This window comes from Podarcis bocagei (assembly GCF_964188305.1).
Source record: "Podarcis bocagei genome assembly, chromosome: 8".
Lineage (NCBI taxonomy): Eukaryota > Metazoa > Chordata > Lepidosauria > Squamata > Lacertidae > Podarcis > Podarcis bocagei.
This window is the reverse complement of record NC_138133.1, coordinates 52,455,327-52,527,415: the sequence shown is the minus strand read 5'-3', so window position 1 is coordinate 52,527,415 and position 72,089 is coordinate 52,455,327. Positions and strand designations below refer to the sequence as shown.

At 43.2% G+C, this 72,089-nt stretch overlaps 1 long non-coding RNA gene across 2 annotated transcripts; it reads left to right on the top strand.

Annotated features, from left to right (window-relative positions):
* The first annotated feature begins 44,831 nt into the window (after window positions 1–44,831).
* On the top strand, window positions 44,832–70,886 carry LOC308593517. Of its 2 annotated transcripts, XR_014010997.1 has the most exons (5): window positions 44,832–44,898; window positions 45,179–45,292; window positions 46,804–46,967; window positions 47,307–47,376; window positions 70,751–70,886. It is a non-coding gene; the product is annotated as an uncharacterized lncRNA (long non-coding RNA). The 2 variants fall into 2 exon arrangements; XR_014010998.1 differs by lacking the exon at window positions 44,832–44,898 and having other exon boundaries at window positions 44,996–45,292.
* Window positions 70,887–72,089: the final 1,203 nt, after the last annotated feature.

Here is a 72,089-nt window from a genome sequence, read left to right as displayed (position 1 = left end):
AAATAGATAAATAAATAAATAAAGATATATAAATAAGTAGTGATTTTTTTTTTAAAAGAACAATTACTGTCGGTGAGCCCATACCCCTCTGTATTTCGGTACTTTGGGCGGTGCTTTTACCTTTGATTCTAGAATGGCTTCAGGTGGGGACCAGCAACCAACCACCTCTGGTACCCAGTCTGCGTCCAATATGTCGGGTGGTGCACAGTTACCGGCCATGCCATGTGATCCCCAGGCTTTTGCCCAATTTTTTATGGCCTTTGAAACCTTTTACAAAAAATGCAAATCTAGAGGAGCGCCGGCGCCCCCTGTTCCCAAGCCATCACAAGATATGATACCTGACACTCCCCCATATAACCAAGGTCAGCAGGATGCCGAGGCGGACTTGGGGAGCAGTTCACACCCCAGGCATTCAGTTCCAAGCCGCCCCATCACTCGTGCCCAATCGGCCACGGCTAGGAAGGCAAGCCATAGTGCAGGCAAAGGGAAGGCGCCGGCGAAGGGTCCTGGTGAGGGGAAGGCCCCCACTAAGGGAAACAACAGCAGCACTCTCTCACGGGCCATAGATATCCCTAGTGTCTTTCAGGAACAACAACCTCAGCACAGCTCAACAGAGGACAGTGCGTGTTACGGCTCGGAGGGGGAGCAGCTTGACCCCTCAAGCGCACAGCCGGTAGCCTGCGGGAGCACACCAACCGGCGAGGCGCAAGGGGGTAAGAGGAAAGCTAAGAAGAAACATACGTCGGCCAAGAGGAAACGGAACAAGCAATCAGAAACAGAGGATGATTCAGGAATGCATCTCTCCTGCCGTCCACCCGTTGGGACCTGACCGATCCTGATTATTGGGGCGTGGACGTCAATCCCTACATGGAAAAGAAAAATCAGGACCCGGCCAAAAATGGTAAGACTGAAGCAAAAAGGCGCCGCCAGTGTTGGGAGTTCAATTGGGGTGTCTGTTCTCGCCCCTTTTGTAAGTATTCCCACGAATGCGAGCGGTGTTGGGGTAACCACCCCGCCACAGCGTGAATAAACAGCAGCCCTTTCGGGGGGCAGGGGGTACTTCCACGGCAACGCCAGGGGTGCCCCCGGTCCCTCTCATCAAGGACCCAGTAACCGCCAGTAATCATGAGCTTCCGTTGGCCTATATCCCTATCCGTCTACAGCCCCTAAAAACCCTACTAGATCTATATCCAGACCGAAAAGCCACGCGATACCTCTGGGAGGGTTTCTCTGAGGGCTTCAGAATCCCCGTGACAGTTCCCCCTACCCCCAGGGAACCGGAAAATCAAAAGTCTGTTAGGGTAAGGCCTGATATAGCCAGGAAAAAGATAGAGAAAGAAATTAAAGCCGGTAGGGTGGCTGGCCCCTTCTCCGCGCCTCCATTTGAAGGGCTTCACTTGTCCCCGCTGGGCATCGTCCCTCAAAAGACCCCGGGGGAATTTCGTATGATCCATAACCTGTCTTACCCGAAAGGGGGCTCTGTCAACGATGCTATTCCCCAGGAATTCTGCACGGTCAAGTATGCCTCTTTTGACCAAGCAGTTAAGATGATTCGGCAATTTGGGAGGGGTGCGCTGCTAGCAAAATGTGATATTGAGTCAGCGTTTCAACTCCTCCCAGTCCACCCAGCTGACTTTCGCTGGTTGGGCTTTAAATTTCAAGGAGAGTATTTCGTCGACAAAGCGATGCCTATGGGCTGCTCCGTAGCCTGTGCAGCATTCGAGTCATTTAGTACTTTTCTTGAATGGGCCCTCCGCTTCAGATCAAGGTCCGTGGGCGTGTCCCATTACCAGCTGTCCGCCCTTAAAGCGCTGATCCAGTAGCTGCTGCCCCTTAAGAAAATCACTCTGAGACAAATCCAGTCCTTTCTAGGTCACCTAAACTTTGCTTGTAGAGTGGTGGCGCCAGGTCGCCCCTTTTGCAGCCGTTTTGCTAGATTGTCCGCAGGACTCAGGGCTCCTCAACATAGAGTCCGGCTATCCAAGGAAGTTAAGGCGGATATGGGCATGTGGTTGCAATTCCTCGACAGGTACAACGGCATATCATTATGGCAAGATTCCATGTCCCTAACGGCCGACTTTCAAGTACAGTCAGACGCCACCGGATCGCTGGGTTTTGGGGTGTATTTCCGGGGTCAATGGTGCGCCAAAAGGTGGCCTCCGGAGTGGCAGGGCCAACCCATCACACGGGATCTCACATTCTTGGAATTCTTCCCCATCGTAGTAGCAGTGCATCTTTGGGTAGAACAGTTCCGCAATCACAGGGTTTGCTTCAATACGGATAATCAAGCGGTAGTAGCGGTTCTCTCTAATCAGTCTGCGCGTTCCACCAGGGTTGGGAACCTCCTCCGGTCTTTTGTCCTTCTTTGTTTAGAGCACAACATATACTTTTCGGCCAAATTCGTACCCGGCATTAACGATGACATCGCGGATGCTTTATCTCGCTTTCAGATGGAGCGCTTCCGCTTGTTAGCGCCGGATGCCGAGCAATCATCGATGCCTTTCCCGGAGCATCTCTGGAGCATTGGGAGCAAGAAGTGATGAAAGGTTTAATCGGAGCTGTGGCCCCTTCCACAATGAGATCATACAGGAAGGCCTGGGCCGACTTCTTAAAATTTCGCAGCAGCAGGCCTTGCACGGGGCCTTATTCCATTCCCTCAACGAGGGAGGTTCTCCGCTATTTGGCTCACCTAAGGGAGTTGGGAAGGGCCCCTAAAAGCTCTTAATATTCAGTCCGCAGGAATTTTATACTTTTGTAAGGCCTTTTTTTTTGCCGCTGACCCATGTTCAGCTTTTATCGTCCGTAAGACTCTTGAGGGATGGCGTCGGCAGCACCCTCCCAGCTTAGACAGGAGGAGGCCCATAACGTTTGACGCTTTGACCCAGATTCACAAAAAGTTACGCTCTATATGCTGGTCAAAATATGAGGCGCACCTGTTCTCTGCCGCCTATTCCATTGCATTCTTTGGTGCCCTGCGCATTGGGGAGCTAGTCTGTGAGCGCAGGTTGGCCCATTCTCAGAAAGGCTTACTATTAAGTGATCTGTCCCTGTCCGAGTCCGAGCTGATTGTCCAGGTGCGGAGTTCTAAGACAGACCAGCTCGGTAAGGGCGCTCTCCTACGACTATCTGCCGTGCAGGGTAGTGGCCCCTGTCCCGTAAGAGACACACAGCGCTTTCTTTATTTGAGACCCAGTGGCCCTGGCCCATTTCTTGTGCATGCAGATGGGTCATGCTTGTCTAGACACCAGTTCATGCGTGTGCTGCGGGCTGCACTTGCAGCTTGCGGATTTCCAGCCGAGGAATTTTCAGTCCACTCCTTTCGCATCGGGGCCGCCACCACCGCAATGCATTTGGGCTCTCCACGGAGAGGATCAAGGACTTGGGGAGGTGGAAATCTAATGCATTCAAAACTTATGTGAGAAAGAACTTATGACTTGCCGCGGTAGTCCTGACCTTGCCTTTTCCGTTTGTTTCCCTTGCAGAAGCCAAGAAAGTGCGCATCTGGTTGGTGGGCCACAGTATAGTCTACTGGGCCAATAACCGTGCTGTGAGTTCTGGTATGGGGCATAATTTGAGCCTGCCTTCAAATGTTGAGCTGACTTGGATTGCGCGTAGAGGGATGCGCTGGAGTGAATTCAAACCAGCGGTGTTTACGAGGGCAACCGCCGAGGGGCCGCCCGATGCTTTGTTAATTCAATTAGGGGAAAATGACTTGGCATACCGCAAGGCTATCGATTTGAGGTGGAACATTTTCGATGAATTGGCGCATTTAAAGGCGGTTTACCCAAATATTACCATCTTGTGGTCCTCGCTGCTTGAGAGGAGGATTTGGAGGGATTGTGTGAGCCCCGCAGGAATCAATAAGGCCAGAAAGGTCTTGGAGCGGGCTGTGGAGTGTAGAAATGAAAAATCACGGGAGACGAGAGAGGCAGGTGTAGCTAGGCGTCTGTCAGGGCGGACCCTGAGAGCCTATTTTATTGAATATTGCAAGCATTGCCACAGGTGGGCCTGTGGCTGATTGGTTGATACATACACACAGAAACTTGTAATTGGTTAACATAAGTACTAAGGCAGGAATTACATGTGAAAGGTGGGGATTACATGTGATCATTTATCATTGATGGAGAGAAGGCTGAGAATCGGAGCTAGAACTAGACAGGCATGAAGCCTCCTAATTGAATTGTAACTAGGGATTAATTGGCACAAACAATATAACGATCAGCTAGGCATGGAGAACAGGTACAGTTTGTTTTCCATGAGCTTAGGATGTCTGTTACTAGTGATTGATCATAGCATGTAACAATATAACAATCAGGTTCAGCTAGGCGTGAAGAGCAGGTTCGTACAGTGTGTGCAAAAGCAGGGGAAAACCTACAAGCAAAACTTCTCAGAAAGCAAGAGAAAGGAGGAACAAGGCTTCCCCAAAATGGAGCAGTTTTGTGCAGAAAGAAGACTTCCCTTTATCTCCCCCTTTCTTTTCTTGTTTGCGAGGCATTCTGGGTAAATAAGGCAAAAATATTTCAGGATTAGTGGTGTGCCAACAAATGCCCAAAATAAGTTCGCCAGGGTCGATGGGACAAAAATATTTCGGGATACGTGGTTTGCCAACGCATGCCCAAAATAAGTTCGTCCAGGATCGATGGGACAAGAATACTTCGGGTTACGTGGTTTGCCAACGCATGCCCAAAATAAGCCCGTCCACATCTCACTTTAGGTTTACTGTTGGTGTTGCCATTTCGCAAAGTAGGCAGCAAGGAGTTTATTAGGTGGTTGAGGGGGAGAGAGAAGCCGAGAGAAAAGACTTATGAGGCCAGGAATGCATTGAAGGAAGCAACATAACAAAATTAAGATGCATATAATGACAAGGGCGTATTGAAAGAGATTACGAAGCCAGGTAAGATTAGGTAGCCAAGCAGTAAGCCACTGGGTGAAAGAATCCCAGAGGCCAGAAAAACCAACGTCTTGTTTAATGTGGTGTGTGAGATTTTGCAAATGAGAGATCTGCTTTTGGATGGCTTTGGAATTATCAGTAATATTAAAACAGCACATGTTGTCCACTTGTTCACAGCCGTAATGATGAAGCATCAGCAAATAATCTATAGCGGCCCTATTCTGTAAAAGCCCATGTTGGAGCTCACTTTGCTCTTTATTCAGAAGGTGAAGGGCTTGAGAAGTGTAATTCAGTGCTTTTGCTGCAGAACAAGCTAAAGAATTAATGTTTCTACTGTTGCGTACAGCCAATCCAGGGACTCCTAGGAGAGAAACAGCTAAAGAGATATATTCAGACCTACTGGGAAGAGAAATTGAATCGTCACAATCGTTAGTTAATTCAACAGAGCGGCGGTATCTAGTGCGAGACAAATGATGTTTTTTGGGTAATATGATAGACAAGCGGCTTATACAGCAAGGTGTGCCATGGCTAATGTTCGCAGGAATGTAATTAAATGTATAGCCTGGACACGACCAGAACCAGCCTTCAGGCAGCTCTGTGTATTTATATATATAAGAAATATTTACATAATCAGAGCAATTAAAATTATCCTTGCCCATTTTCACACAGTTGGTTTTTGTGCAATTCACCATACGGGCACAAGTAACATTAAAGGAAGCCACGTATGGGGTCAATAAATCAATGGCCAAAGGTGGGCGTCGGCGTACTTGGTTACCCCAGTTATGGTAGCCGGAATAACCAAGGGTGTGGAGAGAATCATTTTTGGGTAGAGATGAATAAAACCAGGTATCTTTTTGCAGTTCTAAGGGGTCATGGCAAACAGGGATAAGGCAGGAGCCAAGGATTTCCCCTATAGATACCTGTTGGGTTAGACAAAAGGAAGAAACATTGAGGGTCTTTGCAAAAGACTCCCACACATTCATCGGTGTGGAACCACCGTTCTTAGGAGCGGCAGCGGAAAGGGGCAAAAACAAAATGCTGAGAACGATCACTACCATTGAATTTATGTTAAGGCAAGAAATAATGCACATAAGCAAATTCTCAGGTGTGGCTTCAAGCTGCTTTTCCTTTCTAAGCTGTTCAGCTTGAAATGAGAGCGACTTTATTTGGCCCCATGTCACAGGTCCATTATGATTTCCCCGCTTGCGAATCCTGGGGGGGCTGGACGTCACATCCTGGGCGATCTGTAGTTTGCGATCGAACTGCGGTATTGGATCCGGAAGGGTCTGTCGCCACGCCATGGTGTAGACGAATGCAGCGTGCAGGAACCCAGCGAGCACCCTGTGGAGTAGAAACTGCAGTGTAACCCTTTCCCCAGGTGATCAGTTTTACAGGTTCACTCCATTCGTTGGAGGGCAATATCTTATAGCGGACCAGTGGGGCTGGGAGTATCTCTGTTTGTTGAAAATGCTTCTGCAGGCGAGTATAAGATTGATGATCCTGTATGGAGAGATTCAAATGGTTGAGAGTAAAGAGAACACTGGCCAACCAGCCTTCCTTTTCGGAGAGCGAGGCTGGGACTCCGGCCTTCTTTTCCTGTCGAATTAAGGCTGTTTTTAAGGTGCGATTGGCACATTCAACGATCGCTTGGCCTTGTGAATTGTAGGGGATGCCAAAAAAATGACGAATATTCCAAGTTTCACAGAACTGAGCAAAGGATTTTGCGCAGTACGCTGGGGCATTGTCAGTTTTTAAAGAATGGGGCTTGCCCATGACTGACATGGTGCGAACAAGATGATTGCAAACATGCTTAACTTGCTCACCCCTTTGAGGGGTGGCCCAAATAAAACCTGAAAATGTATCAATACAAACATGTATGAACTTCCAAGGTGAAAAGGGGGCAAAGTGAGTTACATCCATTTGCCACAATTGGTTGGCTTCCAGTCCACGGGGATTAACACCAGGGCTGGGGTGGCCAGTCTGATTAGAGCATTGAGGGCATTGCTGGATGATTGCACGTGCCGCTTCCAATGGGATTTGGAACTGGCGGCTAAGGGCTTTTGCATTTTGATGATGAAAGGCATGACTTTCAATAGGAGAAACAGGCAAAGCTCTAAGCAAGGAATCTGCTTTTGCATTGCCATCAGTGATAAAGCCTGGAAAGGGTTGGTGAGAGTGAATGTGCACCACAAATAAAGGGTGGGAGCGATTGGAAAGAAGCAATTGTAAGGAAAGGAAAAGGCTCAACAAGTTGTCATCCAATAAAGGACTCACATAACTGCCCTGTAGGCGAGTTATGACATTTGCGACATAAAGGCTGTCCACAATCAAATTAAAAGGTTGTTTGGGAAAGTGATGCAAAGCTTTGACAGCAGCTGCTAACTCAGAACGCTGGGCAGACTTTTGTGGAAGTGTGTAAAGGCTGTGCCATTCTTCATTTTGTTGCCAGGCAACCACCCCTCTAGAGGGGGCACCGTCAGTAAAGACAGTAAGGGCATCCAAAGGGACAGGGGATAATATGGAAGAAAAGGACAGGGAGATTTGCTTGCTCATTTGCAGGCGAGGGTCGGCTGGAATATGGCAACCCACTTGGCCAACAAAGTCGGCTAAAGCGCACTGCAAATCCATGCTAGTGGAGAGAGCAGTTTCCCATTGTTCTAGGGGCATGGGCACAATAATTTGATGGCAATCAACGCCAAAAGGCTTTTACAGCGACGGCGTCCCTTGCTGATGAGCTGAGCAAGGAGGTCCACTAAAGGAGTTACCGTGTTCTTTGGTGGAGCGTAGAGTGGCGGATCTGGGTGGGTGTGTCATTGGTCACCCTGGCATCCAGTTCAGCAATGAGGCCCTCTACAGATGGGATGGCGTGCATCTGTCAGATGCAGGAAATGACATGTGGTTGGGGGGACATCAGTGCAGGGATTAGGGATTGGTTGCGGGTTTGAAGGTATTGGCGGCGAGCTTTGCTCGTGTGGCGGTTAGGCATTGGCATGGGGCAATGGATAGACAAATGGAGGGGGAAGGAAGCGCCATCACCTTCCCCCAATGTGAAGGGGTAGTCCGGTAGAGGACTCTGGGGGGCGTGGCCTTGTCCGAAGCCTTGCGAGGTAGGGCCCCCGGCACGCCCCCGAGCGGTGACACCCGTGGGATCCTAGTTGGCGTACTTCAACAGGACTCCCGCGGTTTGTGTTCAACCCTTCCCGGTCACCATGCCGGGTAGTCGATAGGAGCCAATGCCTAAGGCCAATACCTTCAATTTTCGTAATCAATAAAGTTGTGGCCATTTACGCCCATTAACCTTATATCATTGTGTCCGTGTCTTCATTTCATTGGGGGAGGTAACTTGCCACGCAAAGCCCTTTCCGCCCCTACAGCGGAGAGGGTGTTGCGGGCAGGATCCTCCCACATCCGCGGGGGCTTCCCTTGCCCCCGCGAGACTTGGGGGAATCCCCGGGCGTGTTTGCCGCCCAGCCCACCAATCGGCGGGCGGGGGAGGAGTGGCCCGGGCTATTTAGGGCCAGGCACGCCCGGGGACCGCCCTCTTTTCCCCCTCACCAGCTGTAGAGCGGTTTTCCCATCCCTCCCACCCTTAGATTAGCTAGACTTGGCCTTGCTATGAACTCCGGTTGGTCGCCGCTAGGGGCCTGGTAGGAATTTTTCCAAGTTGGCGCAATTTCTTGCCTTTTGGTTTTTTCGCCTACCTCGTAGCAATCGTCACAACTTTCTCGGCATTGGCGGTTAGGCATTGGCATGGGGCAATGGATAGACAAATGGAGGGGGGGAAGGAAGCGCCATCACCTTCCCCCAATGTGAAGGGGTAGTCCGGTAGAGGACTCTGGGGGGCGTGGCCTTGTCCGAAGCCTTGCGAGGTAGGGCCCCCGGCACGCCCCCGAGCGGTGACACCCGTGGGATCCTAGTTGGCGTACTTCAACAGGACTCCCGCGGTTTGTGTTCAACCCTTCCCGGTCACCATGCCGGGTAGTCGATAGGAGCCAATGCCTAAGGCCAATACCTTCAATTTTCGTAATCAATAAAGTTGTGGCCATTTACGCCCATTAACCTTATATCATTGTGTCCGTGTCTTCATTTCATTGGGGGAGGTAACTTGCCACGCAAATAATTCTCATAGGTGTAGGTCCACTCCAGAAAACATATTGGAGAATATAGTGTCTTGGAGAAATAGGAAGGAAATATAATAGGAGGTGGATTCTGTAGGCATTCTTACTGGCAATGGATTTGTATCCCATATAAGAGATTCCATTACACTCCTTGACATTTAGCTCTAATTTTTAGTCTCCAGGTAGATTAGTGATTGGATCAGTTTGGATACTTTTGGATCAGTTCTGAATCAGCTTGTTAATTGTGAGTTTCTCAATTAGCATTTGGACATATACTCAACTGTATTCTGAGAATTGTCTTCCAGGCAGTTCATAACATTGGAACATACTGATGGTCCTTTTCACATGTGTGTCATTCTATAACCTCCTACAAATGGTTGTTTTCTCTGGGCACCAGCCATGGTAGAAAGCTGGAAATTTGAATTCCCGTGCCAAGACAAACACCACATAAAACCATCTTGTTTGTAAGGGGGCAGGGATGAAAGAATCAACCAAAATGGATAAGATACCAAACCAAAGGTCCTTAATTGTATGGCCTCTTCATATAGTTCACAGTAATGAGAGTAAGTTTAAGATTTCAGATTTTTTGTGAATCCCACTTTATTTTCTTAGCAGAACCTCAGGAGTGGGGGATGCTGCTATGTTTCAACATTATGAACTAGACAAATTCCATAATCCAGGAAATGAAAGGTGTTGGTGACGTCACCTAAGGGAAACTTGCCTTAGAACATGTCTTTTGAAAGATGTCAGCTAGTGACTCATAAAAACACCTAAGAACAATGTCTGAGTGAAAAGTGTGTATCACTATGTGAGGCATATCTAGTCTTTTTAGGTTTTATAGGACTTAACACCACTCAACACTATACAGTAAATCAAAGGTCATTTCTTCATAGTGTGTAAAAGCAAAAAGGGCACTACTTTGATTAATCTGTGCAAAGGCAACACAACTCTTTTTCATGCTATTAAGTAAAAAACATGTTTAATGACATTTTTGTACCCACATTCTCCAATGAAATTTCTTTTCTACCAAGCCCATAAATTTGAACTGTTCAGAACATGACATACAGAAAGCATGAAAGGGTCAGATCAATTACTAGACATTAATTTACAAATCTTCCACCTATATTGACTCATAAAAGCTTCATGGTTTCTTCACATTAAAATACAAGAGCATTACATAGCTAGCAGCAATAAATGTGATGGCATGGACAACTGTGGATTCATTTTCCTTCTTTGCTGTTTGTTTTCCCCATTTTCTTTCTTTAGTTAGTTTAACCATATGCCATCGCTTCCACTGGGGGGGGGGGATCTCTGTTTGTGATTGTTTTTAGGACCTCAGAGAAAACAAGTCAATAGTTCACTTGAGAGTGTTTAGCCATTACAGAAAAACCTTTGTTCCCCACAAGCAATATGTAGTTTTTGTTTGAAATGAAAGAGAGAGCCCCTACCCTCATTGGAGCTGGTAGGCAGGAAGACGCTAGCTGGGAAATATTCCCCAGAGTATGATACTATGCAGAAGTTCTAAAAATATTGAACTGCCTGTCTCCAGAGAAAGAATATGAGAGTGAAGGATAATATTGAGAGGTGAACCTTCTCCAGGTAGCTGGGTATGTTTTCAGGGGAGGGATGTGTGCTACTGTTGCAAGGTTCCTAAAAAAAGTGGGGGTTTAAACTGCTGTGTTTGATTGCTTTCTCTGGGGATAGCTGGTAGAGCAAGAGTAACTGCCATTAACTCACATGGATTGGAAATATAAGATACAAATATCAGTCCTGAGCTTAAAAATGTGTTACATTTTTGCTTCCCTTGGGAGAATGTTCAAAATACACCAAGACAGCAGCATGTTTCTCTGGGACGGATACAGTGGTGCCCCGCAGGACGAATGCCTCGCAAGACGAAAAACCCGCTAGACAAAAGGGTTTTCCGTTTTTTGATGCGCTTCGCAAGACGAATTTCCCTATGGGCTTGCTTCGCAAAACAAAAAAGTCTTGCGAGTCTTGCGATTTCCCCCCTTCCCCCCTTTTTCTAAGCCGCTAATAGCCTTTTAGCCGCTAAGCCGCTAAGCCTTTAATAGCCGCTAAGCCGCTAATAGCTGCTAAGCCGCTAATAGCGCTAAGCCGCTAATAGGGTTGCTTCACAAGACGAAAAAACCGCTAGACGAAGAGTCTCGCGGAACGGATTAATTTCGTCTTGCGAGGCACCACTGTATGTATATTCTACATACTTTGCCAGCAAAACATACATCAACAAGAATCCAAACTAGGAAGGACCAAGGTAGTGCCTTTCAGATGTTGTTGGACTTCAACTTGCACTATTATGCCTGACTATTGGCCACTCACTGAAAATGCCCAGCATTGCCTGAAATTACTAAGAAGCCAACAAACAAAAAAGATTACTGAATGGATACTGTAATTTGTTAGTTTTAGGGCTGCTCTGTCCCCCTGCCCAAGGCCCTGACCTTAGCTGGTGAATGCCCAACCTGTGCATGCCCCCTGTCATGTGATCAATTATGCAGGGTGGGGCTTACCCCCCCATATTTTATTCAAGTTGGCACATTTGAGTGAAGGAGACCCCTGCAGCCAACAGGATGACCTCCTTGTTGTGTGTTCCTGCATTGCTGCTGTGCATGCTCAGCTGTTGCATACAATGGCTTTGAAATGTAGACCAAAAATGACATATTTGAAAATTGACTTCATATTACACCTGCTTAATTCCTTCCCCCCTCTTATCTAAGCAATTCTTCTGAATTTAGATCTTAAATTATGATGCCCAGAACTAATTATAACATTCCGAATGTGTATAGCTAGCTACTAAAATGCTCCTGATCTTTTAAGTCCCATTGGGTTCACTGGCAATTACTGCTAGGTAAATGTGTATAGGATTGCAGCCTTAGTTCATTGCACTTTTTTGGACTTCATCCAAAAGCTTTGTAATTCGTTAGGAGCATGTAGTTCATGCTCTTTATAATAAAAAGGTAATTTCCATGGTTAGATAGCAATATGAAGAACACATCTTGATGGTAGAGAACATTAAGCAGCACAGTGTTTTGGTGTCAAGCTGTTTTTGTTTTTCTGTGCTGGTTCCTCTCGACGTTCTTAGAAGACCTGAGGGCCAGGCGGTGGTGGAAGACAGATTTCCACTGTGAAGCAAATGGAAGCCTATCACCACCTGGGCAAGGCTAGGCAGGCGCACTCAAAATGCATAACCTTTGGTGCTTCTGTTTTGCTTCTTTACCAAGTTCTCCACTAGTATGGCTGAAATGAATTCCCTTTTATGATAAAGGCCAAATGGCTTAAATGCTTTTGCTACCTCCCTCCATTCCAAAGATCCTTCTGTTGTCAGTACTTGGGACAAACAGTAAAAGACCTCCCTATCCTGACACAACTGTTGGTTTCCTTCCTACTTTGCCCCACAGTCACAGTGAAACGTGATTGCGGTGATTTCTCCTGCTGCTGCATGACTGGAGTGTTAAGGAGCAGAAAAAGACACCCATCTAATTATTTTATGCTGCATGCTCAATATACCTTTCCTCAGCTGGGAATGCAATGTGTTCTCTGCATGGCGCAGTATGCTACGGGAACAAAATAATTAGAGGAACCCCGCTGACAGTTCTCTCACTTTACTTGATCTGATTTGGGAGATTCGTAGAAGCTTAATTGGCCAAACTAAATTATTAGATGTGCCACTAATTGCAAAGAACAGGGCGCTGTTAGGAGCACAGCCATCCTTTACACTGATGTAAGTGCTTGTTCACACTGCTTGCTTTCTGCAGCGATTGGGGGTTTAACAAATAACCTCAGGTGAATGTTGCAATAGCCCATGCTGATCTGCCCAGCCCCTCTGTGGACTCCTATATTGAAAGCAGAAAACATTCAAGTCAGAGATCCTAAAAGACACAGACATATTTACAGAAGGACAAGCTGGACAGTTGCCTGAGGTGGCATTTGGGCTTCACAGGAAGATGTGCATTGGAGACTTTTGAATATGAGTGACTGCAATTCATTCCATGTCAGCAAATTTTATGTTCAGCAGCCACTGCACATGCAAGCCAAAATGTGGCGTTTACAGGGCCCGTTAAAGGGTTGATTGTGGGAGTCACTGGCCCTGAGCGGCGGCATAAGGTCAAACTCCCTACTTCAGGTGAAGTGGGGGGAATGCTATTTAAATTCTCATTTTACAGTCCCCCTCACAACATCTGTCTGCCCTGTGCATCTTCAGACCCAACTGGGGCTGAGAGGGTTGCCGTCCAATGTCTAAGCCAAGGTTTCCTACATCTGAAATCAATACTGTAAAGTTTTGGCCTAATTTTATCCTATACACTGTTGTCGTGCCTCCTTATTTCGGGCTGGCTCCCGGGCAGGGGGGTTAGCACAGGGGCTCGCAAGCCAAAACACTTTCAATTTAGAGATGAGATCCTACAGCCTGTGCCTTCTTGCAGAATGTGACCTGCAAGAAGAAGCCTCTGCAGCTTTTTCCATGGGTCTGACCTCTCTCCACTCCTCCATGCTTCTGAGCTGATAGGACAGACAGGGTTTCTGCCCTATCTCTACAAAGGTGATACACTCTATATTTGCATAGCATTTTCTGAAGCTCCTCCTCACCTCAGTCACTTATCTTTTTATGACACCTGGGTAAAGTAGGTCAGTGTTATTCCACACATACCGCAAATTGTAGTAGTATAGCCAGATACTTTGCATGTTTACTCAGAAGTAAAACCCAAAGAGTAGCAGCCTCTTTAGAGAAGGTGACTCTGTAGCATATTCATCTAGTCTTTGCCTACAGTGGTGGACTTTGGGCTTTCAAATTTCAGAGTGTGACATCAACATTTGCCACCCCCAGCCTCTCACCTTCCATTTACATTATTGCTGTGGCACCCCCTGCAGTGCCCTCTTGGCTCAGCACCCAGTATAGACGAACCAGTCACACTCCTCTAAATCCACCTCTGCTGTCTGATTATTTCCCTCCTTCTCTCACATCCTCTATGCTCCTCAGACTGCAGTTTCAGTTATTTGCAAAAATCACAGGCCACAATCCAACCCAAAATTCACATTTTTCAAATGCCATTCCTTTCAGCAGGAGTTAAAGTTGCTTAAGATTAATAATGCCCCCTAGTTAAACACTTACCCAACCACATCCTCTACCGTCTAGAAAGTGTTTCTTCTCTTTTACTGATGTAATATTTCCATTTTTCTAAAAAGAAAAGAGAGCTATTTTTATATTCGTACACTTTCCTCTTCCATGGTCTAAAAGTTTTAAATTTGCCTTGCAATTCCACTAGGCCATTTTCATTCAAGCCACAGCACTGTTAAGTTGGAGGCATGGGGCTGAGGGTCAGTGTGCGTGGCGGGGGTGGGAGGAAGAGATTTTCTTATATTGAAAATGAGTAATGAAATAAATGTTTTAAACATTTGTAAAAGAAAACAGAATACGCTAACAATACTTTAATATTATTTGCTGAAACCACACTATTGCTCTTATTCAACAATAATTTATTATTGAAGTGGGAGTGGGAAATCACTCTGCCCAGGGTTGGCAAATGCCACAAATACACCACTGATTACCAGACGTATTCCAGCCCCATGTTGGGGAACCTCAGGCCTGCAGGACAAAAGCGGCCATCCAGGCCTCTCTGTCTGGTCCTTCAGATTCTCTCCAGGCCATATCTCCTCTCCAGCTACACTCCTTTACCCCAGGCCACACACATACACCCCACCCTTTAATATTGCTTCCTTGCTTATCTGAATCAAGGCATCAAGGAGAATCAGGTGGCATTGGGCTCCTACGTCCTCCTACAAAGATGTAGCCGGTAGTCAAATAGGTCTCAGTCTTTCTGTGGGTTTCCAACTTATGCCTGATCCTTTTATCAAGCCCAGTTCCCCTCCTTTGGAGAGCCCTGGAATGTTCTGGGTCATCCAACCAACTTGTAGTGAGCGACCTGTGTCTGTCTCAGCCTGACTCAACCAATGCCCAAACCCCTCTGAACAGGCCCAATTTGGCTTGGAACTCATCCAGAACTGGTGCACAGCTTTAGTGGTTACCGGAAAAGCCAAGAAGCATTGCTTCTCCATTGTGCCTTCTGCTTGGTTCATGAAGCAATAAAAACAGGGATCCTGTTAAGATACTTCCTCCAGCAGAGACTGAAGAGGGCAATAAGGCATATCACACAAGCCATTTCTGCATTCAGCTTCCTGACCCAAGGAAGATGGAGGTCCCTGCTTTCTTCAGAGGCCTGACTTCAAGGCCTGCTTTGGAAATGTTTGTGTGAGCTACCTTTGCATGTGTCTGTGCACATGACCATTCTGTTGTGTTAGCTTGCATTTAAATATGCACCTATACATACCATTTAAACATTTTCCATCATAACACACAATTCTAAAGCTAGTTTCTCTCAGTATACACATTTCCAACCTTATTTTGTCATGTTTCTTCAGGTGAGCTGTGTTGAAACATTTGGGAAGGTCAACAGCCAGTAGCTGACAAAAATCCAATCTGCCCATTAGTCCGGGTCAGTTTGCGTGATAATTCGCAGACATCAAATTCCTCAAGCTTCCTACTGTGGACACAGACAGAGTGGGGAAGGGAAGTTGACACAGCTTTCCGAAAAGACATTCACCCTTTAAATAACTTTGGATTTATGTGCACAGCTGTTCTGCAACAGGAACACCACATAAAACAAGAATTGCAAAAACAAAGGGAGGTTAGGATGACTAACACCTTCCATTTGCTTATAATAATTAAGCAGGAAATGCATGTACTCTGATCAGCAAGTGAACTCTGTTTACATTTTTAATGGGTACAAAATGATGAAAGAGGTATATTCGTTACAATTAAAAAGACATTGTATGACAAAAAGTAACATTACAGGTTATTTGTATGCAGCAGAGTAGGGCATCCTCTGAGATTTGTAACAATTTGCACGTGTCATTCCTTTTCGTTGTGAATCTGGGGGCTTAAATCACAGTTTAAAAAGCATGTGGAATTCTGCTGATTTCCCACAGTGCATGCCTTACCAAGGACAAACTGAATTTTAAAACTGTGCACCCTTTCAAGAACTGTGATTTTTTTGCATTTTTTTTTCTTCACAGAAAGGTCACTATTTTTAATAAATGCACAATTCAGGGCTCAGATGTGTTACTTTGCACACATATTACAGCATTTTTACCATTTGCTAAATTCATTCTTCCCCACAAGTACAATCAGTACCTAAGCAGAATTTCTCTGAGTCTGGTATACATTTTGTGACCTGGGTTTCCTCCTCACAAGCTTTGTGTGTTTTGAAAATAAGGAAGTTTGGTTGATATTTTTTAGTTCCTCTAACTCCCTGTGTTTGACCTCCTTCCATTTCTGGCTGCCTTCTTCATATTTACAGCCATACACATATGGTACACACACAACGCACATATCTAAGACACACACACACACACACACACACACAAATGTTCTTTATGCATGGCTGCAAACTATCTTCATCTTGTCTTTTAGCTTCCATTTATAGCTGTCAAGCTGGCAAAACAAACAAACCTAACAACCAAGGTAGACAGCCGTGTTGGTCTGCCGTAGTCGAAACAAGATAAAAAAATTCCTTCCAGTAGCACCTTAGAGACCAACTAAGTTTGTTATTGGTATGAGCTTTTGTGTGCATGCACACCTCTTCAGATACCAAGGATAAAGTTCATGGACTGACCCTTCTACCTCCCACCCTTCAATGGAATGGAAAAGAATGTGACCTGCTGAATCAGGCCAATGGCCATCTGGTCCAGCATGTTCTCACAGTGGCCAACCAGGTGCCTGTGGGAAGTCTGCAGACAAGACCTGAGCGCAGCAGCACTCCTCCCACTTCGGATTCCCAGCGACAGGTATTCAGAGGCCTACTGCCTCTGACAGTGTGGACAGGACATAGGCATAATTGCTAGTAGCCATTGATAGTTCTCTCCTCTGGGAATTTGTCTAATCCTCCTTTAAAGCCAGCCAAGTTGGTGACAATCACTGACTCCTGTGGGATCAAGTTCCATAGTTTCACTATGTGCTGTATGAAGAAGCACCGTATTTTTCTCTCTATAAGATGCACCAGACCATAAGACGCACCTAGTTTTTGGAAGAGGAAAACAAGAAAAAAATATTCTGAATCTCAGAAGCCAGGACAGCCAGCGGGACTGCTGCGCAGAGATCCCACTGGCTGTCCAGAAAGTGGCCCTGGCCCCCTTACTTCTTTTGTTCCTCCTTTCAGGAGACACCCTTTCTCTTCCAAACAGATATGGGGAGCCTTCGGCTCTTCAGATGTTGCTGTACCACAACGACAATGATCCCTGATTATTGGGCTTGCTTACTGAGGCTGATAGGAGTTGTAGTTCAGTAACTTCTGTAGAGTCAAAACTTCCCCACTCCTGCTATAGCTGCTTGAACCTCTGGGTTATATGTGCTTCTCAAGAAAGTTCTGGTCCCATCTACTCTGTTTGCATGATCATCCTGAAGCATGATCTATAATTTAGCAACATTTTTTTTTTCTTGGTAATGATCTTTCAGTCCAGGGGGGGCCTGTACCTCAGGACCTGGGTAAAGTGGAACCTCCCCATGCTGCAGTGTTTGGGCCTTGAGCATAATTTATCACTCTCCAGCATGGCTTCAAAGGCTAGTAATAGACAGCAGGGATTTTCTTTAATGACTTTTCATCACTGCAATTTCTGTTCATAAATATTCATGGGTCATTTAGATTGCATGGCAAATACATATTTATTGGGTCCAGACACACACATCTACTCTCAAAACATCTAGAGAAAGATACTGGAATATTTCAAGGATTGAAATAATTGAATAGCCAGTTATCTTTCATTTAGCCAGGATAACTAAATGGCATCTGCATAACAGATACAGCTGTCACTCCATGCAAAGCCAAAAATGACTGAAATACAATATGCCCAGGTAATCGACGTCAAATTCCTTTTTCAAAACCTTTCAAAAACTGGTCACTTGAAGCAGATTATTTGGATACATCTTGAAATGCACATGTAGCCATGATAAATACAAGCTTTGTTGATGAAATGGACAATAGTCTTTATAATTTAAATAGTGACTTGGAGTGATACCTGCCTACTTGCATACCTAGGGTTGACATATTTCAATAAGTAAAAACCAGGACACCCCGAAAGTTGTTGACTTACCTAAGATCCAGGACAAAGCACCGCTCAGACATATGGCAGCCCTAGTAACAGAAATTCACTTCCACAATTGGACTTCTTCCAGTCACCTGCATACTCCAGCCCTCTGGGGCAGATTTGAGGAGCACATGGGAGGAGAGGAATGAGAAGCCCTGCTACCCAAGGCATGTCCATTCTCGCTATGTTAGAACTCACCCATGCAACTGAAGCTGAAGGTGTAAGAACACAATGAATGGATAAATGGGGCACTGGTTCTTTCTTTCACTAGGTATGCTAGGCAACCTGTGTCAGAAAAGTGTTCAAATGGACTCGATGGCCCTTGTGGTCTATTCCAACTCTATGATTCTATGAAATACAAAAGATGATGATAGCATTTATTTCTAATGTATCATCTGAAGTTCAAATTAAGTTCAATTTATCTGAATGAAAGACAGTTAAATACATTCTTAATTTTTCTGTAGCAGTCAGAAAGGCTTGCATTAATTTGGCTGGCTTGTAACCCTCACATTTCTGGATCAGAAGGGATTGCATTTACAGTGGTACCTCTGGTTACCAACTTAATCCGTTCCGGAGGTCCCTTCTTAACCTGAAACCGTTCTTATCCTGAGGTACCGCTTTAGCTAATGGAGCGTCCTGCTGCCGCTGGCATGCAATTTCTGTTCTCATCCTGAGGTAAAGTTCTTAACCCAAGGTACTACTTCCAGGTTAGCGGGTCTATAACCTGAAGTGTTTGTAACCTGAGGTGTTTGTAACCCGAGGTACCACTGTATTTATTTGCTCAGAAGGTAAGTCCCACTGATTTCAATGGGATTTACTTCCTGGTAAGTGTGTTTAGGATTACTACCTTCTACAGGGTTGAGATCACTTTGGTGCTGCTAACAGATCAGTTTGGCTTCACCTCTGGAGGCGCATTCCATTCTCTCTTGAGACAGACAGATGCCAACAATTATATGCATATACACTTTAGGTTTCCTAATGTAATCAGCACATAAAGCAGATACAGCAACATATCCAACAACCGACAATGCATGAGCAGCCCAGTGCTGAATACAAGATGCAGTCAGGTACGAGCAAAGCTCAGTTGAGTCTGAACCACAAAATTCTATGTACAAATCCTTTTAGAACTGATTCTAGTCCCTGTATTACATTGCTATAAGATTTTGTGTGCAATCCTCTTTAAATCAGTTTCCCCCCCCTATTAACTTGTTTTATCTATCAATGTAGTTTATATAGATTGTTTCCCTTAGCTTCCTATGACCTCAATCAGAGAACTTCTCTTCTTGAGCAGAATTATTTTTATCTCAATTGTCATGGTTGATTTTACAGACTCTTCACCTCTCCCACATTCATATTATAATGATTTTTCTTTTGAACTAATGATCTTTGGAGCCTAGCATTTTTCAGATGCAGGTACATTTCCATTTCCTTCTTCCATGTGGTTTGCTATTTTTATGATCACACGCAGTAGATATTCTATTATTTTAATGCGGTACTATTAAGCTGCCTCCTGGCTCATCTGGAGATTCAAAATTATTTACTTCCGCCCTTCCCACCTTTTAAAGTACTCCTAGGCAGTTCACTTTTATGATGACTGCTCTATAAAGACAAACAAGCTTTATAGTACTGTTTCCCTCAACAGCTTCCTAATGGTGAAACTGACCATTTTCCTCTTTTTTATCATTATTTTTTAAAAAATATTTTATTGATTTTTTGCAGATAACAAAGAGACAAACCAACAGAAACCCCCAAAAAGAAAAGGAAGGAAATGGAGGCAAGATGTCCCAAGGTATTTTAAAGAATAGCCCCAATCCAAGGTGTAGATTGAGATCTTCCCTGCCCACGTTGATTGCCAACCAGCCAAATTATTCTAAATCAGAAGAAGATGCTCTGCATCACAAAGTGGGGGGGGGGGAAGGGAGTCCCAAGACCCAATCAGAGTCCCCTCCCCAATTCCTACTTGGACCCACCAAAAGACAGCTAGCTGAAGCCTACACTATACAGGGAGGGAAGGCAGGCAGATGCTGCAAAGGGAAACAGAGGGAGAGGAGAACAGCTTGAAGAGAATGCTGATACACCCCCTCTACTTGGCTCCAGGAACCACATGTCCTCCGGGCCACCTGCAGAGTGGGAGAAAACCTCATGTCTCCTTCCCTCTGTGGGGAGGTGTGTTAGGTAAACCCACCCCCACCTAAGGCAGGAATGGCATCACCTGGCTAACAGCAACCAATTGCAGTCGTTAACAGTCGTCAACAGGTTTACCACACCTATCAGCCAATCACCCATTCCCACCACCCTTCTGAGTAATACCCCTCCTCACCCTCTCATTATATATAAGGGTCTGGTGACTTCTGTTTCAGTGTATCTGAAGAAGTGTGCATGCACATGAAAGCTCATACCAATAACCAACTTAGTTGATCTCTAAGGTACTACTGGAAGGAATTATTTTATTCTTTTATTTTGTTTTGTTTTGTTTCAGCGTCTTCATGCTGGCCTTGGAGCTCTGAACTTTTTATCATTTGCCATGCAACTCTTGACACACACTGAGCATTTATCTTTCAGAAGATCTTGAACATCTCCTGCAGACATGGGACTCAGATATAACTGAATCAAGAGTACTTTGTTGCTTCTCAAAGTTTGTCCGTAGGCATTTAATGTGCATTTGGCTTTACCATAGCTATGTTGCAAGCCAAATGTTGATAAGGCTTGGGAGCTACAAGGCATTGAGTGATAAGACCGTAAGAAGAGCCTGCTTGATCTGGCCAGTGGTCATCTCGTCCAATGTTCTGTTCTCACAGTGACCACCCAGATGCCTATAAGAAGCCCATAAGCAGTTCCTAAGCACAACAGCACCCTTCTGTCCCATGATTTCCAGCAACTGGTATTCAGTAGCATGCTGAAGTAGAACATTGCCATCAGGGTTAAAGTCAAAGAATGCTTTGTTGTGAGTGTTCTATCCAGGCCTCCACGACTGCACTGTATATAGCAACTCATTTTCAATGGGGTATACTTCCTGCTATGAGATTGATTTTCTCATGCACACTCTTTCTCTTGGCAGTTTTAAAACCCTGCCACTTTTTAAAAAATAGTAACTTCTAAATCTTACTCATTCCCCATCTTTGAACTTTGTACACGAGAAATATTTTGCACTCTGGGTCTATTTTTGCAAGCCAGCAAGCTGGTGATCATTCTGTTGAAATTGGCCACTTTTATACGATCCAAAAAGTTGACAGTGCAATTAACTCCACAAGAAGAAATGTGCTTTCCAAATATGGAAATGCGGATTTAATGCTTATTATTTTTTTGGACGATTCGTGGAATGACTGAAGGAAGTCCCATTCTTTTCTGTTAGTGATTAGATATGAGTTTTGACACAGTTTGTTTTGTACTTTGATTTCTGTAAAACAATAAAAATTATGCTTGGGAAAAAAAAGCTGGTGATCATTCTGTTGAAATTGGCCACTTTTATACGATCCAAAAAGTTGACAGTGCAATTAACTCCACAAGAAGAAATGTTCTTTCCCAGTAAGATTTTATTTTTCTTTGCTCCCAGAAATGGTTTCTGTTTTTATGCTACTTAGCCACTGCTTGTTCCTAAATTAGAAAAGGGGCAGAACAAATTAACGTCACCAAAGAATTTTCTGTGTAACTCACCCATTGTTCCTTTAATAGCCATCATTAATGGTTCAGTGTTTCCAACGAAAGGACACACTGCTTGTGCCAGGGAAAATGCATATGATTCTCCCTTTAGAAATTCATCTTTTTGACCTACAGCCACTCAGAACTGCAATATAGATTGTTTCTATGGCATCGCCCAGTCTAGCTTGAAACGAAATCTAAAGATTTGATAGCAGGGAGAGCAAAGAAGCCGATAATGGAAACCTATTGATTTGCAACATTGCTTGTTCCCTACACAGCAAAGTATTTAACTTGTTATGTGGCCTATACTTCCCCTCCTACGTTATACACAAGAGAAAACACTGCAGAATGCATGTTTTTTTGTCTTGCCACCACACCTAGAATGAAGACTTGAGACTGCAATATGGACTTAACTTGTTATACTAGAAAACAGGGGTCAACCAAGAAAGTTGCATAGTAGAAGATTCAGAACAGCACATGCAGAATACAGCACCCTAAGATGTAGTGATGATTGTCAGCTTGGATGGCTGTGAGAATAAAGCTATCAATGGCTACCAGAAGCAATTCTGGTCAATACCAAAAATAATCCAAAAACATGATGCCATTGAATGACCAGTTATTGGGGGTCATTGGCAGGAGAATGTTATTAGGCTTATGTCCTAATTATGAGATTCTGATAGATATCCATTTGGAGACTGTAGGGAAACAGGAATAGGACTAAATGACCATTTGTCTTGATCCAGCAGGGCTCTTCTTATGTTAAGTGTCAGAGTAATGTACAGCAGGTAAAAAGCAACACCTGTCCATCGGCCAATCAGGGATTGGAAACCTGCTCTTGCATAAACAATATGTCCCCTATGTGGATAAAAGTATCAGAATGGAGGTTGAGGCAGAAGTAGCTTTCAATCACAGAATTGGAAGGGATCCTAGACTCATCTAGTCCAACCCCATGAATCTCAGCATGTGGTCCCCCATCCAGTTTTATTGCTGCACCACTAGCTCAGCTTATGAATGGCGCATTCAGATTTCCATATCTATGCTCCAATAGAATAATCCATGTGCATAGCATTTTACTTTGTAACAGGTGGATCATCTGTGCTAGGCTTCATTTGGGAGCATGCCTGTTACACATTTTAGTGGGATTTTATTGCTGCCTTCATTCTGCGCATGATAGTATGGGGAAATGTTTACTGCTTCTAAACCTATCATTTTGCTTTCTTGAGTATCTAAGCAGGCTCTTTTCAGTCTGATGTATGTGATATTCTGCCAGCATAGCAAGAGTGTTGCTGAATCCCATAGCCCATCAGTAGCCAAAAGTTTCCCTCCAGCTAATGATGGACTGCAGTATCTCCCACACAGTCACTCAGCTCCACATGCAGGTGAGCTCTTTTGTTGGCAAAGCCAGCTGGTCGAACCCTTGCCACTGCTGACCAAAAGCTCACAATCGCTTGTGCCTTTGAGTTCGATAGACATGGAGATCCCATAACACTAAAGGGCAAACACTTTTCACCAACCTAGATCTGAAATGTTAGTAGATCAGCTATGCATTTCAAGGAAAGTTTCTATGCTCAAAATGTCTCCATTTGAACCTGCTGAAATCTTTTATCAACTGTAATCATATACAGTACATACATATTTTTGACACAAAACTTGATGATGATGATGATGATTTATTATTTATACCCCGCCATCTGGCTGAGTTTCCCCAGCCACTCTGGGCGGCTCCCAATCGAGTGTTAAAAACAATACAATGATTGCCTTGTCATTTCCTGGAATTGGTGTGTCTTGCACAAAACAGCTGGCATTTGACATGATTTTAAAATAATTTCACATGCAATTTTAAGCTAACTAGCAATGAAAACTCCAAGGACTAGTGGTAGCAATGTCCTTATTCTGTGTTTAATTTGATGTTTTACAAATAGATGTACAGTTTCCTTCTTCATTCACATCCTTATAATATTCACATGCCAAATGTTATAAAGGAATACAATTCCTATCTGTGCTGTGGTTTTGTGAAGGATCCAGATGTTTAAAAAATAAAGAAGCACATATTGAATATAGGATTTTAATGGAGACACAAAACATTTTATATACATTTTATATTATATATTTTAAAGGAAGTTTGAGGTAAGAACTGGAGCTTCAGATAGCTGTAGCTGTTTAGGAATATATATGTTTCCATATATACAATATATATCAAAAAATCTATCATATATGTTAACACTGCTAGCTCTTGTCAGCAGTTTATCATATAATGATTTTACTGAATGACAAATTTTAAAGGAGGAGGAGGAAGCGGTTCATAAATGTAAATAGATATGGCATTATTGGATCTAACATAGCACATTGGTACAATTTATCAAATGACAGCATATTGCTGGGGTTACAGATTTTAGGTAGTAAAACCACAGGTCTGGAAATCTAAACTGGTCCTCTGGGTATTTGTGCTGCTTCTTTATAAACTCCAAGGTGTGTGTGTGTGAGAGAGAGAGAGGGGGGGGGTAATCTTTGCACTCATGAATATATTTCTATGTATCTCCCACAGCTCCTCATTGGTATTTTTCACAACTCCTGGAAATGCTCATGCATTAGAAATAGCCAGTTGAAGTTTCTGAATTTTCTGCATGCACCAACAGTGGAATACCTATATTTCATCAATAGACCTATGTGATTCTGAATTATTTATGTCCGAAACACACTGGTGTGTGAGAAAAACCTATTAGGAGCCATGAAACTCACTTAGATGTTGATGCATAGTAGTAACTAGGTCAACAAACTTCTTTTCCCTTGAGGGTCTCTCTTGTCTCCCCTTTCCACCTTTTTCTCAAGTATATTTTCCCTTATTTTGCTTTTCAAATAATATTTTTCATGCATGCACTTAACCCCCCCCCAAAGAAATTCCAGGTAATTTTCTTTCTAAAGAATTTATTGATGAACAAGATAACCACAGCTTTAGACTTTTAATACTGAACATATGAAGATCCTCCTCCCTAGTAACCTTAACCTTAATATTGCTGGCAGAGCTAGCACCTGGATCACATAAAGTTACCAGAATCAATGCAGAGCTGGACATTCTGGGTTGGATCCAGACCTAGCTGAGTTTAGACAAGAACCATTGAAATCAACAGGGCAAGTTGACCATGACTAACACACACACCATTTATTTTAATAGGTCTACTCTAAGCACAACTAAGTCTGGATCCAACCCAATGATGGATGATAACTTCTGATTTCCAGGCTGGTGGCTTAGCTTTGACCTATAAAGTCCGAAAGTGTTCCTAATGTCAACACACAAACTCTACCTTCCTATGGGATATTGGGGACTTGGCACCATACGGTGAGGGCAATGGTTGGCATGATGTTGCACTTACAATCCATTTCCCTTTGTGAGGCTTGGTGAATTGGTTTTACTTAGAGCCCAATTACAGGAGACAATGACTCTTCCTGGTTAGGTATGACTTTTTGTGCATTACTTTTGGGGGAGATAAAGATGGCCGCACCAGCCACCAAAAGTACCAAGGTAGAGCGGACTTAAGTATTGGTACCCTGACCCCTGGCAATGGTATGGATTCTGACATTTGCAGAACCATACACCAAGTTGGTGCTAGGCCTGATTTTGAACTTTTTTTAAAAAAAATATCAGACTATTTTCATTGAATTTTACTACACATTTTAATAAAATGCAGACATGCAAGAAATATTTCACTACTATAATTAACATCTCTTATCATGCATTTGGTTTCCTTTAGTCTCTGATAATTAGGAATGTTAATGAATCATGTGCAAGATATTACCAAACAAATATGAAGTCAGAGCTGCCTTTCTCTAGAATACCTTAAAACCAGCAAATGACAGCACAACACACAACTTCCATCTGCAAATTATAAAGCCAGATGGTAATATAAATCCCCAAAGAAAATATACAGCTGTCAGTTCTTCATGTTTATATTGAAGAGGTGATTTAATCAACTGGCAGCACAGCTTACTGTATTGCTCTTGTTACTGTGGCATGTAAGCCTCTCATATCATGAGCACTCTTTATTTTGAGTATACACAGAAGATTATCATTATTTCCACTCAGCAGATGTGGCAGGTTTGTGGATTTTAATAGCAACAGGCAGGAGTGTGATGAGGAAATGCTGATGAATCAATAAAGCAACCCAAGGCACCCATCTTTTTGGCTTTCATCCAGAATGCAGAAGTACTGACGTACCAAATTATCATGCGTTGCTACAGTATGTACTGTGATTGCTTTGCATTCTCAGACTCATCACCACACACTGACACATGCTCACACATAATCCATGCAAAACCATTTGATACCTGACAATGCTGTGTTAGAATGCTCCTCAGTGAACCATAACACGGCACTTCTGTATGATGATTATTTTAATGGCTCCCACATCTACTCTACTGGCTAGATAAATACACACACATGTATTTTAAAACAGTGAATATGCTATCACTGTGCCTGTCTCCTTCATCTTAACCTCATATCAGATTGCTTTGCTCCCTTTTCTCTGGTTGCACTCGAAAACCTCTTCAAAATAGGGAACAAGTGGGTAAAACCAATTTTAGTGCCAATTATTTACTTAAAAGCTTAGAGACCTGTTCTAGGGTTATTCACAATAGGAACTATCCAAAGAAATCAACTGGCTATAAGTACTTCTTAAAAAAAGAATGAAATATGGATGGGATATGAAGATGAAAGCTGTTGCACTTATCAGAGGAAAGACTCTCCTACCTAAAAAGGTCAAGATACCATAGGAACCAGTTTTTGTAAATGAACTTTAAGAAGAAAGCACCCTTTGAGTGCTTGCAGAACATGTTGATTCAGTTGAAGAAATTGCAGATTAATGAAGATTTTAGAAATTATATGTTATCCTTCATATATAGTTAAATTGATATTAAAATACTAGACTTCCAACTTCATCCATTGTTATTAATGTTTCATTGATTTTTAAACATCTTGTATGCGAACAAACCATTCCCACTTCTTCATTCCCATCTCTCTCTCTCTCTCTCTCTCTCTCTCTCTCTCTCTGTCACACACACACACACACACACACACACACACACACACACACACTGTACTATGCCATACATTCTGGATGTTTCCAGGGTTGTATAAGTTTGATAGCCAACAACAGCTCCACTGTCACCATGTTCATCTGTCCTCCTCAAACCCACCACTTCATTGAGCCTCACCACCCTGCTGCCTTGCCCTACCCCTTTCACACTTTGACAGTGTATCAGAATGGGAGACAATGGATAGGTAATGGTGTAATGAACATTACTGTGCCATACAGTTTACCATTTATTGTAGCTTTCTATGTAGGCACTTGTAAGACGAATAGCGCACACACACACACATACACTTAAAGAGATGAGAAAAGGGATTGGCAGACATGCTGATGAGTGCAATGCTGGCTGAGGGAGAGTGAAGCCAGACCCTGACCACAGCTCCTATGCTGCTGCTGCTGCTGCTGCTGCACCACCACCACCACTACAGCTTCCACAATGCTTTGGGGGAAGCCATGCCTGTTTAAAGTGGCATCATAGTTCCGTTCAGAGCAGAAGGGAAGGTGAGTGTCTAATTGTGGCACCCAGAAAACGCGGGTATCTTTAAGGCTGTGTGTTCAAGGGGGTGAGTCAGTGAAAACAGGAACCGAGCAGGAAGAGAAAACAGCCCCTCATACATTGTAGATTCTGAACGAGATATTTATGGAGACTTTCCTAGGCACTATAGAGGATACACTGAATTCTTCAGGTGCCGTGTTGGTGAGCCCTGCTGTAGTCTAAGGGTAGTTTTCTAACAGTTAAAAGCCTATTGCCTCTACTAAAAATGTGTCATGTGTAAGTAAGGCATGCAACATTATTCATTTAACTGTGCTCACTTAGATCTCCAGGAAGCAACTGAATGGTGTAATGTTATGACAAAATTTCAGGTATGTATGATACTTCACCTTCTCCCAACTTGGAGACAAATTCATAGGGATTTCTGTCCCCCCCCCTTTTGAGTCCCAAAGTCTTCTTTGATATACATTTTTCTTTAGTCATTTGAACTTTGCCTTTGGAATGCATTGACTCTGGAGACTGGAAACCAATATTAGCAGGTTTTATGAGGTAAGAGTATCATCAAATGAAATCAATCTTTCTTGGTGTTTGCAGCAAGAAAATACATGCGACGAGCAGTTGCATTTAAAGTCATACATATCATCTAATATTGATGGGAAATAAAATATGTTACTAGTAATGCCTTCTGTTTCATCAGAAGGCTGTGACATCAGTCATTGATGTTTATGGGAATAAGGAAAAATGTTGTGTGTGTGTGTGTGTGTGTGTGTGTGTGTATTTCTGTTTTGATAAAATTAAGGGTTTTTGAAATATGTTTGCCATTGCTTGATGTGCAGTTGTAGAATGGTAATGGATATTCATTTACTGTCCCACAATCCACTACCTAAATAAGTGCATGTATCCCAACATCCTATGTAGCATTGATAGAACTTTAAGAAGGCTGATGTCAAAAAGCTGAAGAAAGTACTAGATGAGATTGCATGGTCAGAAATACTCAAAGACAAGGGATTCAAAGATGGATGGGAGAAATGCTACTGGGTGACAGAGAGATGGCGGAACTGCTCAACATCTACTTTGCCTCTGTCAGCACCCAAAAGGGAAGCAGTACCCAACCTAGTGATAACAGAATAAACAACACAAGAAGGGAGCTGCAGCCCAAGATAGGAAAAGAGGTGGTAAGGGAACACCTAGCTACTTTAATTGAATTAAAACCTCGAGGGCCTGATGAGCTGCATCCAAGGATATTAAAGGAGCTGGTGGATGTAATTTCAAAGCCTTTGTCTATTATCTTTGAGAATTCTTGGTGAGGTCTCTGCAGATTGGAGGCAGGAAAACGTTGTCCCCGTTTTCAAAATTTGGCGATAATAAGGCTAAGGTAACTATCATTATCCTGGAGAAAAGTGACAAGTGGGTGTCACAGGGTTGTTCATTGTCTTTATAAATGACTTGGGCAAAGGAATTTAGGGGATGCTCATCAAATTAGCAGATGATACTAAACTGGGAGGGATAGCTAATGCCACAAAAGGCAGAAATGAGATTCAAGATAGCCGCAACAGAATGGAGAACTGGGCCCAAAATAACAAAACTACTTTCAATAGGGACGAATGTAAGGTTCTACACTTAGGCAGGAATAACCAGATACACTAGTATAAGATGGGGCACACCTGGCTTGCCAGTAGTAATGTGAAAAGTATCTAAGGTCTTAATAGACCACAAGCTTAACATGAGTCAGCAGTGTGATGCAGCAGCAAAAAACTGATGCTTTCTAGGCTGCATCAACACAAGTCTAGTGTCCTAATCTAGGGAAGTAATAGGACCTGTCTACTCTGCCTTGGTCAGGCCACAGCTGGAACACTGTGTCCAGTTCTGGGCACCACAATTTAAGAAGGATATTGACAAGCTGAAACCTGTGCAGAAGAGGGTGAAAGATGATCAAGGGTCTGGAAACCAAGCCTTATGAGAAACGGTTGGGAGTTAGGTATGTTTAACACGCGAAAGATGAGAGTGAGAGGAGATATAATAGTCATCTTCAATATCTAAAGGGCTGTAACATGGAAGATGGAGCAAGCTTGTTTTCTCTTGATCTGGAGGGCAGGACCCATACCGATGAATACAAGTTAAAAGAAAGGAGAATCAGGTTAAACATCAGGTAGCACTTAGAGCTGTTAGTAGAACAGACACCCTTGGAAGGTTATGGAGGTTTTTAAGCAGAGGTTGGATGCTTTCGTTCAGATTTCTACACTGCAGGGGGTTGGACTGGATGATTCTTGATGTCTGTTCCAACTCTAAAATTCTATGAAATGTCCACCCCACTAAATCAATTTTAGTAAGATGTTGAGTGTTAAAGATTGCTGATCCTTTTTTGTATAACCTGTTTTTAAACTTTGCTTTTTTATTGGAATTTTAATAGAATATTTTACACTATTCCAAATAGTGTAGAGGTCTTTTGTTCTAGTAGGTTGTAAACCCATTTTTTTTATAGAAATAAATGAAATAAATACTAAGAGGGTCTCTCCTGAGGATCAAAATGATTGAACAAAGTAAGGTGTTTTCAGAGAAGTTTATATACTCAATGGCAGGTTTTGATCTGAAAAAAATGCAGGTCAAAAAGAAAACATTTGATGTGAAGATCTAGAGCTCTCCTTCCCTTAGTCTTTGCTTTTTTTTCTGTATTGCAGACAGGTTCAAATCTATATTCATTCCCTGGAAAGATGTTATTTGTTTGTACAGAAAAACAGTTAGATATTACATTAACTTCTGCAAAGGCAGATGACAAAATTAAATAGTATTTCAACATTAAAGCACACCACTGCCAATTTTAATGAGATTTCAGGGAACAAAAACAGATGAGGAGGAATTGCAGCTTAAATTGACGGAGAGTATAAAGAGTTTCATTATCGGTGCTGTTGCTTTTCATTTGTTTTTTTAAAATTCATGTGCTTGCTTTGCTGAAGATCCTTTTTCTCATAAAAAAACCCAAAACCCTTCCCAACTGTCTCCCAAAGGGGAAATGTTTGGGTAGCATTACTTTGTTTAAAAAATAAAATAAAATAAAATAAAAAAGTTTTGGGTTGATAATAACAAAACTAAACCTTAACAAATGTCCTTTTACAATGCTGACACAAATATTAGTGCTGTGTGATTGGCTGCTTCACATCCACATTTTTGCACATTCTAGTCTCTATATCACATCCCTTGTTTTGTGCCAGGCCCTAAATAAACTCTTCAGGTGAGAATATTTCCAGGGAATGAAAAAAATAAGGCCTGTTTTTACATGCATTCATGGTTTAAGATGTACCTATTCAATGCTATTTTTCTAGAAAAAGAGGTGCCAGAATTCAGTATGAACACCTCCCTTGTTCTCTTATAATGGCAATGGCACCCACCTGAAAGGTGCCGGAACTGAGGTCTAGTGAGTTCCAGCTGAAAAAAGCCCTGTACCTATTCTTGTCCCTTTCTCACACACAAAAGGAAAGCACAGTAATTACTACCTCCCTGTCCCCTGAAAGAACAAAAAATGACCCTGGGCCAAAAAAAATATGAGCTATTCAAGAGACAAATTAAAAGGAAGATCATAACACAGTTGCATTTATTGATATTATTATTATAAAATGTGTTTCTACTCAATGTATGATTTAATATGTTTTCCTTTCTAAACATTTCCTTCTGAATTCTTCCTATCCTGTTTTACATTGGACATCAATTTCTTTACTAAATTGCCGGATTGTAGCATAGATGAAGAAGTGTGCTTCAGACTCATTGAAATATCACTGAATTCATTTAGCACCTTTTAAGTCATGAAATTAATTTATGTTATATAAAAATGGATTTTCGGCCATAGATTTTTAATTATTGTATGCTCTAGTATTGGAGAGCTGCACAGTTTTTATGTTTTTGGTAATTAAAGCTAACAGTAAAAGAGACATAAATCAATAGTTGCAGGAGGATTTTCATTCTTCTTGAAGAATTTTATTATCACAAATGGCAATCTATTTCATTTCTCGCATGGGATCTCTTAACATAAAATCTGTGAATCTCCAACACCTTCACAAGAACTGTTTTAAATATGTATGGACAATAAAATGATGGCCATTAGTTACAGAAAACTGATACTTAAAAATAAATAAATCATAAACCACCCCACCCCCAAGTAGAGAAATTTAATTGTGCCTATGTCCTCCATGAAATCAATGGCATCAGTTAGCTGCACCTGATTAAATAGGTTACATGTCTTGGAGGCATTGTTTAATATATTAGAGATCAAAAATACATGAATGCCAAACTTCAAATATTTGATTTCTCCTTAAGTGTCTAAATCAGGGTTGGGCAGCCTATGACACTCTAGACATTGTTGGACTTGAACTCTGATCAGTTGCAACCAGAATGACTAAAGGTGATGGAAGTTACAGTATAGTCTTCCAACAGCTGTGGAACTGTTAATTAAATCGAAGAAAGAGGAGAAAACACGTTCACTTCTCATGCCCCTTTTCAAAACATACTTTGCAGTCTCTGTTAACGGCATGGTACATATCTCTGAATACATCCTTCCAAAAGAGGCTAAGACTTCAATCCTTTCAAGTAAGCAATCCTAGGTTTGCACTGTACATTTCACTGTGGCCCCTAGAAACAATGCTTACTGGCCTTCGAATGCTACTTCAAAAGCTGTTTAGAGGAATGGCTCCCTCCTGCTATGTACTTTTAGGTTGTGCATGAGATGTTCATCAAAAAAGAGTCTGCTGCTAATTTAGTACTTCTGTGGGTTTTATTATTATTATTAAAAACAGACTTAGGCGGATTTCAAAGCAAAAATTACTGGTGCTTAGAAAAGCTCGAGAAGCAGAGAAAAATTACTGGTGCTTAGAAAAGCTTGAGGAGGCCAAACAGCAACGGATTTCTCTTCTTTTAATTGCTATTACTTCTGATTGGCAAGCCCAAGCGGCTCAGTGGTTTAGACTACAACACCACCTGCATCCCTGTGACAGGGTGAGTTCCTGTTGCTCTGTCCCAGCTCCTGTCAACCTAGCAGTTTGAAAGCATGCCAGATAAATAGGTGTGGCGGGAAGGTAAACGGCATTCCCATGCTCTCTGGTTTCCATCACGGTGTTCTGTTGCACCAGAAGCGGTTTAGTCATGCTGGCCACAAGCTGTCTCTGGACAAACACTGGCTCCCACGGCCTGAAAGCAAGATGAGTGCCACAACCCCATAGTCGCCTTTGCCTGGACTTAACCGTCCAGGGGTCCTTTACCTTTTACCTTACTTTAGAAACACTTGATCCACAAAGGAAAAGGGAAAGGGTTTACCTGACACAGAACTTGGGTAAATTTTCTAAGGATCGTATGCTTAAATCCTGTCCTGTCATGGGTTTTTTTTTGTTTTTTTTGGGGGGGGGTTAATTAAAAGTGGGGACGCGGGTGGCGCTGTGGGTAAAACCTCAGTGCCTAGGACTTGCCGATCGTCAGGTCGGCAGTTCGAATCCCCGCGGCGGGGTGCGCTCCCGTCGTTCGGTCCCAGTGCCTGCCAACCTAGCAGTTCAAAAACACCCCCGGGTGCAAGTAGATAAATAGGGACCACTTACTAGCGGGAAGGTAAATGGTGTTTCCGTGTGCTGCGCTGGCTCACCAGATGCAGCTTGTCACGCTGGCCACGTGACCCGGAAGTGTCTCCTGACAGTGCTGGCCCCCGGCCTCTTAAGTGAGATGGGCGCACAACCCCAGAGTCGGACACGACTGGCCCGTACGGGCAGGGGTACCTTTACCTTTACCTTTAATTAAAAGTGAGGAACAGCACAACTTCACACCATACTTTTCTGTTCACATTAGCAGTAATAGCTGAATCTTGATACATGCTCATATGGACTAGTAGTTAATGGGTGAACTAAGGAGTAATTAATGGGCTCATGAGAATAGGCCCTTAAATGTACTAAAATTTAACAACTTGCTTTCCCCTTCTATGATAGGTGACCTTCAGTTACTAAGGAGCAGGAGTGAGAGAAGATTACTGTACTCATGTCTGCTTGGGGCCTTGCCACAGTGGGCCACTACCAGAATAGGATGCTAAATTACATGGGGCTTTATTCTGATCCAGCATGACCTTTCTTATGTTCTTATTATATATACTGTATAGCTGAATTTCTTTTTTTAACTTGCAGGTAAAAGATAGTGCCAATTAGCACTTTCAAATGAAACCCAGTCTGCCTTTTTAAAACTCCGTTTTACATGTTATTGTGCATTAATCTTTTTTTTTTTTAATTGGAATGTTTTCATGATTGAGACTTTATGTTTCAATTGATTTAAAATGTTATAATATTAATATTATCTTAATTAATTAATTAATCAGAATGGCATATTATGCTTTGAAATGAATAAGCCTTTAAGACTGATTGAAATAATACATTGAGGAGTCTTCATCCTCTCCCCCCCCCCTTTCCCATTTCCCATTTTTGGCACATTTAAGTGCGAAAGCAGCATACAAAATGAAATTTTAAAAGAATAAAATTAAATACACCGATATAACAAAAGCATTTTCCAGGCCACAGCCAGAAAAAAATTAGATTTTCCTAATACTGTTGTGATGGCTTTTGTTAAAAGAATAGATATTACATTGTAATTCAACATTATTCAACATTGTAATTCAACCAAACACTTAGGACAATTATGAGTTTCCATTCATAACAGCCAGGCTCACAAATGAAATATTTGCCCACATTTAAACTGTGATTATACAACTCATGTTAGGGCTGTGTGACTGAGTGCCTTCTAATTCCTAGATCCAGCAAGGATTTAGTTGTTGAATTATCCAGGCAAAGGCCAGACCTCACCACCACCCTACCCTGCTCCATCCCCTTCTCAGAGAAAGCAGTGCCACCACTGAGAGGGCACTGCTATGGTTCCAGCTCCCTTCATGTGCTGCTGCTGGTGGTGATGCAAACGAAAGAGAACAACATTGTGCAACAACCTAATTGTAATGATATAAAAAGATGCTTTTAAAAACCTCCCAAAACTTAGTGTTCGCGGAGAAATATTATTATGCCAGCCAATGGGGCATTTGCAAAAAATGAAAAATATCATCATAGCATTACAGAGTTGGAAAAGATCTTGGAGGTCATCTAGGGCTGCTGGGAACTGGAGTCCAACAAAATGTTGGTGTAGACAATACAGAGCTAAATGGATCAACTTGGTTGTACAGGGCAGTGCTCCATGTTTCTTTGCAGAAATTTTAAGATCACTAAAGCGTGTTCTCCCTAACAGAGAGCACGTGTTGCGGTTGGGGAACAGGCCGCCCAGCCATGACTAGGCAAATTAATCTGCAACCCTGGCCTTTAGGGTTAATCGGGTTGCTGGGGAAATATGATTGTTACCAATTTGGAGGAGGAGTCAGAAGTTATAAATAGAAGGGCCAGACGTAGGTACGTCCTCTTGGCCGTTTTGCATCGGATCACATGGAGCACTTGGACAATCTTCTCATTGTCTGGTTACATTTCTTTATTTTTTATTTCCCCTTTCTTTTTAATCCTCTCTAGTCCCTTAAATAATTTAATTCCCCCCTTTATTTCCCCTTTCTTTTTAATCCTCTCTAGTCCCTTAAATAATTTAATTCCCCCCTTTTCCTGTTCGATTTCCCACCCCACCCCTTACCCTGCCCTGTGGGAAGATTCTCCCTGTATCTGTGGCTTGCCTTTCCAAATAGTGAGAGAGCCCCCCGTTAGGGGCTTTCTTTCGCAAAAAGGTTTCCCCCATTTCTCTTGTTGAAATTGTGGGGCTAGTCAGGGCTGTTCCCAGCTTAGCTGGTATCACTTTCGTTTATAGTATCCCCGAAGGTTGGCTTTATGGCTCTCTGTGCCTCCAAGGACTATGAGCACTCTGTATATGCTCTTGAACTATGCTGTTTCTGAACAAGTTTATTTTCCTTAAGCGGCCCATTTGTGATAAAAGAACTTTGGGTTTCTTGAAGGGGTGCTTCCCTCAAAAAGGGCAAGCAGGGGTACCTGGACAAGCTGGGGGGCTACCTCAACTCTGCTATTTCACTGGAAACATTTATGCCTGGCCTAGCAGGTGATCCTAGGGCTTTGCCCTAGAATTCGATGGCCTGGAAGTGTTTCCGGCCTGAATAGTGTCCCTATGTGGTCCATGAAGCATTGGTTTCACTGGGTCAGCGGATAGTGCCGGTAATGCCTAGGTTGCAGGATTGGTCCCTGTATGGGACAGCTGCATGCTCCCCCATTGCTCTACCTGGACACTTAGGTCCTTTTGGTGGTTACCTCACTGCAAGGGATGTAACGGGCGCCACGTTTGCAATATGCAACTGGGAGAAAGCACCTTTGCGTGCCCGCATTGCAGTTTGCGTTGCAGAGCACGGGCTGCAATTGCATTGCATTGCTAGGAGATTTGCAGTTGCATTGCACCGAGCGTGTGTGCATTGCATGGAGGGTGTGTGTGCATTGCACGGAGTGTGTAGTTGCATTGCATGGAGTGTGTTGTTGCATTGCACAGAGTGTGTTTTTTGCATTGCACGGAGTGTGTGTGCATTGCACGGAGTATGTAGTTGCATTGAACGGAGGGTGTGTGCAGTGCACGGAGTGTGTAGTTACATTGCATGGAGTGTAGTTGCATTGCATGAAGGGTGTGTGCATTGCAGGGAGTGTGTTTTGCATTGCACGGAGTGTGTAGTTGCATTGCACGGAGGGTTTGTGTGTGCATTGCACGGAGTGTGTAGTTGCACTGCACAGAGCGTGTTTTTTGCATTGCACGGAGTGTGTAGTTGCATTGCATGGAGAGTGTGTGCACTGCACGGAGTGTGTTTTTTGCATTGCACAGAGTGTGTGTCTGAAAAGGAAGCTGGCTCGGCGGCAGCTTGGTTGGGACTTCTTTAGGGGTTCTGGCCAGCGTCGGCCCTGTAAATTTACATATCATGATGGCAGCACAAGATGCCCCCTGCCCAAGCGGGGGCTGGAAGCTGGCAAGCAATAGCTCAATACCTTTTGCCCATATTCCCATTTTATTTAGGGATCCAGTTGGATATCGTTGCTAAAACATACCACTTGCCTATGGAGAAGCTGTCTGCCTTGAAGGAAGTTATTTTGTAATACTTCCTCTGTAGCAAGTGATGCTTCACCAGATCCGATCTTGCTGGGTCACTTAACTAATCTTCCCACTAGGCCAGGCTGCCTAGATTTCACCTCTCCCATATCCAAGAATCTCCTGAGGAGTCTGCTGATTTTCCAGAGAGGAGGAGGCGTGTTCTGGTCTCTACTTATTCTGCTCCAGCACCAAATCAGTCAGTCAGTCAGTCAGTGTCAGAGAGAGAGAGAGACTGAGTGTTAGAGATCATGTGTAGAGATAAGGTTGCTGCTAAGGGCAGCTGCAGACACTCAGTGCAGTGCAGCATTTATTTATGCTTAGACCTATTAAGCTCTGTATATAGTTTGTATAGTTGTAGATAGAATAAAGAAGATATTCTACAGAGCTGCTCTCCGAGTTGTTTATATGTTCTGCTGTACTCTGCTGTGCGACGACTGTCTTGTTGGAGTGAATCCGGTGCTCACAACTCTAAGCTGTGAGTCCATAGCACTTTGACCTGTTCCTGTGCAGAAGGTGGTCTCTGGAAGTGCTACCCAGCTCGCCTAGCCCAGTTGGGGCTGAAGTGGATGAGTCCAGTTGGTGGCACTGGCTCAAGGGCGATGCTGACAGAGGTCCCCTTACCTTTGTGTATGCCTACCAAATGTGGTGAAGGCAGATATCAGGCGATGGTAGCAATTCCTGAATGTATGCAATAGTAGTTCGCCATGGCAGGATACCTTGAACCCGCACAGGGATTTTCAGGTTCATGCTGGTGCTGCTGGATCTTTGCCCTTTGGTTTTTATTTCAAGGGCTGCTGGTGTGCAAAGCTATGGCCTCAAGCCAGGTGTGGTGAGGCAATCATGTGACATAACTTTTCTTGAGTTTTCCCCATTGTAGTAGCAGTTCACATGTGGCCCGAGGAGTTCAGTGACCATCGGATCTGCTTTTGGTCTGATAACCAGGTAGTGGTGAGGTCTTGGCAACACAGTCCTCACACTCTAGCACAGTCTCCGCCCCTCCGCTCATGCTTTCAAGCTGCGCCACTTAAGGTTTAATATTGTGCTTTCTACGCTCCAAATTACACTGAAACACTATCCGATTTTCAGATGAAGCGCTTCAGATCCTGGGCTCCAGACTCAGCTATTGCCAGACTTTTCCAGACCACCTGTGGCATTTTGACAACAATTAGTAATTACAGAGAGCGGCAGTTTCCATTTCCCCTTTTGCTTTTACCTCTTATGGGAAGGCCTGGATGGATTTCTTAGCCTTAAGCTGGCAGTTCTCGGCCATTCAGAAGAATTGGCCCCCATCCTCTGAGCAGATCCTGCAGTATTTGGTCCACCTGCTGCAGATTGGGCATGCGGTTATAACTATCCGAATTCAGTCCGCTGCAATGTCTGTTACATTGAAGCTTTATTTTTCAGAGACCCTTGTATAAAGTTTGCAGTGCGCAGGGCCTTGGAAGGTTGGAACCTCCAACCTCATAGGACAGTGGGCGGGAAGTCGGTCAATTTTACCTATGCAGTATCTGCAACAAGTTAAAACTTGTCTGCTGGTTAAAGATCAAGGTGAGACTCCTTTCAGCAGTCCATTGCATTTTTGCACTGAGGGTTGGGAAAATGGTTGTTGGAGCCAGCACGGGGCTGAGAGTCTGGAGGCTTATTGCTTCTGGACTTTTCCTTATCCTTTGGAGCTTGTCATTAGAGTTGGTAACTCTAAAACAGACTTAGTGGACAGGAGTGCCACAATCAGGCTTCCCGCCACAGGTGAGGAGGGCCCTTGCCCGGATAACAGAATATTTGGCTTTTTATTCCCTGGGGGCTTGCCCGCTCCTAGTGCATTAAAATGGGTTCCCGTTAGCCAGGCATCAATGTGCTTACGTCGTGCACCAGTTATTACAGCCTGCGGCTTGCTTACCGCTGAACACTCCTCATTCCTTACAATTAGGTGCTGCTGCAAAGGCTGCACACTGGGGGCCTGTCAGTAGACAGGATTGTGAATACGGGTCATTGGAAGTCTGACGCTGACAAGGGTTATATCAGGAAGTGTCACAATGATGTCTGTGCTGATGCTTGTCTGTTATTTCCTTTTTTCATAGGAGCAGCTGTGCACATTTGGGCCACAGCATTGTACACTAGGCTGGCAAGCATGTTGACGAGTTTGGACTGGGGCGCCATCTCAGTCTTCCTGCCCATGTGAACATATACAGGATGTCTAGATGGGGAATGCTTTGGGAGGAGATCCTTCCTTTGGTGCGGTCGAGTGTGACCTGTGCAGGTCCTCCCGCAGTGCTGGTGGTACAGCTGGGCGAGAATGTTTGCGGTCTTCCTCCAGCATAAGTTTGCATTCCTGCATGCAAGAGGGCTTGGATTGAGTTGATGGCAGCTCTCCCTGGACTCAAAATAATTTAATGCATTGGTTCAAGGTGGTCTGGAGGGGGGGTTGGAGCACCTGTCCCCTCCAATGCGCAAAGATGTTCCATTAAGGGAATCCAAGGATTCGCCATGCTTTTGTCGACCCCTTTTGAGGGGTAGGGCCATGCAAGAGTCCCTGGGAGCATTTGGGGTGAGCTTGAGTCTGATCCTGGTTCATTGCTCCCCCATGCTGTTTACTGGAACTGACGATATGGTGGGGCCCAGTCGTCAGTGCTGCCCTGCTGAGGTCAGGTGCAGCTAGTTGGGACCCAATGCCTAGACAAACTACCACCGAGCAGGCCAGAAAGCATGTTAATAAGGCGGTGGATAATAGAATAAAATAAAGAAAATAAATAAAGTTAATAAAATAACAAATAAAATAAAATAGGTCCTTGCTTTAGGTGGTTCTGTAATATTGCACCCTCCTAATTTTCTTCAAGGCTGTTGCCCTCTTTAGGGCAGATGGGGTGCATCTTTCCCCTATGGGGAACGACACCTGGCGGGATGCGATTGCCTTGGGATTCATTGCTCCCCCACAATGTTTGCTGGTACTGACGATATGGTGGGGCCCAGTCGTCAGTGCTGCCCTGCTGAGGTCAGGTGCAGCTAGTCGGGAACCAATGCCTAGACAAACTACCACCAAGAAGGCCGGAAAGCATGTTAATAAGGCAGTGGAAATAAAATACAGGTCGTTGGAAATCGAATGCATTCAAAGGTTATGTTCGTTAACATTATTGGTGTCTTACAATTTTTGCTTGTTTTATCTTAGGTTTAGCAGCTGTCCGCATCTGGATGGTGGGGCACAGCATCATCCACTGGGCTGGTGTAGCAGCACGACAGTCCGGATTGGGACCGGGTCTCGGCCTTCCTCCATGTGCAGTTGCCTTGGCTGTCCAGACGGGGAATGCGCCGGCCAGAATTCCTGCCGCTGATTCGGAGGCAGGTGCTGCTGGAAGGGCCGCCCACTGCTGTTGGGGTGCAGCTGGGTGAGAATGACCTGTGTGGCCATGGACTGTTTTTCGCTACGTGCTGCGATTTTGGGTGACCTGGAGACGCTGCGGGCAATGGTGCCAACAGCAAAAAAATTTCTGGTCAAAGCTTTTGCAACGACGCATTTGGAGGGGCAGTCGTTGCCCAGCTGCCACTGAAAGGGCCAGAAAACTCATCAATTCTGCTGTTTCAAAAAAGATTTTTGAGCTGGGTGGAGATGTGATTTCCCACCCCGAGATTCTTTTTGAGAGGCCATCCTTTTTCCGAGCTGATGGCGTGCACCTTTCTGCTTCAGGGAATGAGGCTTGGATAGGTGCGGTGGTGGCCAAGCTGAGGTCTTGGTTTAATACAGCTGGGAGAGAACGACCTGGTGGCTATGGGCCGTTCTTCACTGCGTGCTGCAATTTGGACGGACTTGGGGACATTGCGGGCAATGGTGCCTACAGCAATGATATTTTGGTCTCAGCTTTTGCAACGATGCGTCTGGAGGGGCAGTCGTTGCCCAGTCACCACAGAAAGGGCCAGAAAGCGCATCAATGCTGCTGTGACACACCGGATTGCTGAGCTGGGTGGAGATGTGATTTCTCACCCTGCGATTCTTTTTAAGATGCCATCCTTTTTCCGAGATGATGGCGTGCACCTTTCTGCTTCAGGGAATGAGGCTTGGTTAGGTGCGGTGGCTGCCAAGCTGAGGTCTTGGTTGGGGCTGTGAGTGGTTTGGCGGTGAGCTGGAGGCTCCATGGCGGTTAGGCATTGGTTAATTGGTGCTTGGAGGGGTAAGTGCCTACCCCTCCAAATGATGCGGAAAGGGAATTCCGTTAAAGGAATCCAGGGGCTTGCCATTCTTTCGTCCTGTCCGTGGAGCCGGGCTTGGGCCGTGCAAGCCCCACCGGAACATGAGGGTGAGAAGTGTTGGATTGATTCCCAGCCTCATTTCTCACCCAATACTTGTTTCCCACGCTGGCTTCCGGTGGAGTCCGGAAGTGCCAGCTCTGTCCTGTGGGGGCAAGGACAGATAGTCACCAATGCCTAAGCAACCACTCACATTTTTTGTATTTGAATAAAGTTGTGGCCAAAATTATGCCAAAAACCTTAAACAAAATTGATGTGTGAAGTGTGTAATTATTTGGGGGGTGGCACTGTGGAACTCAACACGCAAAGCGTGTTCTCCCTAACAGAGAGCACGTGTTGCGGTTGGGGAACAGGCCGCCCAGCCATGACTAGGCAAATTAATCTGCAACCCTGGCCTTTAGGGTTAATCGGGTTGCTGGGGAAATATGATTGTTACCAATTTGGAGGAGGAGTCAGAAGTTATAAATAGAAGGGCCAGACGTAGGTACGTCCTCTTGGCCGTTTTGCATCGGATCACCCGCCCTCCCTCCCTTTAATAGGGGGGTTTTTTATTTAAGCTGATCGCTTGACCTTGCTATGCCTGTCATGGTGTCGTTCGCCTTGGTGCGGGGGCACGGTAGGAATTTTGCCATCTGGCTGATTGGCTGGTGCCATTTGGTTTTTGCCTACTGCGTAGCAAATCGTCACAACTTGTAAGGTTGGCGGTTAGGCATTGGTTAATTGGTGCTTGGAGGGGTAAGTGCCTACCCCTCCAAATGATGCGGAAAGGGAATTCCGTTAAAGGAATCCAGGGGCTTGCCATTCTTTCGTCCTGTCCGTGGAGCCGGGCTTGGGCCGTGCAAGCCCCACCGGAACATGAGGGTGAGAAGTGTTGGATTGATTCCCAGCCTCATTTCTCACCCAATACTTGTTTCCCACGCTGGCTTCCGGTGGAGTCCGGAAGTGCCAGCTCTGTCCTGTGGGGGCAAGGACAGATAGTCACCAATGCCTAAGCAACCACTCACATTTTTTGTATTTGAATAAAGTTGTGGCCAAAATTATGCCAAAAACCTTAAACAAAATTGATGTGTGAAGTGTGTAATTATTTGGGGGGTGGCACTGTGGAACTCAACACGCAACATCTCTTCCTTTATTTTTCTCTTATCCAGGTGAAACATACCCAGCTGTTTCAGCTGTTCCTCTTAGTTCCTTAGTTTCCAGAGCATGCACAGCACAAGGTAATCCTTCTCTGTTGAACCCAGTAAGGATTTGATTCTAGCCATCCTGCACCATCACAGACTTGCAGTTTTGAAGTGGATTGAGCGATGCACTTCCTTTGAGGAAGAGACAGGCTGGCTGGTACTCTATTCATACAGTTTGGTGGAGCTGTTCATATTGTAGAGCTACTGCAGTTGCTCCATGTAGTCCAGTAGCACAAGGACAATTTGGATTGGTCCAGTCCTATTCACAAGTCTTTCAGTAGTCCTAGATCTAATTTACTTTATAATGAAAAACACAATGGGTCACAGGCCACACTGGGAAGAGATCAATACTCATACTAGACATATTGCTCACAAAATATGTTCTGAATCTTTTCAGGTTGTCTCTGATTTGAACTCAGAGGGCCACTCACAGCTTTCCTCTTCAACTTTTAAATGCACAGGGCTACAGTTTTCTCAAAGTCACGCACATTGTGACAGATCAACAGGAGTCCTGAAGCATCAGTATTGGTGCCTGCACTAAGAGTGCACTTTCCCTCCCTCTTTTTAACATTCCCTCTTCAGTAGAATTCAAAATGCTATTGAAAGGGAAACAGGCTTGTTCTTCTTATCCTTTCTTCCGGTGATCAACTCCCAAATGGCCTTTTCCCCATTAACAAGAAGAAAGGATAATGTCATATAGTGACAGCAAAGGGGACTAAATCTGCTGGATCTTCTTCAAAGGGAATGAAATCCTGTTCCTTTTCCAATTAATGGTTATTAGAGATGCACCTGTGAAACTCACACTGTTTTTTAAAGGCAAGCAACCCAATTCCATGTTGCAATTTCTGAACTGTTAGCTGATCCGGCTTCTGTTTCCATGGAACTGACTGCACACTCAAAACACAGCAAATAGTTATTTTATTATGATTACTTGGATAACACATAAAGGTAAAGGGACCCCTGACCATTAGGTCCAGTCGTGGCCGACTCTAGGGTTGCGACGCTCATTTCGCTTTATTGGCCGAGGGAGCCGGTGTACAGCTTCCGGGTCATGTGGCCAGCATGACTAAGCCACTTCTGGCGAACCAGAGCAGCACACGGAAACAGCGTTTACCTTCCCGCCAGAGTGGTACCTATTTATCTACTTGCACTTTGACATGCTTTCGAACTGCTATGTTGGCAGGAGCAGGGACCGAGCAATGGGAGCTCACCCCGTTGCTGGGATTCGACCCGCCGACCTTCTGATCGGCAAGTCCTAGGCTCTGTGGTTTAACCCACAGTGCCACCTGCGTCCCTTAGTGTGGATTTATAGAATGTTTTCATTTTCTGTGGGCACAATTCACCTAATGAGCCCTGTCTGTGGAAGCTCTGTGCAAGGACTTCTGCTTATATAATGGATCTTCCCCTCCCCACTTGTGTGCCCCCAGAAATTGGCTGGGAATGTGCTGGGAGAACCCCCAGAATAGCACACAGAGGGAGGAAAGCAGAATTGTTCCATCTGGCCACCTGAAATGCTTGCACAGACAGAACCCGTCCCCGCATCCCGCTTCATTATGCTACAAATGTATTCAGGGAAAGCCTAGAAAATTGATTTCATACCCTTCTGGTGAGAAACCCCAAGGGTTCCAAGCACTTACCCAGGGTTTGGTTTCTTTGGAAGAAAGTTCAGTGGAGACTGTGGTGTTCTTCGGATATATGGTTCTATTTTCACATACATACAAGCTGATGGAGGGGCTCGCAGTATTAACACCCCAACAGATCTTGCTTCCCCATTAGGATTCCCAGAGTAGCACCAAAGCTTTGCATAGAGCAAACCTGTCTCTATGTCTCCAACTTCTCTACCTGCTTTCTGTCCAGCTCACACTACACTCCCCTTTGTTTTGTCTACCTGGCAGTTAGGTGAGGTGGGGAGGCCCACCCATTTGCCCAGAGGGCACCATCACTCTTGCAGCCTAGCTCATTCTTTGGGAATGCTAATGAAAGACATTTAAGTGACCGACCAAGTCCATTGCCTTACAATTGCCTAGTTCAGCAATAGAATCCTCTATCAGAGCTTTTAACCCTTACTGAAGGAGCGTCTCCACCCCCAACGTTCTACCCAGACCCTGAGGTCCAGTGTCGAGGGCCTTCTGGTGGTTCCCTCACTGCGAGAAGCCAAGTTACAGGGAACCAGGCAGAGGGCTTTCTCGGTAATGGCGCCCACCCTATGGAACACCCTCCCACCAGATGTCAAAGAGAACAACAACTACCAGATTTTTAGAATACATCTGAAGGCAGCGCTGTTTAGGGAAGCTTTTAACGTTTGATGCATTACTGTATTTTAATATTTTGTTGAAAGCTGCCCAGAGTGGTTGGGGAAGTATGTATGTATGTATGTATGTATGTATGTATAAATAAATAAATAAATAAATAAATTACTGGATGCAGGACCCCAAGAATTAAGTGGTACTCAGGGCATCATCCAGACTGACCCCCCAAACTTACAACAATATTCATTGCTATACTTGTTTCCTAGCAGCACCAGGAGTGGGGGAGGAATGAAGTATCCACGATTTCAGTAGTGTGCACACACTGCACATTCACATTTAAACCATAGTTTATTTTAAGTATGGGTTAAAGTGGTATGCAAACCAGAGCATAAGGAGTTTCTTAAGTTACCTTCATAGCTCTTCAAAGACTCTCCAGTTTTTGTTCATCAGCACACTGAGAGTACACAGATCATTCACAAAGGTAGACGTTTTTGAGCCCATTTAAAAGTCCAGTTTGCACAATCACCTTGTTTCCTTCAGGAGGTACTTTAGAAAATTATTAATTCCTGAATAATGTTTGCTGCTCTTTAGACTTAGTGCTCAAGGACAGATAATTATCTCTGCTATATAAAATTGTGTTTACCTGCCCTGATGCCATGGGATAAGGGGAGCTGTACATTTAAATATAACACATTAATCATTATGTCCCACTGAGAAGAGCTCTGTGGCAAGTTATTTTGCAGGCAATTGGGACGCACGTTCTACTCTTCCCCTAGCCAGTCAGATTTTAAGAGTCTCAAGATTTTAAGAACCTAGCATGTCTATTTGTGTGATAACACATTATGTGATAGTCACCAAGAACTGAATGTAGAAAATTACTTGCTGGAAAGAGAATGTGTTTGTATATGAATCTATCTTTAGTTTGCTGGCAGCAAAAAGAAGGATTGAAGGATTTTGGACCTATTAAATGTATGCTCTAACAATGATTTATTACATCTTATCATTCAGCTGCTAAGTTTCTGCCTTGTCCCATTCCACTGCTCCCCTGCCCTCTTGCAGATAAACAAGCTGGAGGCTTGCCTCAGGCAGGCGGGGTGCTTGGATGGTAATAGGATTCAACTGAAGGAAAATGAGCACCAGATGAAAGAAGGCTGCATTACTTGGAGCTGTAAGGTATGTGTTGCTGAATCTGGGATATAAATCCTTTCCCCAGTCCTATATAATGCCGTCTTGAACCAACCTGCAATGAAAAGTCAAGCACAGAGGTTAGCCTTGCCACTGTGATGGATGGAGATAATAAGAAATGTACATGTACAAGAGAGTCTGGGATTTGAGCATCAGATATGATCACAGTTAAGCGCAGGCCCATAAAATTGGGCTAGATTGATCTATGGGTGCTTTCTAAAGGAACATATTGTGGTACAAAATCAGGATTGAGACTTAGTAGGTCCAGTCCACACTACCGCTGTGTTTCCTGGATGGCCAAAACTACACATGATGCAGAAGATCCATGACTGGAACTCCTGATGCCTTCATTTGAACATAAAAGCAAATCCAGGGAAGCCCTGGCATTGGGGAAGTTGTTTTATCCTCTTTCCCCTGTACTGTTTTCCCAATTCAAGTTTTTCCTCTTCCAGCTAGTTTATCCAGATGAAGGAAAATACAAGCACAGCATTCTGTACCCATATTTCCCCCTTGGTGAAATACAGACGCTTTTTGGTGGTGCTGGTGGGGGGGTGGTGGCTCTCACTCGAGAAAGCAGCAAGGGAGGAAAGAGTTGATTATCCCACTTCCCCAAGTGGCTTTGCTACAGTCAGAACTGAAACTCACTGCATCTGCTTTCAAGCACAAACAAAAAGGATGTGAGTCAGTTCTGATGACAGATCTCCCACCCCATTTTATATGCAGTTTGGCCTTTAGAGACCCCAGTATTAGGCAACTAATTTTAACAAGACCCATAAGTTGAAATCTGCAGAGATTCAAGGGCCAGCAACAACAAACTCCATTCCTTGGAGGGTCATGGCTTTAGCTGCTTTCTCTCCTGTGAGAAAAGGCAGCCCAGGAGTGAGAAAAGTTCTATCTCCAACCTATTCAGCTTGCTCTCGTGCAATCTGTGCTGTGGCAAGAACTAGTTGAGAAGTAAGTGGAGGGCTCTGCTAAAGTCTCTGCTGGTGTTCATGCTAGGAAGGAGATGACTAAAGATCTCTATACCTTCATCTCAGCTCAAATGGGAAAGGAGATGATCCTGGTGCACAACAAGGGGGAAAGACCCTTGGATAAGCAGCAGTATTGGGGGAAGATTGGGCTTATTTAAAATAGAATATAGTCCAGTGGCAGAGAAGCTGCTTTGCACACAGAAGGTCTAAGGTTCAGTTCCCAGAATCACCAGGTAGGGCTTAGAGAGATCCCTGTCTGAAACCCTAGAGAGTTGTTGATAAGTAAGGGTAGACAGATGGATAGATGCACCAGTTGCCCTTAGTATAAGACATCTTTCTATGCTGCTAAGCCACTATGACGCTGTGCTTAAAAACAACTATAAGTGGGTGCATTCTGTCTTTTCTTGGACATGCTCAAGGAAGCCATGGAGGCGTTTGTTTGCAACTAGATAAAGTCTGAGCATTTTGACCACAACTGGATGCCTTCATCTGCCCCAGCTGCAACAAAACATGTCTCTTTTGCATCAGTCTCTATAGCCGCAGCAAGCGCTGCAACCTTCCAACAGTTTGACTTCACCCCCAAAGATGCTCTCCTCCATTGTCTCCCGAGACAGACAGATGCCAACAACCAAGCTATAAAGTCTGAGCATTTTGACCATGTCAGGGCACTGAAAACTGACCTGCTAATTGATGTAAGTCTTTTTTTAAAAAACTTGATTAGAAAATGATTAATTAGCAATGGACTCCTGCAAGGGGAGAGGTTTTGGCTATGAGCCTTCTTAATTAACCTCTGGAGCCTTTTGGACATGGCGTACAACTATGAAAAGGATCATTTATTTGTGTGTCCTAGGCAGGTCAATGCCCTTTTATCAGATTCCCAATGGGTACAGGTGAGACGTCACTCCAGTACTCTGTAGGTGGTACCTTCTATTTAATGTGCCGGAAAATTCCACGGTAAGGAATATTGCAATGGTAGTGTCATATATCTCTCTGAAAGGAGGACACATTAATATCTTCACTTCGCCTTTCAGTGGAGCCAAATAACCTGAACTATTGAGTCATGTCCTTCAACAGAATAAAAACATCTCACAAAGAACCAAGGTTTGTGCTTTCTACTTTGCAAGAACAACAGTGCTACAAACAACACAGTCATCTGCTTTCTAAAAATATTTATTTAGAGGGCTGGATTGCAAACAAAAAAACTTCAGTGTCATTGACAAACAACAAAGAACTTGCACTGAGAGTTTTAACATTTAAAAAGACAAATGGCCAAATTAATCTAGTCACTCTCTTTGGGGTATTGTTTTGTGCATAGCAGGCACAGTCAATAATTTTCAACATTGTTCGGTTTGTCATTGGAGCTCTGAAAAATCTGTAAAAACCCACAAGATTGCTTCACTTCATAATGGCTTCTTTTCTGATATTTGACTTTTGAATTCATCTAAGCTATTCATCTGGGCAGGAAATTCTTTCAAAGCTCAGGTTTCAGCATATAAATAAAGGGTTTCGTTGAAATACAATGTTTGTATGAAGGCATTCCTTAAAATAGCATTGCATTGCACCAAGGAAAAATGGTTTTAGAAAGATGTGAATGAGGATGTGAGTAATAAGGTTTGATGTTTTCTTGTAAGTGTTCACCCCCACCCCATCCCCTTAAAGATGATGTTTGGCTATCTTTTAGAAGAGATATGTCTGAGTCAATGATAGCTTTATTCATCCAGAGTTTCAATTATATGTGAATGTCCTGTGTAGTGCTGCTCTTGAACATCTCTTAATCCTGGTCATGATCAAAAGGAACACACACCATCAATTTTTTTTTTTTTTAGTATTCCACTCAGTGAGAAATTCGGAAATGATTTTTTTCAAATTTCCAAGAACCTGGGGATTTGTGTGTGAGACACTTTTCGAAGGACATCAGCACAATTATTTGGTACTGGAGTTCAGATAGATCTTTCATTCATTCGCTCTTCAACTAGAAAGGCTCCCGCAATGGTTTACAGATCAGTAAAAATACCCTTGGGGAGTTTTCCATTTAGCACCACACTAGATGTGATATTAAATGTGTATAAACATTTGATGTGACCTATTTTTGTTTTTTACATAGCAGCTGCCATGGAGGGGGACCATCAGGACTCAAACTCAGGGGCAGGAGGGCTTGCCCACACTATGGACTGATGCCATTAGCTCTGGGAGGGAACCCTATGCTAGAAACTTCCATCCAGCATGCTTGCAAAAATTGGCTGCTGACTTCCTGGCACCCTTGCATTATTTCTTTAGCTGCTACCTACAGGTTGTGATACCCTCCTAAATTATCTTTATAAGCATCTAGGTGAAAGAGGAAACCTCCCTAGAAGATGGCTTGAATAACTCCCCCTTGTTTTTTTCACCTCTCCCCAAACACACTGCATTCTGACCAAATTCTGCCAACTCTGCATGGCATAATTAATTTAATTTAAATCCCAGCTTTTCATCTATCAAAGGAATGCATGAAGCAGCATATTCTACCCATATTTATAACTGTAAATATAAGCATAAAGGTCAAGACAACTTCAGAGTGAAAGCTTTGCTCAAGTCAGTCCAGCTTGACCAAACTTTCAGCTATTTAACAAGGAAATGCTCAGAGTTCGATACTACAAGGCTCCTCATCCAGGAAGACTGGAGCTCTGAGAAGGAAAACAATTCTGAGGGATGGAGGGAGCATCCAGACTGCCTGAATATTCATAATGATTTGTTCACATGGAAGTTCTATGATATTGCCAGCTAGTGGTTGTTACCCTGCTCTTTCCAGTGCAATTTTTTAATCAACCTGAGTGCAGTTAGGAAAGTGATGGGCTGGTGCAAGCTGGAATGTGTGCAGAGGAGGGAAACCAAGATGATCAAGGGTCTGGAAACCAAGCCTTACAAGAAGCGCTTGAAGGGGCTGGGTATGTTTAGCCAGGAGAAGAGGAGACTGAGATATGGTACCCATCTTCAGATATCTTAAGGGCTGTCACATGGAAGAGGGAGCATGCTTGTTTTCTCCTGCTCTGAAGGGTAGGACTCGAGGCAATGGCTTCAAGTTACAAGAAAGGAGATTCCGACTGAACATTCAAAAACACTTTCTGACAGTAAGAGCTTTTCAGAAGTGGAACAGACTCCCACAAGAAGTGGTGGGCTCTCCTTCCTTGGAGATTTTTAAGCAGAAAGTGAATGGTCATCTGTCATGGATGCTTTAGCTGAGAATCCTGCATTGGAGGGGGTTGGACTAGATGACCCCTGGGTCCCTTCCAACTCTATGATTCTAATTTCTAACTATGTTGGTTCCAAAGTTTCTGAAGTTTGAGCTGGTGAGAAGTGGTCAGCAATTCACAATAGGCACACAGAGAGATTGAAAATGTAAGTAGCTGAAATGTAGAAGCATTTGATAAATTACTGCAATCAACACAGGCTTTCATGAATCAAATACAATGGATAAATACAACTGTTTTATAACAATTTGTTGACCCATACGAATAAAATGAGCTTCTTCTTTTGTCTCTTCCCCATTGATGTTTGTTAAATATAAAGAGATCCTGGTAAAGCATTCACAGGACTATCAGAAAAGAAAGCACAATTGCCAATAAGAAATGTGATTAGATTGCATGCCGTATCCAACTGATTGATTGTTAAATAAATGCACAGCAATTCCACCAATCTTTGGTTTGTTTAATATATGTTGTGTCTTCAGCAGATATTTATGCTCTGCTGGTCTTGGAGGTGATGAAAAAGGCTAGGCATGAACTATTGAAAACAACTACTGAATGCAAAACTGCATCAATAGCAAAAAGAACTGTTGCATTGTTGATAGTTTTGTGTTGCAGAGAGTGAGATATTGAAACTTTTCGTAAAAGTAAGGCAATGGATATAGATGGGAATCTGCTGTTTCTTGAAAGGGGCCTATTCATGCTGCTAGATATTAACCAAACCAAAGCCAAAATGCTATGTAGAGAGGTTTGCATTAAGTTTGCTCAAGAGGTTTGTCTTTAGAAAATGTGGCAAAGAGAGTGTTCAAGGCTAATGGATGACTTAACCTGGAAACCCAAGCAGTGATCTCTCATGGCAGGAAGATGAAACCTGAGAACTCAGCATCTTGCATTATAAACTTCAGGTGAGCGATCTTGAACAAGCAAGATGCTTGCATAGGATCTCTCTCTGGGAGCAGAGAGAGGAAAGTTACTGAACTGCATTAAGGATTTAAAGAATACAGAATCACATTGTTTGCTTGTTTAAAAGCAATGTATTATTTTTTATTTTGCAACATTTAATTGTAACTGTTTTAAGACTGTTTCCAGTAAAGTTTTGCAGTTGTTTGTTATGATGGAGAACATTCATTTCTGCTCTGCAGAAAGTGCAGACCAGGGATTCTGCTTGCAACAACTCTAACAGTGCATGCGTAATAGAAAACCAAAGAAAAGTGTTTGTGTGCTTATTTGCTAAGATATTCACTTAAATGTGCATATTTTGGTTGTGCATGTGTTCAGTAAATATCCCCATATTGAGACCTGTGTGACTAAGTTACCAGATTAATCTCCCAATATGTGCTACTGTCACTAGAGATTCTAATTCAGAAGACTCTTAAAATGTGTGAAAACCCATCTACCAAAGAAGCTCGCTCACACCGGTTAAACGTGTACAAGACTGCAGCTCAACTTTTATTATTCCACACAAAATAGAACCATAGAATTCTAGAGTTTGAAGGGACCACAAGGGCCATCTAGTCCAACGCCCTACAGTGCAGGAATCTTTCTCACCAACATGGGGATTGAACTCCTGGCCTGAGATTAAGAGTCTCAGGCTTTACCGACTGAGCCATCCCCTGCCTTCCATGATGCCTCTTTCCTTTAAACATGTGCAGAAAAATCCCCTCTGAAATGAAACACGTAATGGACTAAATGCCTGACATACAGAGAAAGCAGCACAGGGGATCTACTGCTAGGTTATGAGCACCAGGCTCATGAAAATCCTAGCTCCAAAAGGGTGAAGTAGCAATCATTATTTTTACCTTGACCTTGTTTATCTCCTTTGACCACAGCAGCATCCTTTGTCTTTTGAAAAGCACATTACTTAGCACCATGATGCATTGACCTAAATACAGCTCTCGCATGAAAACGCAGGAGACCTTTTGCTGGCAAGCGACAGAAGTGTGTGGAAGCAGTAGATAACTTCCCCTCAGTTTATTAGGAAGAGGTCAAACCTTAATTGCTACTTCCAGTGCTGTAATGTAATGTATAGGACTGCACTGCTGGCCATTCTTAAAGGCCTTCCTGGCATCTGAGAACTATGACTGCACAGAGCCAAGAATCGAAGGAGGCCAACATATGGCTTTAGCATCAGCTCCATTTTCCTCAGCTTCCGATTTGTTATTTTGTTTCTATGATGAATAATTCATCCCAATAAAGATAGAACTGCCAAGGGCCTTATCTGGCTTTCCCATCGTATGGAGCAAAGTGGTCTCAGAGTACATCAATGAGGCAAATAATTGAAGTGGAGGGAATTTAAGTACCATACTTATTCTGAGCACCAGCAAAAATTCTGCTTTGGGAACTTACAATAATTGCAGTTAGAAGAGCATGAAGTCCTTGGTTGACTATCCAGTACTACTGGTTTCTATGGGAATTGAATGCAGAGTAATTGTTATTACTTAGTAGCCATTCAGTTATACCATTGATCCTGAAAGAACATAATTTTTCATCAAAAAACCCCTTAAGCTCTTAAGATGCCTAGCCTTTTTGTTCTTCTCCAGCCCGTTCTTAAGAGGTTCTTTTAAATAAAGATCACTTTTGAAAATGTGCCACAAACATGAGCTTAAGAACTTTTAAAAATTTGACCTGGTAATGAACATGGGACTTTTGTAGTGGTTAAGAGCGGTAGTCACGTAATCTGGGTAACCGGGTTCGCGTCTCCGCTCCTCCACATGCAGCTGCTGGGTGACCTTGGGCCAGTCACACTTCTTTGAAGTCTCTCAGCCCCACTCACCTCACAGAGTGTTTGTTGTGGGGGAGGAAGGGAAAGGAGATTGTTAGCCGCTTTGAGACTCCTGAAGGGGAGTGAAAGGCGGGATATCAAATCCAAACTCTTCTTCTTCTTCTTCTTCTTCTTCTTCTTCTTCTTCTTCTTCTTCTTCTTCTTCTTCTTTTGTCAGAAATATGACAGAGACCTGTGTCAGATGAAGTACAAAACAGGTCCCTTTCTTTGTGTAAATGTTTACAGCTTTATACGGTTAATTCATAGGAAAGCACCAATACAGTGGTGCCTCGCAAGACGAAATTAATTCGTTCCGCAATTCTCTTCGTCTTGCGGGTTTTTCGTCTTGCGATGCACGGTTTCCCATAGGAATGCATTGAAAATCAATTAATGCGTTCCTAGGGAAACCACCTTCAGGCCAGGTCCGGGGACAGTCTGTCCCCGGACCTCTTCTGAAGGCTGGGGGGGGGGGACAAGGGCTTTTCTTCCCACCCCCAGCATTTTAAAAAACCCTGGGACAGCGGAGGACTTCTCCGCTGTCCGGGCGATCTTAAAATGCTGGCGGGCGGCATTTTAAAATCGCCCCGGACAGCGGAGGACTTCTCCGCTGTCCGGGGCGATTTAAAAGCCCCTGGGAAGGCAGGCAGGGGGGAGCAAAGACTTTCGCCCCCTGCCCGCCTTCAGAAGGTGTTACCACCCCCCCGCCCGGCTTCGCAGCGTTCCGAAGCGGGGCGGATGGGGCAGCTGTTCCCGCCCCACCTCCCCCCTTCGGAACATCGTTCCGAAGCGGGGCGGATGGGGCAGCTGTTCCCGCCCCACCTCCCCCCTTCGGAACATCGTTCCGAAGCGGGGCGGATGGGGCAGCTGTTCCCGCCCCACCTCCCCCCTTCGGAACATCCTTCCGAAGCGGGGCGGCTGGGGCAGCTGTTCCCGCCCCACCTCCCCCCTTCGGAACATCCTTCCGAAGCGGGGCGGATGGGGCAGCTGTTCCCGCCCCACCTCCCCCCTTCGGAACATCCTTCCGAAGCGGGGCGGATGGGGCAGCTGTTCCCACCCCACCTCCCCCCTTCGGAACATCCTTCCGAAGCGGGGCGGATGGGGCAGCTGTTCCCGCCCCACCTCCCCCCTTCGGAACATCCTTCCGAAGCGGGGCGGCTGGGGCAGCTGTTCCCGCCCCCGCTTCGGAACAGCGTTTTAAAATGCTGGGGGTCGGGAGCGAACGCTCCCGACCCCCAGCATTTTAAAATCTCCCCGGGACAGAGACTTCTCTGCTGTCCCTTGGAGATTTTAAAATGCTGGGGGTCGGCAGCGAACGCTTCGCTCCCGCCCGCCAGCATTTTAAGATCGCCCGGGGCAGGCGGGGGGGAAGGCAGGCGGGGGGGGGAGCAAAGACTTTTGCCCCCCGCCAGCCTTCAGAAGAGGTCCTCTTCTGAAGGCCAGCTGTGGGCGAAAGTCTTTGCTCCCGACCGCCAGCATTTCCCTATGGGCTTTCGTCTTGCGATGCAAGCCCATAGGGAAATTCGTCTTGCGAAGCGCCTCCAAAACAGAAAACCCTTTCGTCTTGCGGGTTTTCCGTCTTGCGAGGCATTCGTCTTGCGGGGTACCACTGTACTGCATCAGTCGTTTAGAGTAGTGGTCTCCAACCAGTGGTCCGCGGACTGCAGGGGTGTATGTAACCCACCCAGGGGGTTTGTGGCACCAGTTACATAACAAAAACTACCACAGAGATACCAACCTTTTCAAAAGTAGGGGGTCCATGGATTGGCTTTTGAAAAGCAGGGGGTCTGCAGTATTTACCTAATCGGGAGCAGCTGCTCTGGAGGATGTGACTGACACATCACAATGAGGGTCCTATTTTGGATGTCATGTGTGTCAGAGCTGTGGGTGTCTCTCCTCACCACAGATGCCATGGGAGCCTCTTGACGTTTTTATAGTCTTTATTTACAATATTTACAATGGGCCATTAGCACACCGTTCATCCATCAGAGTCACTCAGTTCAGATCTCTGCTGAAGCCTGCATTTGCCTTTCCAACAGCTCATAAAATGGCGAAGTTTCTCACCCCGTTGTTCTACCCTCCTCTTTACCACACGCCTCTTGAGGCGGCCGTAAACCTCCCCCCAGATTCTGAGCCTGAGCTTAACCCAGTCTCTCTCTCTTCGTTGCCTCCCTCCCCCTCGGGCACCTCGTCCACATCTTCCGCTCCCAGGCTTCCCCCTCCCTCTGGGGAACATGAGACCTCTGGTTCATCCCTGACAATGTGCCTGTTTTCGTTGGGTAGGAATTCAACGTAGTTCTAAGTGGGGTATGCGTGCCAGGTCTGCTTGAGCAATGGGACTTCCTCCACTCTCTTCCCCCATGAGTCCCCACACAGTCCCTAAACCTATTATGGGGCTTTCCCCAACCCCTCAGAGAAAATTTAGAGGGCACAAGTAGCACATGGGAGGAGGGGATAGAGGAAAATCCTGCTGTGCAAGTGGAAGAATGGTTTTTAAAAATTGTAGAATTTTTCAGCATAACCATAGTTTGAAAAAGGAATGTGTTTAGTTTAATAATGGGGTCAGCAACATGGTGCCCTTGAAAATGTCCCGTGATTTGTGCTGTGCAGTCTATCAATGTAAGCTTTAATTTCTGCGTCAAATAATGCTAGTTAGAGGTTCTATTTTGATACGACTGGCTTTTACTCAGACCTAGAGATGGGGAAGAAATTTGATTCAGTTCACACTTTGAGGTCATTATACTCAAATCTCACTTTCAGAAATGATAAGAAAACCAAAACACATCCTTCCTTCAAAATGGGTCTTTCTCTGAATTTTGCAGTGCAGTTCTCCAGCCAAAATGTACAAAAATGTCTATAGATACTGTGGTAAAGTATCCATATAAATGCACATATTAGTGGAAATAACATACCAAAATGCATTATTTATGGGGAAATTGCCTTGCAAAGATGTGTACATTAGGCAAAATGTAATACAGCATATGCAAATTAGAAGAAATTCACATTAAAATGGTGAATTTTCATGAGGGCTTCTTATTTTTAGGTGCAAAGTAATGCGGAAATGTGGAGAACTGAATCTAAGATTAGAAAAATGAGCAACTGAAAAGGATGTCTCTTTCTGTCTATTGTGGGAATGATGGGAAGGAGGGAAGCAACCCAATGGCAGTTTCTCAAAATTCCAAATGTACCCAAGGCACCACCCCCTTAAGTTTGATGATCCTTAGTTTAATCCATGACTCATGAGGCCCATAATAATTTTAGTATATGTGTGTTTGTGTGTGTATTTCTTTTGATTTTTGCTTAAAACTCTGTAGACCGTGGCAAATTTTAATCCTCACAGCCCCCCCCCCCAACAAATAAACCATTAAATATTCATTAACTGGAGCACTTAATTTCTCCTGTCTCATTACAGAAAAAGAGAAAAACAAGCAACTGATTTCTCTGAGGAAATTCAAGTAAACATTATTTTAATGTATGGATGACAATGAAATGGGGTATGTAAAATTAGAAAGACGAGCAATTAAATCCGAGAGCAAACTTAATGGATGTTTGGTAGTGGCCAGACATTGCCTCTGAGTGCCAAGATAAAACCAGATGAAATTTTGCTAGATTAGATGTTGTTTGCAACATTGGAGTCGTTGGATTCCAACACAGCAACCAGCAAGTAACATCCTTGAAAACTGACCTTTTAAGTAACCTGACTAGTGATGTCATGAGAAATCAAGTCGTGTCTGTGAGTAGAATCAGGACAAGAAGCATAGCCCATGTTGATCAGACTGCCCGCTGTGCCCTTGATTTTGCTCCTATACGCTTCAACACTTGATGTGCCATTCCTTGGTCACACACTGACAGAATACCTCAGACATTTGCCTGAACTGGGCTAGAGAAGGCACACAGTGGCAGTGCAGATTGGTTGTTTGCAGCTAGCTAGTATACATTCTCTGTCTGCCTCACAGTAGATTATTGTTCTTCCTTGGTGACAGAAAACAAAATACATTTCCTGAGGCTGTTCTTTTACTGACAGGCACTTGCTATGTGCAGACACTTGAGCTTCTGACTGAGAATGCAAGATGTAGATTTATAGGATGTGTAAAAGAGAGAAGGTTTCGGCTGGATTCCAGCTTCACTGTGAACATTATTTTTTATTGTTGTTATAAAAGGAATATTATAAAATGTTAGCAACATGAGGACCTATGCTGTTTTGATGGAAGTAACATTGACTGGAAAAGTAGATGTGACATCCCTAAACCTTTTGGAAGAGGAGATTTCAAGGGTACCATTTGGGCTGGGTTTTATTTTAATCGCTACTGCTTCTCTGTGCTGCACCATTTCATTTCCCCCTTTCAGCTTGACCTAGTTGACATCTGCAGCAGACACTTTATCAAAGACCAGATCACAAGAGACACACAAAATGGTGCCAGAAAGTCTGAGCCAATATCACATCTTTCTCTGTGGCAACACAGATGGAAGGCCTGGCATAAGTTCATTTGAAACAGAGGGTTTGAAACACTCTATGGGAAATTTGCCAGAGTCTCAATCTTGTGTTGGACAGTGCAGTAAATGTTCTCAGAGTTTAGTGTTTATGTGCTCTGACATATTGCTCATCTGACAAGCATCCCTGCATAAAGCCTACAGGTTTCAGAATATGTTAGTCTCTGGAACCTAAATATTGCATTCATTACCATAATCATGATGCAATTCATACATTTTGGAACCCAAATATCATTACCATCACCATAATCATTCGTAATTCCTACATAAACCTGCTTTAAAACAGCCATATGCTATCAGTTCCATATTCCAAAATTGTGGAGGCTAGTTATGGCCCTTTCGGGATTCAGGCAGAGGTGAGGCATACAGTGCCAGAACTGCATTTTTTTTTGCTGAAGGAGGCATAACTCAGCACTGCCACCCCACTCTCCCTGACTGTGAACTACGAAAGATGAATTCTTTAAAGTACTGACTGATGCCTTTCAAAGTTCCTCCAAATACTAATTGCCACCCCACCCCCTAAGCATCGGCAAAACATCTTCTGAAAGCACCTTGCCTCAAGGTAGATGGATGGATGGTGGATTTTTCCCTTAAATGCAATGACATGGTTAAAATCACATCTAGCCTGGCATTTCAATGAGGGCTGGACTCATCAATGATCCAACTCAATAAAAGGCTTCATAAAATAAGTATATTCTGGATATACTTTAAAATAGTCTTATTATACCACATGTTCCATGCTGATTCCTGGCATGGAAACCAGGCCTGGTAAGACTTAGCTCAAATTAAGTTCTGGTGTGTGTGTGTGTGTGTGTGTGTGTGTGTGTGTGATAGAGAAGCCTTCACCCACCTGGTGTCCTTTGAATCTTTTGGACCACAAATCCCATCAGCCCTATCCACCACAATGGAGCTAGAGTTGGATCTGTCATCTGAAACATCCAGAGGACACTAAGTTGATGAAAGCTGTGGTAGAGGGTGGTTGTCTCTTTCAATAAAAATTGGCAAAATTATATATAGGCCTAGTCCTGAGGGAATCAGGTAGGAGGGAGATGGGTTAAGTAGAAATGTTCAGTGTGGGTCTTATTTTCTCTGTGTGTAGCCCTCTCCAACATGCAAAGAGGCGCACATGAAAAGGAGATCACATTTACTTTAAGAACCACACATCTTTAAATATGGAACAAAAATGTCCAGTGGTGCTTTAAGTGGAATTGTGTTACCAAAGCCAGATGTGGTATACATCTTTCCCTAAAAGAGAGGGGGAAATTGCCTAAAGGGTATGTGCAAGGAGTCAAGGTCATCCCACATCCCAGAAATGATACTTAATCGATAGAAACAGGGAAATTTTTTTAATGGTTAACAGCTTGATATATTTCTCCTTTTCTGGCAACCCAAAGTAACCCATACTCTTAATCATGTCCGAAAGATGCCTAAGGGGGGAGTTGGTCTTTTGCAAGGGGGAAAAGCACTTTTCAAAGTGCCAAATGCTTGAGAATGGAAGAAATTGTTTCAGAGTCATTATCAATAACTCACTCTCAAAAAGTTCATTCAGTGACCATTGCAGAGAGAAGCTCACAGGGGCAGCTGGGTCCGGCATGACCTAATGCTTTCTGAGATAGGTACAGCTACTGGAAACCAATAGAGCAATAGAGCTTAACAAAAGGGACAACTATATTCCACACTTATATGTTGATCAAGATTTTAAGGTAAAAAGCATGAAGGTGACTTGAGCCTGATCTTACTACATCGTGTGTGTGTGTGTGTGTGTGTAGGATCGAGTATGCGTGTACAGGATGGAGTGTGCATGCATTTCCTTTATTCTGTTATATCATGCACCTTTATGTAACTATCTCCAGAACACCTAGAAGCCAGTGCATCAGATTTGTTATGCTGCCAGTTGCCCCCGTTGCCAAATGTGATGCAGATGCAGTTGTGCACCTTGATATTGAGAAATATGGTATGTGATAATGACAGAAGGGAAGATTCTCATATATTGGTATGCTAAAGATTTCTCACCTACACTGGCTCAACCTGGGACTGGAGAAGCATCAAAGGCAATAGCAGCTTGGACTTTCTGATTGGCTGTCATTGTCATCTGGCACAGGAAACCAGTATGCAGGTCATTGCAATCATGATTGATGGGGAACAGAACCTTTGGCACAGCCACTTTGGAAATCCTAGTGGGGGAGTTCCTGGTGATTATGTACCAGGAATAGGAGTGCAAGCACAAGTGGTTGCCTAGCAACCACATCCACTATGCTTCTTATGCTTTTCACCCTCTGAAAGTGGCAAAAGAGCTGGATCCCTCATATTCACTGAAATAATTTGAGGACCACCTTTTAAAAGTGCATATTTTGGAGGTGAAAGTGAAAAGAGTGTGTGTGGGTGTTCTGGAGTAGCTGTGCACCAGCAACGGTGGCTCGAAGCTCTTGGCAGTATGCCAGCACCAAGTACCCAAATTAATGTCCAGGAATTAAGGGACTTGTTCCATTCTACTATTGAACTCCTGATATCCTGCTGTACATTTTGCAAAAAAATCTGTTAAACAGACTTTGATCTTAAGATCAATCTCCGAGGTCAAGATACAGCATTATAGATTCTTTCTATACGTTTGCCAAAGGTTGTGCATTTTGTGTTTCCTTATGTTTTGATGAATTGTATTTCGTTCCCCTGTTTTAATTGGATTCCCACAAAATACACACCATAAGGGTTGTTTTCGCATCATGCTGTACACATGTTTGTTCAAGTGGTTGACCATGTACACATGGTCCATTGAAACATCACACATGGACTGAACTGCTCAAGAATATAGATCACAGTTTGGTTGTACCATGTGTCCCTGTGCAGGATTGGGTATTGTGTTGTGTTGTGTTCTACACCAATTGTCCTAGACTGCGATTCTAAAATGAATTTACTAGAGTGTAACAAAATGGGACTTCAGAGTAAACCATGAATTGTGCAGCTAGAGAAGGCTCTGTAAGGCTGTAACAATTGGACTGCAATCCTATATACACTGACATGGAAGTAGATCTAGGGATTATATACATACATGCAAAATAAAAAAATTCCTTCCAGTAGCACCTTAAAGACCAACTAAGTTAGTTCTTGGTATGAGCTTTCGTGTGCATGTATCTGAAGAAGTGTGCATGCACACGAAAGCTCATACCAAGAACTAACTTAGCTGGTCTTTAAGGTGCTACTGGAAGGATTTTTTTTTTATTTTGACTATGGCAGACCAACACGGCTACCTATCTGTAAATACATACATACAAACATTCTTTTCAATAGGAGTCACACTGTACCATGCTGGAAGCTGTTTTTGAGACTTGTAAAGAGTCCCAGGAGCAGCTTAGAATATGGTGCAAAGAAATATTAGTCACAGCCCCAAAAATGAAAGTCATTGGGAAAGTTTGCTCATTTCCAACTATTAAGGTTAGTGTTAGTTCAAGGTTCATTTCCAGATGATTTCCATTGCTTCAAAGTTAAATGCAGAAAAGACCTTTTAAATCAACCAGGCCATCTGCCTCCCAAAGCAGATATTCCCTAATGTAAAATTACACTTTGTCCAGTGCATGTTTAATTGTCCTGAGTGATGACACTTTTACTTCTTCCTCTGGAAGATGCTCACACAAATGCTTAATAGAACACAAGGTCACTACATTTGGATATGTGGCCTTCATCTTCATTTTCTTAATATTATCAAATTACTCCCATGATATACTGAGGACCAGAAGACTCATTCTAACACAACACACCCCTAAAAACCCCCACAGTCCTTGGCCGTTTTTGACTAGAATACTAGTGCTGTCATCAGCGTACTTCTGGTGAGCTACCATATTGACAACGCCAGGGCTCTTTAACAGCCCAGATTCTGTATCTGCATAGATAGCACTATAACCCATTGCCTCCTGCAGTCCAAGTATGGGGGACATGTCCTTAGTCCTATGATTGACTGGGACTAGTATATGAGCCCAAACAGGTGACAAATCCACATGGCTTTCTTTCTGTGATTAGCACAGTTGTGTTTTAGGAGTAAAGGTGGTTTGCTTTTCTCAAAGACATGTACAATACTCTAATTTGTAGTCAGCAGCACACACTCAGCTTTTGGAGACCTAAATCAGCCTGCTAGAGATGGGGAAGAGAAATCTATGAAGACAAATCTATCAAATGCACACTTTTTGAAATAATGTGAGAACCAAAGTGCAGCCATTCTTCAAAATCCAGACATCCAAATTTTGTGGTGCAGTTCTTCAACCAGGCAATGTTTACAAAAATGGATTATATTAGAAAAAAAATTGCTTGCAAAAATATGTACATTAGTTGAAAATGTGTTTATTAGGAGAAAATGCTTCAGATTTTCATGAGGATTTTTTTTAACCAATACTAGATAGCTCAGTTGGTTAGAGTTTGGTGCTGATAATGCCAAAGTCACAGGTTCAGTCACCATACGGGACAGCTGCATATTCCTGCAGGAGGTTGACAAGATGGTCCTAATAGATTCTATGATTCTATGAATCACAACTTGCTTCAGAAAGGCGCAGAACTGAATTTAAGATTCTTGGAAAAACTAGAAACTGAGAGAACTAGAACTGGCAGATCCATCCCTAATTCTTCTTTTAAAACCTGTTCCTTCATGTCAGTTGAGTGACTGCATTGATCAATATGTCAAAGTTGACAGCACTTACCATCTGTTTGGTGGGAGAATCCTGGCTCATCCTGCTATTATGCAAGAATATCTCAAGATCAGCATCTGAGTCCATCCACATTTTCTGGCTTTGTATTGTGTGATCCACAGGTCAGGAAACCCAGTTATAGTAAAACACAGTTTTATTTTCCACTTTAGTATCAATGGTCAACTATGAATTGAATATTACCAATATAATTCATTTTTTCCTCTTCTAGAGTTGTTATTGCCTTAAATTACTTCAAGGTTCATCTTCAAAATGTGAAGTGTTGCTTTTCTTAATGCTTCATCTCTGTTCTAGAAATATATAAGGATTAACATGAATATTTCCATTGTAGTGAAATAAGTTTATGACAACACAAGTGCCATCTTTATTCAAACAAGGTAGAGGAGGTTAGCTATGTTCTGAATTATTCTCATTATCTTAATTTTTACTTGATTATTCCTTAGGTAGTTGTACTTCTTCAAAAGACCAGGAAGAAATGTAATGGTACTTTTGATTTTATTATATGAATGATTGCAGAGGTCTGCTTCTATTGACACCAGAATGAACAGAGAAATCCTCCTCCTTTCTAGTCATGCATACAATATATCACTTTTAAATGTCACCACATACTGTATATAAAACACATTCTCTTTGTGAGACTGTAAATGTATATGTGGCGGAACTGTAACATTTCAAAAATGTTTTGCAGCTGGGTTTTTGCTGAAGTCAGTAAAATCATATGGTTTTTAGCACGAAGTTTCCTTGCTTTGAAATTTGGGTGGGGGATCTTAGTGACTTGGCCACAAATATTTAGTAGGGGTCATAATGTTTTTTGCAATAATGGAACTTGTACTCGAGCTGAGCCCTGTTCACTTGCTTGTGGTCATTCACAACCTCTGCAATTTGATCAGGTTCATGCAAGTGTTGCTAATAGCTAATGGAACAAATTTCTTTGCTCTTGAAAAAGATAAGGAACTGGCTAGCAACTTATTGAACCATACCATTACAATTGTGCCACCCATTTCTATGTCAAGTCCATGGTGCTGCTAAAATGTGTATTCCATTGAACTCTGTTCAGCTGAGGTGATGATAGTCACCACTAACATTCATTGTTATGTTTCTGTTCCTGTCTCCTGATCTTATGTGTGGGTGGGGGGGGGGGAGATGTATTGCTTAATCTGGGGTAGCGCTCTCTTGCTCTCTCTCTCTCTCTCTGCAAAGGTCTTACAGAGACACACACACTTTGCCATGAAGTACAAAATGTTGTTGCTTTCACTAATGGCTGACATTAAAAAAAATACAATCTGTGTATTTTACCAGGTTAGTCAGTTATCCATTCTATTCAGCAGTAAGTCCCATTTAAACTAGTTGTGCCTACTCTCAGGTAAGTCAAGTTAGGAATCCAGCCTTACTGCATTTTTTAAAAAAGCTACTGCTATGTATTACAGAAAAAATCAACCACCTCTCTTCTCTGCTCCTCTTTACTATTTTATAGCATGCCTTGATACCAAATTAAGAAATAAAATTTACAATAATAATTTAAAAGATATGGGACTGTGTCCTTGTTGATATTACGCCATGATGAAAACAAAGACTCCGCAAGACAAACAAATCACAACACCCCTAGATGGATACCTTGTGATTGTAGGAAACAATTAACAGTAAAACTGCAGATAGTGAAATCCATTGCATAAAGAGTTCTTGCAACGGAACCTGGAAAATCAAAATCAATTATGCCATTTTTGAAAAATGTGAAGGACTGAGCTGACAAGCATTTTATGAGCTGTAGACTCATGAAGAAGAAATTAATGGGTACATGAATGTGAACCCATCTCTAATACTTAGACATTTGTAGTTGTTTGCTTTACTTTTAGAAAAAGCTCATGAATTGGAAAGTAACGATCTGTTTACACTTGTTCAGTAATGCACAAGAGTATGGGATTTTGCCTTGATTGATAATTTGATTGAATGCCCATCTGACTGATGAACACAATCCATGATAGATGGTATACATTTATTTCTTATATATCAACAATAATTATTTGGTATTATGTTTCTCAAGTTGCGTGTTGAGTCCCACAATGCCACCCACCAAAAAAATTCACACTTCACACATCAATTTTTGTTTAAGGTTTTTGGCATAATTTTTGGCCACAACTTTATTCAAATACAAAAAATGTGAGTGGTTGCTTAGGCATTGGTTATGACTATCTGTCCTTGCCCTCAAGGACAGAGCTGGCCCTTCCGGACACCAACGGAAGCCAGCGTGGGAAACAAGTATTGGGTGAGAGATGAAGCTGGGACACAGACCCACACCTCTCACCCTCATGTTCCGTTGGGGCTTACACGGCCCAAGTCCGGCTCCACGGACAAGGACGAAAAGAATGGCAAGCCCCTGGATTCCTTTAACGGAATTCCCTTTCCACATCATTTGGAGGGATAGGCACTTACCCCTCCAAGCACCAATTTAACCAATGCCTAACCGCCAACCTTACAAGTTGTGACGATTTGCTACACAGTAGGCAAAAACCAAATGGCACCAGCCAATCAGCCAAATGGCAAAATTCCTACCAGGCCCCCGCTCCAAGGCGGACGACCCCATGACAGGCATAGCAAGGTCAAGCGAGCAAGAAAAACCACCCTAATAAAAGGGAGGGAGGGCGGGTGATCCAGTGCAAAATGGCCAAGAGAAAGCCCCAATGTCTGGCCCCTGTATTTAAAGACTCTGACCCCTCCTCCAAAATTGGCAACAATCAAAAATCCCCAGCAACCCAATTTTAACCCTTAAGGCTTGGGTTCCTTGCCAAATCTGCCTAGTCACTTCAGGGTGGCTTGTTCCCCCAACCGCAACACGTGCTCTCTGTTAGGGAGAACACGCTTTAACAGAAAGCATTTGGGAAAGACTTGAAAACGCTTTGTGGGTTTTTTTTTAATTTCTGAAGTCCCCCCCCCCCAATGGACCACTCCATTGAAAAGTTCTCATCTAACTTCTGGACACAAAGAACCAACTTAACAATGCAAATATAAATATGCAACTCATATTGGAAAAATGAGGTTTTCTCTCCCATAGACAGCATTGAGCCAACTAGGTGTCCGGACAGCTTTTCTGCAATATTATTTGCTCTCTCTAGAAACAGCTGATATTAATCACAGACTAACTTCTGGGTGGCTGTTCTGCAAGATAAAAACGAATGCAGCTTTCCCGGAGTGGTCTGTAGCTATCAAAAAGCTAGAATCAGCTCCAAACAGCTTTATGTTTATCACATTAGTTAAATGTGTGCTGCATGTATTACCCACTGGAAAAAAACCCAGACCTAATATTAGCAAGCATGAGACTGAATTACGTACAGTAACTTCTCGGAACATACGCTTAAACAGATGCGTTGAGCTCATTGAAATTCTGTGTTTTAGGAATACATGCTTGAGTGCCTCTTAACACCATCTAAAAATACATGTGATGCCTGTGTGTAAGCAAGTGCTTGACAGACCAAGCAGATGCTGTTCACTGGAGTCTGTTAACCTGTTTGCTTAACCTTTCTATTTAATTGGAAGAAATGTTTTGCTTAAAAAAAACAACCCACCACCACCCCATCTTGGTTAGGTTATGTATTGTCAATGAACCTTTCATTCAAATCAAGGGCAACCAAACATGCTTTTGCCTCTACCTGCTTGCCTTAAACCTTGCCATAGCTTGTATTTCATTCATTTATGCTTTTGTTCTGTAATTGCTGGCTGACTGTTCTCATGGAGTTTAGTATTAATATTCCTGGCTGCCTGATCCATGAAATATTGCTAGAACCAAAGGCAGCAAAAATACAATTATCATGCACCATTGAAGAGGATCCACATGCAGAAATGGCCCAAGTTATTTGATGCCTGAGATAGGAAATCCAAATGGTAACCCCAGGGCAATAATAATAATAATAATAATAATAATAATAATAATAATAATAATAATAATAATAATAAAAAACAACAACTACAAGTAACTTCAACAATTCACTTGACCTATTTTGCTGGGGAAGGGGGAATTAAAGGGGAAAAATGTGGCTCTTGGGAGCTTTTGCGGGAGGTGAGGGAAGTGAGAGAGCCTCGCTCAGTCCCTTCCCCCACCTCCCGCAAAAGCCAGGAATAGTCGCGCGAAGCCTCCCCAGGGCAGTGGGATGAAGGCTCCCCGCTGCCCTGAGGAGGCTTCCCGGGCTACCCCAGAGATGCTCGACCCAAAGAGCATTTTTATTATATATTTTTCTGATTGTGACGCAGGCTGTGAATTTGATATCATATTTCCGTAATTTCTCCCTTTGGTCTAATCGAATTGTGTGGCCTATATCTCTGGCCCACCTAATCATAACTTCCTTCACCTCTTCGTCTTTTAATTCCCATTCTAATAATAGATTATACATTTTAGATAATATCTTTTAAAGATTTTTTAATAACTCTGTTGTTTTGATTCTTCTTTACCAAATCTGGTAAGTTCCTTTGCCTTTTATTCTCAGTATGCACTTTCTCACTCTTAAGTCCTTTTATAGAGCTTTCTGGTCACAGCTTTTTTTGCCAAACATGGTGGACCTCCTTCAGCCTTATTTCGTCACTCTGTCTTTGTTATTTTCCCGGAAGAATTCCACTCTCCCTTTCTATAAATTTTTGTTATTTCATCTTCAGAAATACGGGAGTGCGTTTGTACCCACCATCTGCCATATGGAGTAACCTGGTGCTTTTCTCCTTGGGGTCTTGGGGCATTTCATGGTCAGGGTTGCGTCCTTCTTGCGCTGAGAGCCCTGACTTCCTCCACTTAAACTGTGCTGGAACGACAGAGGATCCCTTTCTTCACTGCTTGGTGCCTTTTTCGGTCTGAGACCTCCTCTCAGACCTTCCTAGGGGTTCACGTCACCCTTACTCCCCCTTATTTCGCCCATTCACCATGACTGGGAATGCTCCACTGAGGCAGAGCGAATTCCCCGACCCACCTCTTGAGAACACCATGCCAGAAGCCACCTGGCTCAGATATTCAAAGCTTATCATATTCACCTCAAAATAAGCTAGGAAAAACAGTGTTGTTTTTGTTGTCATCCCCCGTCCAAATTTATACTAAATGGAGTTCTCCTTGTTGCTGGTGATAATATAATTATGATCACATTGGTTGTGCGCAAGTGATGCGGATCATTGGGGTAATAGAATCCCTGCTGGTGTAAAGTTTGCCAACCTAGTTGCACACATATAGAATATTTCCATTGCATAGTGATGACCACTTACTGAAATACATTTAGAAGAAGTGCTGAAATGGAGAGTAACACCAAAGGCACCAAGAGGGTCATAACAATCTCCACCAGCCTGCTATAATGTCAAGCAGACTCAAACTAAATTAAGCAACTGTTCAATTTATTTGTATTAAGACTCAAGTTCTGTCTCTTTGAAACAACTACACAGGAATCTTGAAAAGCAATATGTGCTTCTTTTCACTTGCTTTACAGTGCTTAGGTCATATATCAGTTGAAAATTAGACACCAAGCAACACATTTCCTTTTTTCATTACAGTGCTGGATATAAAAGTACTGAATGGGGCAAAGGACTGATGTTAAGAGGCATCGGCTGTGTACATATTGTGGCATAAATACTATAATGCTAGCCATTCATTAACAATGTTAATTAAATGCCTTCAAATAACCTGATTTATAATGAACAGGAATATTGAAGCATTTCTGCCCTTGCTAATTTCACCTTATTGCATGCTATAATATTGTATATAATTAGGCAACAGCAAGAAATTATAACCTGAAATGCTTATTACTGGAAAAAGCAGAACTGATGCTATTTATATCAACTGATGTCAGTTATATCAGGAAAGAACTTGTTGAAAAGATGGTGTTAATTTAATTTTTGCTTGATTGTGAGTGTGGTCATGATACCTATCATATATTTTGCATGGTTTGCTTAACAAGTATCAACAACTGTATGCTATATTTGGATCAAGAATGATTGACAGTCAGTTTTACTCCAACAGTTTTACTCAAACTATGAACTGCTATAGCTATTTCACAGTGTGCCCAAATCCACATCAAATCCCTCCCCACTTCTGTAGGGTTAATCTCAGATCCTTTAAATAAACTAAGTTTTCACACTGCTGTGAATTCCCATTTCTAAGTTTACGAACGTTCTTATTCCTTTTACATTCCACCAACCCCATAGACATCTCAGGAAAAGCTGATGGTTTTTTTTAAAAGAAATTTGTTGTTGTTGTTGACATTGTGCCTTGGGAACACCTGTTGGTAAGGCTTTGGGGAGCCAACTGAAGACCCAAGCAGTTCTCATTCCCCCCTATCACTGTTGTTGGATGGTAGATTTGCAGAAATGTGAAAGGGAAGGGAACAGCTTGGAAATTTTTGACTTTCTTTACAAGCCTACCCAAACTTCGATTATTATTTGTTTACAAGTCCTCTCACCTTCTTACCAAAGAATGCATGCAGCAATGGGGAATCAGTAAAGCAAAGTACAATCGAGAAAGATGGAGAAAAGAAGCAGATAGGCTAGTTAGGCTGTTCACATAAACATTGCCACAAAAGAGGAAACCAACCAGCCAAAAATAGGGCACAGATTTGCATAAAGCATGCATATGCAAATTTGTAATTACGTGTGCCAATTCAGAAATAATTATTATAATTCAAATATTATAAATACAATGCAGCTCCCCATAGTAGGAAAGACTGAGGCTAGGTGCTCCTCGTTGGTCCACTGTAAATACTGGAAAGGAACTTTCTGCCTTCCCTTCTTACAGTATTCTTCTCCAGCCGGGACCAAACAGATTGTCAGATAAATTACAGCCCTCTGTAAAAGAGGACACTTGGCCACTCCAGTGTCAGACCAGCTAATTCTCTTTTCTTTTTCTGCCACTGAGCAAAATAACTCAATAGTTTGCTCTTTCTGTGGGTATGGGCAATACCCAGTTTTCTCTCACCTAAACTGCATCCATAATAGCAGCAGCTTTGTTGTGGGATTTGCATGAACAGTATTGTGCTGTTAATCTGAATGTTTAAATAATCTGTGACTAACTGAGACACAGTCTTATTGAAATGTTTTTATTACACCAACATTTGATTCCCCGCCCAGAGTAATTGTACAGCACCATGCTATCTTAAAGCACACACCTTGTTGGTTTGAGTTTCCACCATTTTCTCTTTATTTCAACATGGCAGCTAGTGTATATGGAATTGCTTGTCATCTGTGTGACCCAGCTGCTAAGCATTGGCGTAAACTTTTTTTTGTGGGGCAGGGGAGAATGCACCATCTGGATAATCATAATTCTTGCTCTTTTCCTGGCAAGCTAGTTAATTGTTGGGTGTTATTCATGATGGACCTATTTATAAGGATAATTGAGGGTCAAGCTATTGATTTCTTCTCCTGTGTACCTTGGATGCCACATTTGTTGATGAATTTTTGTTTATGACTGGTTGGCCTTAGAAAGATATAAAAGACAGAAGATATACAGCATTTCCCCCCCTTCTTATTGAAATAAAATGTTAGCTTTGTATTTTCCTTAAGGCAACAAACATTGATGCTAAAATAACTTTTGCCTGAATAATAGCCTTATTTATAAATCAATTTTATTGGAATATTTAAATTTAAGTAAGTTTAGTTCCATCCTTGACAATTTGACCTCGCTGAATTAAGAAGAGTAAACTGGCTAAGGTCTGAGTGCTGTGGCTTAATTATTTTGTCAGTCCACCATTACTATGGTAATGAATTATTTTCATACCTAATGGGCCAATCCAAAACTTTGCTGCATCAGCAAAAAAACGTGCTTAGAATGGGATGCACTGATTGCTGTGCCAGCTAATTTCATATTGCATGACTTATTGCAGTATTGCAGCTGTATTGTTCTGGATTTGTAAACAGAGACATTGCAGCACCTGTTTAAAACTTGGGTGAAACATTTATATTCAGTGAGTTCAGCTAGTTTTAAAAGGTGTGAACTCCAAATACTGAACTAAACTATTGTAACAAGCCATTGCGGATCCATGCAGCAGTGGTGTAGCGTGGGTTGCCAGTGGCTGGGGCCATGCAGAGGGGAGTGGGTGGAAGGAAGGGAAATGGATGGAGTATGTATGTGCCTTCAGTTGCCTAATGGCATCCGCATCACCCAGGAGACAGCAGCTGCTGAGATAAGAAAGAAGAGTTGTTCCATTGTCTGGAGAGGTCACTTACTGGTTCATATGGGGAAGCCATTTTCAATGGAGTCCAGCAACAGAAACACACACTGTATTGAGGCAGCTTAGGGGGTTGACATTTTGTGCCCCCAACAATTTTGTGCTCAGGGCAACCACCCCGGGGGGGGGGGGTGCTATGCCACTGCCCTGCAAGGGGGGGGGGAATTAGAGACTCTGGGGCCATTTGCTTAAGATGATTTAAAAAAAGAGTCTAGTAGTGCAATCTCATAGACATAGTTTTAGAACCAACTCCCATTAAGTTCAATGCTGCAATCCTATGCTCATTTACTGATTGCTCTATAAGAAAATGCTTGATAAAGGTTATAAAGTTATGAATAACATTTGACTGAGGAGACGGGCTAATTTATTCTCTCTGTTTAAGATTCACTCATTTTTAAGGATGATGATGATTTAATGAAATAGAAAGGTAAAATTAGAACAAGAAACAGTTTTGGAAAATTGTTATGACGTGTGGAATAAAGCTATCAGGAATGAAAACACTCAAGTCCCCTGAAGCTCTTGCTTTTCTGGCTGGTGGATGGAGACAGGTTGGCCTTCGTTTTGCAATGATGTGTTGGATGCTTGGTCTTCTGGTGGCAGAAGCTAGAATGCCCTTCTCTCAATCTCTGCATTTCCAGAGTTTAAGATGCTGGCCTGGACTCTGTGTCCCTTACATACTGACAGTTCTGAAGAAGTGACACACAGAGGGGGTTTTTATGTGCCAGACTTTTGGATGCCTTGAAATGATTTTCTCACCCCCTGAAGCTACCAAATTACTCATTCTCACCTGCTGAATCTTAGCCATGTGAATTATAAAGCACAGTGACTTACACTCAGCTTCTCTGTGGGATAGATCCTCTCCAGTCACAAAAGAAGTTTGACTGCAGCAGGAGATATATATTAAAGTTACTTCTTTTGCATTTCCAGCCTGTAAATACAGTGATGCATGGAGGAAAATGAAGTGTAATTGGTGTTAGAAAACTAGTTGCCATCATAACATGCAAGGCTACCTGGATTGCTAATTTTATGTCTCTCAGTATTTTATGTCTATAGTGATGAGTAATTATCCATTTAACAACAATTCGTCTTCAAAGCTGTTATAGCACATAATTAAAATCAACTTTTTTTTTTTTACAGTCCCATCACATAGAAAAGGAATGAAATTGGAATTTTCTCCTCCTGTGAAATTTATACTGGACACCCAGCACTTTAATATAATGCCTATTCCCTGGTGGGGATGGTATTCAATAAATTTGTTCCATTAGCACAATAATTTTTGGCTGTGAAATGGAGCTTCTCCTCCCTGCATGAGACCTGTGCACACACACAAACCCTAAATCTAGTCTGAGTTTTCTATCAACCCTCTAGAAAGGTTTTTGAGGGTTCAGGACACAGGTGGGGAGAGGAGAGTGGTGGAGTTCTGTTGCGTGAAATCCTTGCATTAATGGAAGGAGGGCATTGAGTATAACCCCACTGCATTATGGGATGCAAGTCAAATGAAATAGTGGGCACAGAATAGGTTGTTGAAAAAGAAGGTTGGTAATAGCTAGGGATGAAGGAGAAATTTGATTTTCTTTACATTTTAATGCAAAATGACAAAATTTGCACTTCTTCAACCAGCATGCAAACCAAACTGTTGCTATCATTTGAAATTCGCTTGTCTCTAACCTATGCATATTTTGGGGAAAAGGGCACAAGAATAAAAATGCATATATTAATAAAAATAGTGTACATAATGCATTATTTTAGGGGAAATTGCTCGAAGAATGTGTATATTAGTCAGAACGTTATACAAAAATGTGTTTATTTTATTTAATAAAAATTTTATACAGCCTGACTGTAAAAATCTCCAGAACGCTTTACAAAAGGAAGAAAGTACATAATAAATTTGCACTGAAGTGCTGCTGATTTCTTTGTTTAAAAAAAATCCTAAATTGCTCTGGAAGTGTGGAATTTAAAATGTGATTTTAAAGTTGAGCAGACACAGAGGCCCTGCCTTGCTTCCCCTATATCCCTTCCAATCTTGATTGACACACCTGGGTTTGCTCCAGCTGAACAGCTGTGTCTCTCCACTTGACGAGGCACATGATCCTCACCTGCCCTGAACTTAATCCAACTGAGTGACAACAAAGCTCCTCCCAGACCTAACAAGCCCTATGGTCTCCACCTGGTCAACTAGTAAGCTGAGATGTGTTCCCTTGCCTGCTCCAGGCGCCTGGAGTGCACTTCTCACTCTTCCAGATGCCTCAGAGCCTGCTGTGTTTGCAGAGACTGGGACATGTCTGATTCTGGTGATGTGTCCTCTTCTCCTGGCTCCTGTGATCTGTCAGCTGCCCCTTCGACATCCTCTGATGCCCTGTGAGTACGTCCTAAGTCCCCAACCTCCCCTTCCCATCTCCAGCTTGTACCAATAGTGGCTACACCCTTTGCTGGGATCCACTTCCCTTTCCTTGATGTTATGCAAGTTCGTGACCTT